Below are 63,150 nucleotides of genomic sequence, written 5' to 3'. Positions count from 1 at the left end.
TTCAGTGATTCATCCTGCCCCTGAGGCCCCAGCGGGTTCACACTGGGTAGGAGCTGTTCACCCCGCTATGTGACAAGGGATTTGCTTCATCTTCAATATGATTGAGAGACCAGTGAGTGCTCACAGGGAAGTGGTCATCCCCCAGCTTCGTGTGGACTGCAGGACTCTGATTCTGATGTTACTGTTCAGAGTCAGGAGTGGACCTTGTACATGACACTGCTGGAGTATTGATGTTGTTGTTGTTAACCACAATAACTGGGCTGGAGTTGACTGAATTTATATTGCCACTTTCTGAACCTCAGGATGTCTCTCTGGGCATAAGTCTCCACAAATAGCAATGTGACAATGAGCAAGGATCATCTGTTTTGATTTAAATTGTGATTGTAGCACAGCTGCTTCACAGCATCAGGTACAAGGTTGGTCAACAGCCTGTGTGGAGTTCCCACATTCTTCGAGGAGAAAGTGAGGTCTGCAGATGCTGGAGATCACAGCTGAAAATGTGTTGCTGGTAAAGCACAGCAGGTCAGGCAGCATCCAAGGAACAGGAGAATCGACGTTTCGGGCATAAGCCCTTCATCAGGAATGAGGAAAGTGTGTTCAGCAGGTTAAGATAAAAGGTAGGGAGGAGGGACTTGGGGAGGGGCATTGGAAATGTGATAGGTGGAAAGAGGTCAAGGTGAGGCTGATAGGTCAGACTGGGGTGGGGGCGGAGAGGTCAGGAAGAAGATTGCAGGTTAGGAAGGCGGTGCTGAGTTCGAGGGATTTGACTGAGACAATGTGGGGGGAGGGGAAATGAGGAAACTGGTGAAATCCGCGTTCATCCCTTGTGGTTGGAGGGTTCCCAGGCGGAAGATGAGGCGCTCTTCCTCCAACCGTCGTGTTGTTGTGGTCTGGCGGTGGAGGAGTCCAAAGACCTGCATATCCTTGGTGGAGTGGGAGGAGGAGTTGAAGTGTTGGGCCACAGGGTGGTTGGGTTGGTTGGTCTGAGTGTCCCAGAGGTGTTCTCTGAAACGCTCCGCAAGTAGGCGGCCTGTCTCCCCAATATAGAGGAGGCCACATCGGGTGCAGCGGATGCAATAGATAATGTGTGTGGAGGTGCAGGTGAATTTCTAGCGGATATGGAAGTTTCCTTTGGGGCCTTGGAGGGAAGTGAGGGGGGAGGTGTGGGCGCAAGTCTTACACCTCCTGCGGTTGCAGGGGAAGGTGGAAGGAGTGGAGGTTGGGTTGGTGGGGGGGGGGGGTGTGTGGATCAGACGAGGGAGTCACGGAGGGAATGGTCTTTACGGAACGCTGATAGGGGAGGGGAGGGAAATATATCCCTGGTGGTGAGGTCCGTTTGGAGGTGGCGGAAACGACGGCGGATGATACGCTGTATGTGGAGATTGGTGGGGTGGTAGGTGAGGACCAGTGGGGTTCTGTCCTGGTGGCGGTTGGAGGGGCGGGGCTCAAGGGCGGAGGTGCGGGAAGTGGAAGAGATGCGGTGGAGGGCATCGTTGACTACGTCGGGGGGAAATTGCGGTCCTTGAAGAAGGAGGCCATCTGGGTTGTACAGTTTTGGAACTGGTCCTCCTGGGAGCAGATGTGGCGGAGACAAAGGAATTGGGAGAATGGGATGGCGTTTTTACAGGGGGCAGGGTGGGAGGAGGTGTAGTCAAGGTAGCTGTGGGAGTCAGTCGGTTTGTAGTAGATGTCGGTGTTGATTCGGTCACCCGAGATAGAAATAGAGAGGTCTAGGAAGGGGAGGGAGGAATCTGATACTGTCCAAGTAAATTTGAGGTCGGGGTGGAAGGTGTTGGTAAAGTGGATGAACTGTTCAACCTCCGCGTGGGAGCACGAGGGAGCGCCGATACAGTCATCGATGTAGCGGAGGAAAAGGTGAGGTGTGGGGCCAGTGTAGTTGCGGAAGATGGATTGTTCCACATATCCTACGAAGAGGCAGGCATAGCTGGGGCCCATGCGGGTGCCCATGGCTACTCCTTTGGTTTGGAGGAAGTGGGAGGATTGGAAAGAGAAGTTGTTCAGGGTGAGGACCAGTTCAGTCAGTCGGAGGAGGGTGTCAGTGGAAGCGTACTGGTTGGTACGGCGGGAAAGGAAGAAGCGGAGGGCTTTGAGTCCTTCGTGATGGGGGATGCCCTTCTCACGCCTCCAACACACCCCATCCACCTGGACACCCCTTGCTGGCCTCTTACCTGCCCTCGACCTCTTCATAGCCAACTGCCGCCGTGATATTAACCGCCACCTGAACTCCTCCACCCCTCTCACCCACTCCAATCTCTCACCCTCGGAACGCGCAGCCCTCCACTCCCTCCGTTCCAACCCCAACCTCACTATCAAACCGGCAGGCAAGGGAGGTGCGATAGTAGTTTGGCGCACCGACCTTTACACCGCTGAGGCCAAACGCCAGCTCACAGATACCTTCTCCTACTGCCCCCTTGACCATGACCCACCTCCCACCACCAAACCATCATCTCCCAGACCATCCATGACCTCATCACCTCAGGGGATCTCCCATCCACCGCCTCCAACCTCATAGTCCCACAACCCCGCACCGCACACTTCTACCTCCTGCCCAAAATCCACAAACCTGACTGCCCTGGCCGACCCATTGTCTCAGCCTGCTCCTGCCCCACCGAACTCATCTCTGCATACCTCGACATGGTCCTGTGCCCCTTAGTCCAAGAACTCCCCACCTACGTTCGAGACACTACCCATGCCCTCCACCTGCTCCATGATTTTCGCTTCCCCGGTCCCCAACGCCTTATCTTCACCATGGACATCCAGTCCCTTTACACTCCATCCCCCATCACGAAGGACTCAAAGCCCTCCGCTTCTTCCGTTCCCGCCATACCAACCAGTACCCTTCCACTGACACCCTCCTCCGACTGACTGAACTGGTCCTCACCCTGAACAACTTTTCTTTCAAATCCTCCCACTTCCTCCAAACCAAAGGAGTAGCCATGGGCACCCGCATGGGCCCCAGCTATGCCTGCCTCTTCATAGGATATGTGGAACAATCCATCTTCCGCAACTACACTGGCCCCACCCCCCACCTTTTCCTCCGCTACATCGATGACTGTATCGGTGCCGCCTCGTGCTCCCACGCGGAGGTTGAACAGTTCATCTACTTTACCAACACCTTCCACCCCGACCTCAAATTTACCTGGACAGTATCAGATTCCTCCCTCCCCTTCCTAGACCTCTCTATTTCTATCTCGGGTGACCGAATCAACACCGACATCTACTACAAACCGACCGACTCCCACAGCTACCTTGACTACATCTCCTCCCACCCTGCCCCCTTTAAAAACGCCATCCCATTCTCTCAATTCCTTCGTCTCCGCCGCATCTGCTCCCAGGAGGACCAGTTCCAAAACCGTACAACCCAGATGGTCTCCTTCTTCAAGGACCGCAATTACCCCCCCCCGACGTAGTCGACAATGCCCTCCACCGTATGTCTTCCACTTCCCGCTCCTCCACCCTTGAGCCCCGCCCCTCCAACCGCCACTAGGATAGAACCCCACTGGTCCTCACCTCCCACCCCACCAATCTCCACATACAGTATATCATTCGCCATCATTTCCGCCACCTCCAAACGGACCCCACCACCAGGGATATATTTCCCTCCCCTCCCCTATCAGCGTTCCGTAAAGACCATTCCCTCCGTGACTTCCTCGTCAGATCCACACACCCCCCCCCCCCCACCAAACCAACCTCCACTCCTGGCACCTTCCCCTGCAACCGCAGGAGGTGTAAGACTTGCGCCCACACCTCCCCCCTCACTTCCCTCCAAGGCCCCAAAGGAAACTTCCATATCCGCTAGAAATTCACCTGCACCTCCACACACATTATCTATTGCATCCGCTGCACCCGATGTGGCCTCCTCTATATTGGGGAGACAGGCCGCCTACTCGCAGAGCGCTTCAGAGAACACCTCTGGGACACCCAGACCAACCAACCCAACCACCCTGTGGCCCAACACTTCAACTCCCCCTCCCACTCCACCAAGGATATGCAGGTCTTTGGACTCCTCCACCGCCAGACCACAACAACACGACGGTTGGAGGAAGAGCGCCTCATCTTCCACCTGGGAACCCTCCAACCACAAGGGATGAACTCGGATTTCACCAGTTTCCTCATTTCCCCTCCCCCCACCTTGTCTCAGTCAAATCCCTCGAACTCAGCACCGCCTTCCTAACCTGCAATCTTCTTCCCGACCTCTCCGCCCCCACCCCACTCTAACCTATCACCCTCACCTTGACCTCTTTCCACCTATCACATTTCCAATGCCCCTCCCCAAGTCCCTCCTCCCTACCTTTTATCTTAACCTGCTGAACACACTTTCCTCATTCCTGATGAAGGGCTTATGCCCGAAACATCGATTCTCCTGTTCCTTGGATGCTGCCTGACCTGCTGTGCTTTACCAGCAACACATTTTCAGTTCCCACATTCTCCCTATGATAGTGTGGGTCCCCTCCAGGTGCACTGGTTTCCTCCCACAGCCCAAAGATGCGAATGTTAACTTGTCCACAGTGTCCAGGAATGTGCAGACTAGGTGGATCAGCCATGGGAAATGCAGTGTTACAGGGATGGAGTGCTCTGGGCGTGATGTTCTTCGCATGGTCGATGGGGTTTGATGGGCCAATGTTCTCCTTCCACACTGTAGGGATTCTATTCTATGATTGAGGATAAAGGCTACACAGCAGGGTGTCCTTGGAGAAGGAGCATGTGGTGTGTATCAATGCTCTTGATGCCTTTACATAGAGGTGGGCACCGCGGGGGAAATAGTGCTTTATCTCCACCGCTGCCCCCTCCGCACAATTCTACTTTGATTTAGTCCCTTCTCACTCTGTCACTTATAATGGTTTGCTTGGCCCGTAATGGGCTTTGTTTGGAAATATTCTATCGGTTACACAAATGGTTTACTGCTGGTGATTATATGTCTAGATTAGAGTGGTTCTGGAAAAGCACAGCAGGTCAGGCAGGATCCGAGGAGCTGGAAAATCAACATTTTGGCAAAAGCCCTTTTCCAGCACCCCTCTAATCTAGGCTCTGGTTTCCAGCATCTGCAGTCCTCACTTTTGCACTGCTGGTGATTATATATTAGCCAAAAGCAAAATGGCGTAATGATGATTTTGATGGTGGGAAGGTTGCTGTGATAACATTTCTGGGTCGGAGAAATAGGGAAAAAGAACGCTTCACGATTCACAGATCAAGAACTGAAAAGCAGTTAAATCAAACCAAAAGTTCAGAAAGGGAGGGAATATTTCCCTGGAGTTTGAGTAACTGGAAAGTGATGGTGTCCGGGAGAAGACAGGATTTTGTTTTACAAAAGATTAAAAGTTTTAAAACTGTTATATTCTGACAGATTAATTTATTTTCGTTAATTTTATTTACTGTGCAAAAAAACTTTTACAACATTTTAAAACCAAAATTTACAAACCTTGTGTTAAAGATAAATGTGAAATACAATCCATCAAACCATCCCTCACTGAAAACTGTTGTGGAAGTGCAATCTCCTGGAGAATCCCTGCCCTGCCTACTCCTTCCTACCCGGGCTCTATGGCTATATACACACCTGGGAGATAGCAGCAGGAGGAGGCTATTCGGCCTTTCGATCCTGCTCCACCATTCAATGGGAAACAGCTGACCATCCAGCTCAGTCTCCTGTTCCTGCAGTGTTCCAATTCCCTTTCATGACTTTACCTCGAAGAACTATATCTAAGTCCTCCTTTGGTTTCACTGCCTTTTGTTCCAGTGACGTTGCTGTGTTACTGTGTGGGTGTAGGCAGGAGTAATGTGATGGTGCTGCCTCCTGGAGGATGTATTCAGCGTCCCTCATCATCCTGCAGTAACATCAACTGGGTTTCAGCAACGAGAGATAGAAACCATTTCCAGGATATGGGCATCACTGGCTCAGCCAGCATTTATTCCCCATCTCTAGTTACCCTTGAGAAGATGGTAGTGAGCTGCTGTCTTGTACCATTCACAGTCATTTGGTGCAGAGAGACCGACAATGCTGGGAGGGAGAGTGTTGCAGGATTTTGGCCGAGTGATTCTCCATCTTTGGATCTTCAAATGCTGGTTAACGTAATCACGATCGGCACATGATGTTGAGATTTCAGTCTGCAAATCTTCACCATCTAGCACCCTGTATAAAGGAATATGCACATATTAGAAATTCAGAATAGACTGTTTCTCTGGAATATCTTATTTTCCTTTCTTCCCTCAAAGCTGTAACCCTCCAGGCCACTTACTCTCTCCCACCATTCTGACTCTGCTACCCCCAAATGTACACCCTCCACATTCTCATGGAGTTGCTGATAAACAGATCCATGCCACCACTTCCCGTCCCTGGTTAGATGCTGCACCCTTTCTGGGTTCACTTCCTTTCCCTTCAGTTGCTGCAAGTCAGTAATGTAACAGCAGAATGAAACAAAAGGAAACAGACAGGGAGATGGCAGATCCTGGACAGAAGAGGAACCTTCAGTCTGGGAGAATGGGTCAGATCCTTCTTTGTTCCCCATTAGTTGATTCCCAACATTACAATGAATTGGGGATGGAGAGTGGTCCTACATGGGTGTGGTGACACCTTGAGCCCCCAACTGATCAATACTATAAGCAGATGCATTCCTCCTCCAGCCAATCACAGTGTGAAATACTTTCTGCAAAGTATACTTACCCAAAGCACATGCTCCAAAACCTGCCCACATTCTGTACATGTACAGTGCTGGGTTTCTCCGCACACGTGTGGTCCTTGCCTCAGGGATTGTGGAAGTTGTAGTCCTCATGAAGCCACTGGAGCCCTGTCTCTGGAAAGTGAATGAAAATGTGGACTGGAGGGTGTTGTGTATAGGATCCCCATTCAGACACACTGAACATATGGACTGTCACTGGGTTTTACTGAGACATCTGCTTCCACAACCTGATTATCTGATATAAGGAATATAGATTCAGCCAACTGGGGCGTGGGGTGGTTAATTGGAGGAGCAGGTTTTAAGCAGAGGTGGCTCAATGGTTAGCATTGCTGACTCACAGCGTCAGGGACCTGGATTTGATTCCAGCCTTAGGCGACTGTGTGGAGTTTACATGTTCTCCCCATGTCTGTGCGGGTTTCCTCTAGGTGCTCCAGTTTCATCCCACAGTCCAAAGATGTGCTGGTTAGGTGGATTGGCTATGCTAAATTCCAACAGTGTCCATGCCTGTGCAGGTTAAGCCATTAACCATGGGAAATACAGGGAATGGGTGAGTCTGAATAGAATGGTCATTTTTCGGTTGGTGTGGACTCTGCACTATAGGGATTCTATTCTATTCTCATGAAGAAGAATGTACCTATCTCAATGTGCTGTGAATCTGTGGAATTCCCTATTCAAAATGCGGTGGATGCCAGGACAATGAGCAAATTTAATGCAGAGATACAGATGTTTAATTTGCAATGAGATGAAGGGTGAGAGAGAGCAGGCGGGAAAATCCAGCTGACACCGAGGTGAGCTTAATCATCATGGTATTAAATGGTGGAAAGGGCTGCATTGCCTCTCCTGTGCCCAATGCTTATCTTCTTACAGTAATAACTGGAAAGCTGAATCCAAAACTCACCACCTTCACCAAAGAAGATTTTCGGAAAATGCAGGATAGTCAGGTGGATTAGCGTTCCAAACTTAGTGCGGAAGCATGTAGGAGATTTTGCAATTTTAAACTGAAGGGAGTTAAAAATCACACAACAGGTTATAGTCCAACAGGTTTAATTGGATCACGACGAAGGAGCAACGCTCCGAAAGATAGTGTGTTTCCAATTAAACCTGAAGGACTATAACCTGGTGTTGAGATTTTTAAATTTATACACCCCAGTCCAACACCGGCATCTCCAAATCTGTAAACTGAGGGGAGACAGTGATGTATGGTTTTAGACTGTGTCGTACTATTCACACCGTCCAGAATACTCTGTTGTGAATATCTATCCCGTACTTTATGACAAAGCCAAGGTCTCTGACAATGAAAACCAAAATACCCAGGTAACATCGCCTCACCTTGTAATCTGATGAAAAGACTTATGATAAGTATGATTGAATTTAGAATACAGTTGGAAAGCGGGAAGATTAAATCCAATCCCAAGATCCTGTGCTTGAACAAAGGAGACTACAATAGGATGAGGCAGGAGTTGGCTAATGGAGACTGGAAGCAGAGTTTAGGGTGGGACAGTTGACAGACAGTGGAGGAATATCAAAGAATTTTTCAAACTGTTCAGCAAAAGTATATATCAGTGAAAAGGGAGGACTGTCGGAAATGGTGTAAGCTGCCATGGGTGGCTCAGGAAATAAGGGAGTCTATCAAATTGAAATTGAAAGCATACAAATTGGCAAAGACCAAGGAGAAACTAGGAGATTAGAAAAACTTTAAAGCTCAACAGAAAGCTGGATGGGATTGGGGGAGAAAAGTGATGAGTAGCTATCCCCAGGGCCAGAATACAAGTTTACCCTGCTAGAGGGGAACCTATTGTGTTGGGAACATATGGCCTCTGTAATTGTTGAAGCACTTAACTGTTACCATAGAGATAATCCTGATCAAGTTAAAAATCACAGCACACTCCAAAAACTTGTATTTCCAAATAAACCTGTTGGACTATAACCTAGTGTTGTGTGGTTTTTAACTTTGTTGATCCCACCTCAACCCCGGCTCCTCCAAATCAGAATCCTGATAGACAGCCCCACTGAAACTGAAGCGTCTGTCAGACACTTGAGGGAGCCAAAGGGGCGTGGGGGGGAGGGGTGTGTGGTTTAACCACAAAGTGCTGAACAGAACTCGACTTTTTAACTGCTGTTGCCATGGAGATAATCCTGAGAGATAGTCTCTATTCAAAGTTACAAACCACAAAGCTAGAAGAATGGGAGCCGTACACCGGACAGGCGGGGAGTTACCTGATGCTGCCTGGAGGCATTTTGCACGTAAAATATCCAGGTAACTACCATGTCTCATTAATAAAGATTCAAAGAAGACCTCTCAGAGTTCTGTGCCTAGTTATTCCTACCCAGCAGGGGTCAGGAATATGAGGACACAGCAGTCAGACTTCACAGTGAGGATATGAAGAACATGCCAGTAATTGATAAGGAGACTGAGGAAGGTGAGGACCTATAAATAACCATTATCATGAAAGAGTTAGAGCTGGGCAAGCTAATGGAGCTAAAGGTAGACAAGTCTCTTTGCCCTGATGGAATACATCCCAGGATACCAACAGAGTTAAGGGGAGAAATAGCAAATGCACTTAGTCATGGAATCCTACAGCAGAGACAGGCCCTTTGGCCCAAACTGGCCTATGCCGATCAGAATGTCCATCCATGCTAACCCTATTTCCATGCACTTGGCTCATCTGCTTCTGACCCTTTCCTATCCATGTATTTCCAAATGCCTTTCACATGTTGTTAACAGACCCGCCTCAACCACTTCCACTGGCAGCTCAGTCTGGACACATACCACCCTCTGTATAGAACAGTTGCCCCTCAGGTTCCCTTTTAGTCTTTCTCCTCTAACCTTAAACTGATGCCCACCAGTCCTTATTCCCTGGGAAAAAGGCTGAGTGCATTCACCTTATCCATGCCTCTCATGATCTTATACACTTCTTTAATATATTCCCCCTCGGTTTCCTCTGCTATAAACAAAAGAGTCCTCGCTTGTCTAACCTCTCCCTGTAACTCAGACCCCTGAGACCTGGCATCATCCTTGTAAATTTCTTCTGCACCTTTCCAGTTTAATAACTGGAACCTACACTGCATCCATCACATTTCCAGTGTTTCCCCACGGTGCTGGAACCGACGTGACACCGCCAATGGATTACAATCCATGATCGATAATTCACTCCGTTACAACAATTCCATTTTCACAGCTTTTTCCATGATGCAGGAATCCTTTTGTCTTTCTGGTTTCATGGTAAATTGTCCTCATACAAAACCAATCTGGGGCTTAACTGTTCCTGGGAAATGTGCCATGATTTTTTAGACTTTCAAAAACCAAATGAAATCTCTCTCCACAGTCCCCACGCTAACATGGACTTCGCTGTCTCAGTACTTTTTCCAGTCACGCTGACATTTTAGATATTCGTCCACAGGCAGAATGCACATCTTTCGTTCCAGATGAAAAGGCCAATGATATCCAGATCGGCACGGATCCAGTAACTATCAAAACTGAACATGAAATACAATGTGAATTTCTCAACTACAAATTCCCCCTTTCAGTACTCTACAACAGAGAAAAAAAAGTGCTGCAGATCCTCAGCAGGTCTGGCAGCATCTGAAATGGTGACAGATGCAGGAAACATTGCAGCCTTGAAGAAGTGTTCAGATGATTTCACCAGGCACGTGCGCTTGATGACCAATATGGAGAAGATGGGGGCATTGTGTTCAACAGTTTTATACCAGAGACTCTGACCCCATTTTATTCCGTGTTTCTCTGAGATTCCCTCTTTTCAGAAGCAGGTAGGAGTGGGAAGCAGTGGAGAATGTAAATGATGTGTGACCTTCCTAGTGAGAGGATTCGAGTACAGGAGCAGGGATCCCTTTCTGGAAGGGCCTTGGTGAGACAACACCTTGAGTACTGCGTGTACCTTTGTTCCCCTTTCCAAAGGAAGACTCTCCTGGTTACTGAGAGAGAGTAAAGGAGGGTCACTTGCCTGAGTCCTGAGATGTGTAGATAGTTAAGGGCTGCAGATGCTGGAAGTCAGAGTTTATACAATGTTGATCTGGGGAAGTGCAGCAGGTCAGGCAGCATCAGAGGGGCAGGAAAGTTGATGTTTTGGGTCAGGACAGTTTGTCAGTCCGGATGACTAGTCCTGACCCGAAACATCAATTTTCCAGCCCCATCGTATCCATGCTGGTCATCAAACGCCTATTTATTCTAGTCCCACGTTCTGGCACTCCGTGTAACATCTTGGTGTGATCATCTAAACACTTCTGCAAGGCTGCAATGTTTCCGGCATCTGTCACCATTTCAGATGCTGACAGACTTGCTGAGGATGTCCAGCAATTTATTTTCTTATTGCAGATTTTCACCATTTTGCTGAAGCACATAGAGTCATAGACATGTATACAGCTCCATATTTTGTTGACTCACATTTCTGAGATGGCAGGACTGATGGCTGAAGAGGGACTCAATCCTCGTTTAATCCTCCTTTTCTTTGGCTTTCTGAGCTGCTGACTACATCACTCATTTTCTACCTCCCATTCCCTGACCTGAATCGTACCCATCTAAGCCGACACTTTAGTTCCCAACCCCCTGCCAGACAAGGTAAAACCTCACAAATGGAACTGCAAAAGCCCCCATCAGATTTGTCTCAGCTCTGCCCAGGGATAACCGGTCAGGCTGGTATAGGTCCCACCCAGAAACAGTCCCAGTGCCTGAAGAATCTAAACCTTTCTCTGGTACACCATTTCCCCAGCCACACATCCAGCTGATCTACCCTCTTATTCCTGCTCTCACTAGCACATGGCACTGGGAGTAAGTCTGACATTATTACGTTTCAGGAGCTACATTTTAATGCATCTCTGCTCTCCCTATATCTAGCTTTCAGGCCCTCATCCCTCTGTTTAGCGATGTTGTTGGTATCTGTGTGTTCCACCACCACGGGCTGTTTAACTCCAGCTCCAGAAAGTCCTGCAGCCTCCCCATGATATTGCGGATCCTAGCTTTATGGAGGTAACATACCATCCTGGATTCATGTCTGTGGCCACAGCAGTGTCCGCCCTAACACCGAGCACTGAATCCCCTGTCACTATAGCCGTGTTTCCTCTCTTTCCTCCCGCTCTGTGCAGCGTAGCTCTTTGTGGTGGCATGACCCTGGCTGGTGCTGATTTCCCGAGAAGCTACCCCACCCATTCCCGCCCTTACAGAATCCCAAGCGGGATACAGTATCTGTATGAGAAGGGGATGACCACTGGGGACCTCTGCACCCCCTTCCTGAGCCTTTTCCTTGATCTGATGGTCATCCATTCCCTTTCTGCCTGTGTAGCCCTCACCTGCAGTGTGACTAACTCACTAAACATGCTGTCCATAACATTCTCAGATTCTCCACAGTGAGTCCACTCACAGCTCCAGGTCTGAAAAGCAGTTTCCCAGTAACTGCAGATGGACACACTTGCAGCACACATAGACGTCAGGCACACAGGAAGCGTCCCTTATTTCCCACATTGTACAAGAGGACCACACCACGGGTCTGAGGTGCCATATCACAACATCTCTCTACATTCATCTCGTTACTCCCATTAAGAAAATTTAAACGAGTGAGCAACCTTCCTTCACTTCAAACATGTACATTATAATAAAAAAATATCTTCACTTCAGCAGATATGTCATACTTTAAAAACTTAAATACTCAGCAGGTATCACTGAGAAATTGGCTGTTCCCATTGGGACCACGTGAATTACTGAATGGCCTGAACTAAACTTGAGTTTCAGCTTCACCTTCTCCCAGTCTCACCTCACTCTGTTTACACCCAACTCCAAAACACTCTCATTGAGCCAAGCAGCCCTCACAGTGCAGCCCTGTCGTTTTCATTGTCTGCTCACACCTACACCGCCCTCAGCCTCCTGTACTGTTCTAATGCATCTCAATGGGAGCTCAGGAACAGCATCTCATCTTTCAATTCAGCCCTTTGTAACCACAGAGTCAACATGGACTTCAGCAGTTTCTGGATGAACAGACAGTTGTCAGAATCTGGAACGTTCCACCTGAAATGGTGTTGGAATTTGAGTCCACAAGGAAATTCTATGAGAAGCTTGCAGGGAATTGGAAGTCGGGACTTTACAGGTTAACATCATGAAGTGGGTGACTGGGACTATATCTGGCATTTGGATAAATCTATGCTCTCTCTCAGGCCAATACCTCCTTCCACAGCTGCAGGGCCAAGAATTGAACACATACCCAAAGGGTGCTCTGACCATGAACTTGAACATCTTTCTGCTTTTTGCTTGACAAAACTATTGGTGACATTTTCCCAGAATGAACAAACCTTTCTCGTTCCACAGTTAAATGCCAATGATATTCAGACCCTGATGACTCCGCTGACTGTAGAAACTTGTTTTTGAGATCCCAGTCTCAATTATTCTCAATTAATATCCTAGAAAATGAATTCGCAAAACAAAGCTCACAATCAGTGCAAGGTGAATAGTGAAGGCGAACACTTCTCTTGGTATGTGTTTGATGTGTAAACACTCCTCTTGAAATCACCCCGCCCCCCTCCCCAAAAGAGGACATGTGCCTGCGCCTTGCTGTACCTTGCCCCAAATAAAGATGGCAGCCATAACCCAGGACCGCTCACTGCCTGAGGCCCACAGCTGTTTTCCCCTTTGCTGCAAACGTGGGACCAAGATTTTCTAATTCAGATTAACGACCTACACAGAGTGTAACTAAACCCTCCCAGTCTACACTGATACATCTCATCCGGTTTCTGCTGCCACTCTCCCCGTTCCGCCTCCTGCACACACCAAGGGTCATCACGGGTTCTGTGACTCTTCAGCAGAACTGAAGACAGCTGGGAAAAGTAGAATCCCTATAGCGTGGAAACGGGCTCTTCGGCCCAACAATTCCACACCCACCCTCTGAAGTTCATCCCACCCAGATTCATTCCCCTCCCTATTACTCTCCATTTCCCCGGACTAATGCACATCCCTGAACACTACGGGAAATTTAGCTGGGCCAATTCACCGGACCTGCACATCTTTGGACTACAGGAGATAAGGGTTAAAGAGTAAATAATAAGTGGGGACAGAGTGCAAAGAGAGACAGGAACATTTGGAAAGACAAAGGAGTGAATAACGATCTGGTGGGAGGGTGGAAAGCTGTTAGTGGAGGAGACAGGAACCTGGTAGCATCTGAGTGGCGGTGGTGGAAATGGTGACTGATGAGTTACATTGTGGCTGCAAAAAGGTCCCGGAGCTTCAAGTTGCCTGTCACTTTAACACACAAGACTGTTCCCTGTCCAACATCTCTGTCTCATGCTTACTGCGGTGTTCCAGTGAAGCTTGATACAAGCTGGCAGAACACTCCAGAACATACCAAATGGTCTCCTATTTCAAGGACTGCAATTTCCCCTCCCATGTGGTCAACAATGCCCTCCAGTGTATCTCCTCCCCTTCCCACACCACTGCCCTTGAACCCCACCCTTCCAACCCCAACAAGGATGGGATCCCCCCCACTCCTCACCTTCCACCCAAATACAACACATCATCCTCTGCCATTTCCACCACCTACAATCAGACCCCATCAGAGATATATTTCCCTCCCCTCCCCTTTCAGCATTCCACAGAGACCATTCCCTCTGTGACTTCCTCATTAGGTCCAAGCTCCCCACCAACCCATCCTCCACTCCCAGCACCTTCGCTTGCCACTGCAAGTGGTGTAAAACCTGTGCCCACACCTTCCCCTCACCTCCATCCAAGGCCCAAAGGATCCTCCCACATCCAGCAGAGAATTCCCTGCCCACCCAAACACCTCAACTATTGTGTCCTTTGCTCTCAATGTGGTCTCCTCTGCACTGGGGAGTCAGGACGCCAACTTGTGGAATATTTCAGGGAATATTTCTGGGGCACATGCACCAACCAACCCTACCACCTTGTGGCCGACCACTTCAGCTACATCCCCTCCGCCGCCACGCTGCCAAGGACATGCAAGTCCTGGGTGTCCTCCACCCCCAAATCCGAGCCACCCGATGCCTGGAGGAAGAACACCTCATCCTCGACCTTGGAACCTTTCAACCACACGGCATCAAGGTTTCCTCATCTCCTCTCCCCCACCTCATCACAGATTCAACCCTCCAACTCGGCACTGGCCTCCTGAACTGTCCCACCTCTCCATCTTCCTTCCCAATTATCCATTCCACCCTCTCACCACTACCCCATCTACATCTACCTAGTCTCTTCGTAGCTCCCTTCCCCCCAACCCCAAACACCCCTCCCTATTTATCTCACAGCCCTCTTCCCCCAACTCCCACATTTCTGATGAAGTGCTTACATGCCCAATATGTCAATTCTCCTGCTCCTTGGATGCTGCCTGACCTGCTGTGCTTTTCCAGCGCCACACTAACACAAGCTGGAAGAACAACGCCTCATCTCCCAGTCGGGGACCCTACAATCCTCTGGCTTCAACATCAAATTCAATAATTTTAGGTCCTGAACTCTCCCACGTCCTAGTGTCTTTGCCCCTTACCCCACACACCAGGCCTTTTTATTACATAGCCTGGCATTACACACTACCTATGGTTAGCCACTAACAGTCCCCATAAACAGCTATTCACCCTCCCCCTCAGATCGTTATCCACTCCTTTGTCCAACTGCTCCTATCTCTCTCTTTGGACTCTATCCCCCCCTATCATTTACTCCTTAACCCCTACCTTCTGCATAAAAACCAACATTTTTTTCTCAGTAGCATCAGTTCCTGAGGATGTCACCGAATCCAAAATGCGAACCGATTTCACTTCACAGATGCTGCCAGATCTGCTGAGCTTTTCCAGTACTTTCAGTTGTTGTGTGTGATTTACAGCATCCACAGTTCTTTCAATTTACCCGGAGAATCTAATTCAGTTCTAGCAGACTGAAACAGTGTTTATCAACCCTCCCAGTCCACACTAACTCCATCTCTCTCCCAGTCTCTGCATTCTCTCCCACTCCCTTCACACTCACTGAGTCCTCCCTCACAGTGACACTGCGCCTGCAAAGCTGATGGTCATGTGTTGGCCTGCTGGACCCACCCCTCATTCACTCCCATTGGCTGGAGGATCATGCCAACTCTCCGATTGGTCTGAAGCTGTGTCAATCAGCCAGGCCCCATTGTGACCTGAGTGGTGGGATCCTCCAGGTGCATCAGAGGGTGAGGGGTGACCTCATAGAGGTTTATAAAATCATGAGGGGCATGGGTAGGATAAATAGACAAGGTCGTTTCCCTGGGGTGGTGAGTCCAGAATGAGAGAGCATAGGTTTAACATGAGAGGGGAAGAATTTAAAATGGATCAGAGGGGCAATTTTTTTTCCCACCGAGGTTGGTGCATGTATGGAATCTTCTGTCGGGAAGTGGAGGATGTTGGTACAATTATACCATTTGGCATCTGGATGGGTATATGAATAGGAAAGGTGCAGAGTGATATGAGCCAAGTGTTGGCAAATGGAACTTAGATTAGGTTGGGATAACTGGTCAGCATGGACCAGTTTAACCAAAGGGTGTATTTTCATGCTGTACATCTCTACAGTTCTGTCCTGTGATGAGCTTCATCATTCACAGTGAATGAGGCAGTATCACAGAGCACAGGGGCTGGGAGCTATTCAGCCCATTGGGGCTGTACTCTCTCCCTCTGGAGATGGTACCAGTCAGTTCCAACTCAACTCCCATTTGGACATAGCCTTCCAAATCCTTCCTTAAAAAGTTAAATTTCAAATTTGTTTTGACAATAGCTACTGAATCTGCATTCAGCTGTCTTTCAAACTGTTCCAGATGCTCAGAACTTAGTGAGTAAAATAATCTTCACATTTTTAACCTGCATAATTTGCCAGTTACCTGAAAGTAGTTACTAAAAATTGTGACGTTAAAAATTTCTCACTCTGTCTCTCTATAAATGAAATATCCTGGAAACAAATCAACTCCTGGTCGAAATCACTGCTTAACCTTCTCAGCTCCAAGGAGAATTGTCTGACCTTCTGCTAACTCTCCATAAAAGAGAAACCTATCTTAATTTTAATTTATTAGTGTCGTAGAGATGTACAACACAGAAACAAACCCTTTTGTCCAAATTGTCCATGCCGACCAGATATCCTAAATTAATCTCGTCCCACGTGCCAGCACTTGGCCCATAGCCTTCTAAACCTTTCCCAATCACATATCCAATGAGATGCGTTTTAAATGTTGTAACTATACCAGCGTCCACACTTTCTCTGGCAGCTTATTCCATACACGTATCATGTTCAGCTTGAAACTTTGCCCCTAATATCCCTTTTCAATCTTTTCCCTCACGCCTGTGCTTTCTAGTTTTGGACTCACCTAAACAGGAATAAGACCCTAGCTGTTTACCTTATCCATGCCCCTCACGATTTTATCAACCTCTATGGTCACCCCTCAGCATCCGATTCTCCAGTGAAAACAGCTTCAGCCTATTCAGCCTCTCCCTATAGCTCAATCCCTCAACCCTGGAAACATCTTTGCACAACTTTTCTGAATCCTTTCAAGTTTCACAATTTCATTTCGATAGTGGGGAGACCAGGACTGAAAGCAGAATTCCAGAAGTGACTGAATCAATGTCCTGTACAGCCGCAAAATGACGTCACAACTCCTGTACTCAATGCACTGACCGATAAAGGCAAGAATACTAAACACCTTCTTCACTACCCTGCCTATCTATGATTCCACTTTCAAGGAACTATGAACCTGCATTCCAAGATCTCTTCGTTCAGCAACACTGCCCAGGACCTTCCCATTAAGTGTAGAAGTCCGGCCCTGATTTGCTTTTCCAAAATGCAGAACCTCACATTTATCAAAATTAAACTTCATCTGCCACTCCTCAGCCCATTTGATCGGAGTCTCATTGTACTCTGAGGTAACTTTACCGTCCACTGCACCTCAAATTTTGGTGTCTACTGTAAACCTACTAACCATAGCTCCTATATTCACATGGAAATCACTGATATAAATGACAAAAAGCAATGGACCCAGCACCCAGCCTGACAGCATTTTGCTCACCACAGGTTTCCAGTCCTAAAAGCACCCTTCACCAAGACACTGACTGCTCAGCAAGGTTAGAGCTCATGGCATACAGGGAGAACTAGCCAATTGGGATCCAGAACTGGCTCAAAGGCAGAAGACAGAGGGTGATGGTGGAGGGTTGTTTTTCAGACTGGAGGCCTGTGACCAGTGGAGTGCCACAAGGGTCAGTGCTGGATCCACTACTTTTCGTCATTTATATGAATGACTTGGATGTGAACATAGCAGGCATAGTTAGTGAGATGACACCAAAGTTGGAGGTGTAGTGGACAGTGAAAACAATTACCTCAGAGTACAACGGGATCTTGATCAGATGAGTGAATGGGCTGAGGAGTGGCATTTGGGGAAATCAAATCTTAGCAGGACTTATACACTTAATGGTAAGGTCCTGAGGAGTGTTACTGAACAAAGAGACCTTGGAGTGCAGGTTCATAGCTCCTTGAAAGTGTAGCCACAGGTAGATAGGATAGTGAAGGCGGCATATGGTTAGAACATTAAGTACAGGAGTTGGGAGGTCATGTTGTGGCTGTACAGGGCATTGGTGAGGCCACTATTGGAATATTGCGTACAAATCTGGTCTCCTTCCTCTCGGAAGGATGTTGTGAAACTTGAAAGGGTTCAGAAAAGATTTACAAGAAAGTTACCAGGATTGGAGGATTTGAGCTCAGCTGGGGGTTGAATAGATTTTGAATAGACTGGGGCTATTTTCCCTGGAGCATCGGAAGCTGAGAGGTGAGCTTATAGAGGTATAAAAAATCATGAGGGGCATGGATAGGATAAATAGACAAAGTCTCTTCCCTGGGGTGGTGGATCCCAGCACTAGAGGGCATAGGTTTAGGGTGAGAGGGGAAAGACTTTAAAGAGACTTGTGGGGCAACGTTTTCACAGAGGGTGGTACGTGTATGGAATGAGTTGCCAGAGGAAGTGGTGGAGGTTGGACGAATGCAACATTTATAAGGCATCTTATTGGGTATATGAATAGGAAGGATAAGGGCCGGGTGCAGGCAGGTGGGACTACATTGCGTTGGGATATCTGGTCAGCATGTACTGGTTGGACCGAAGGGTCTCTGCTTCTGTGTTGTACATCTATGACTCTTTGATCTTCCAAACAATTTTGTATCCAAATAGCTAGTTCCGCCTGTATTCTATGGTGTTGAACTTGCTAACCAGCCTGTTCTGTGGAACCTTGTGTCTTTCTCAAGTCCAAGTTAATGACTTCCATGCACAAAGCCATGCTGACTATCCCTAATCTTTTCTTGCCTTTCCAATGACATGTAAATCCTGTCCCTGAGAATCCCTTCCAACAACTTGCCTGCCACTGACTTCAGGCTCACCGGTCTATAGTTCCCTGGCTTTTCCTTACTACCTTTCTCAAATAATGATTTGGAGATGCCGGTATTGGACTGGGGTGTACAAAGTTAGAAATCACACAACACCAGGTTATAGTCCAAACGGTTTAATTGGAAGCACACTTCCAAATAAACCTGTTTGACTATAACCTGGTGTGTGATTTTTAACTTTCTCAAATAATGGCACCCATCTTTCAGCACCTTGTCTGTGGCAATTGATGATACAAATATCTCAGCGAGGGGCCCAGCAATCACTTCCCTGGCTTCCCACAAAGTTCTGGGATACACCTGCTCAGATTCCTGGGATTTATCCACCTTTCTGCTTTTTAAAACATCCAGTACCTCCTCCACTGTAATATGAACAATTGCCAAATTATCGCTATTTATTTCTCCAAACTCTCTAGCTTCCATATCATTTTTCAGTAAAAACTGATGTGAAATACTTACAGAATCTCTCCCACCGCCTGCGGTTCCATAGACAGCCTTACTGATTTTTGAGGGTTGCTATTCTCTGCCTGGTTACTCTTTTGTCCAGCCATCCCTTTCCCTGGAAATAACCTCCCGCAAACAAATTTTGCAAGTTCTTACCTTGTGCCATCGAAATTGTCCAATTTAGAAGGCTACCTATTAGATCTGGTCTATTATTTTCTGTAACTATTTTAAAGCTAGTAGAATTATCAGAGAATCCAGACAGCGTGGAAGCGGGCCATTCAGCCCATCACATCCACACTGAACATCAGAGCCTTCTACCCTACCCCGATAACGTTGCAATTCCAATGAGCAATCCACCTGGCCAGCACATCCCTGAACACTATGGGCAATTCAGCCTGGATAACCCACCCATCCTACACATCTTTGGACTGTGGGAGGAAACCAGAGCAACCAGACGAAACCCAAGCAGACAACCACAACAAGGTGATCATCCCTTTCTTATTTCCCAATTCTATCCAAGTAACTTCACTGGAAATACTCCCAATATCCTCCCTGAGCACAACCATAAAGGTATCCCTAATCCAAAACGCCATTCTGCCTCCTCTCGTCCCCCTTTCTATCCTTCCCATTGCACCCTAGAACATTAAGCTGCCAATCCTATCCATCACTGAGCCACGTTTCTGTAATATCCATGATGTCCCAGTCCCATGTTCAAAACCATACCCTCAGCTCATCTGCCTTCCCTGACGGGCCTCTTGCACTGAAATAAATGCAGTGAAACTGCTCTGTCCCACCTCGTTCTGTGCCTTGCCCTTGCCTGCCTTGACTGTCTAACTTCTCAACTGTACCAGCCTCAGACATACCTCTTCTCTCACTATCTCTTTAGGTTTACCCCCCACTCCCTCACTGGTTTAATGCCTCCTGAGTAGCACTAGCCAATCTCCCTGCCTGGATATTAGACACCTTCCAATTCAGGTACAATCCATCCTTCTTATGCACGTCAATTCTACCCCAGCAGAGATTCCAATGATCCAAACATGGCAATCCTTCTCCCCTGCACCAGATCCATAGCCACACATTCATCTGCTCTATCCTGCTGTTCCTACTCTCACTAGCATGCGGCACAAAGAGTAATCCAGATATTACTACCCACGAAGACCTACTTTTTATCCTCCAGGATAATTTGCTATATTCTCTCGTCAGACCCTCATCCTTTCCTCTTCCGATGTCATTGGTACTAATGTATAATTAGCTCCCACTGATCATACTCCCTTTTGAGAATACTCTGCTCCCTCTCCGAGACATCCTTGTCCCTGGCACCAGGGAGGTACCACCCATTCTGATGTCTCACTGTCAGCTGCAGAAACGGCAGTCTGTGCCCTATACCAGAGAATCTCCGATCACCATCGATCACCAGGAACCTCATATACCTCACATTACATTGGAGCCAGTCTCTGTACCAGTACCTTGCTTGTCAGTGCGATATGCCCTTGAGAGGGTGACCTCCGACGCTTTCCAAAACAGTGTACTTGTTTGAGATCAATCAGCCGGGCCCCATTGTGAGGTGAGTGGTGGGATCCTCTCTCTCTCTGCCCTGTGATGAGGTTCATCATTCACAGTGAATGGGGCAGTATCACAGAGCACAGGGGCTGGGGGCTATTCAGCCAATTGGGGCTGTACTCTCTCCCGCTGGAGATGCTGCAAATCTGTCCCAACTCCCCTCTCACTTGCCCAAAGCCCACTAAGTCTTTCCTTAAAAGGTAAAGTTATAAATCTGTTTGAGAACACCTGCTGAATCTGTGTCCAGCTGCCGTTCAGCCTATTCCAGGTGCGCAGAACTTACTGAGTGAAATAATGTTCCCATTTTCACTCTGCATTATTTGCCAGTTACCTGAAAGTAGTTACGAAAAATTGTGATCGTGCTAACAATTCCTCTCTCTCTGCAAATTAATTGTTTGGAAACAAATCTGCACCTGGTCAAAATCACTGCTTAACCGTCTCAGCTCCAAGGACAATTATCTGTGCTTCTGCTAGCTCTCCACAAAAGAGGAACACATCTTAATTTATTAGTGTCATAGAGATGGACAGCACAGAAACAGACCTTCGGTCCAATTCGTTCATGCCGACTCGGAATCCTAAACTACTGGAGTCCCATTTGCCAGCTATTGGGCCCTATCCCTCAAAACCCATCCCATTCATGGAAGCCTTTCAAATGTTGTAATGGTATCAGCCTCCACTACTTCATCTGGCAGCTCATTCCACACACACACCACACACAGCTTGAAAACGTTGCCCCTTAGATCCCTTTTAAATCTTTGCCCTCTCAACTTAAGCCCATGTGCTCTTGTTTTGGACCCACCTCACCTGGGGGGGGGGAAAAGACCCCGGCTGTTCACCGTATCCATGCCCCTCATGATTTATAAATCTCCATAAAGTCACCTCTGTCTTTGACTCTTCAGGGAAAATAGCCCCAGTCTCTCCCTGTAGCCCAAATCCTTCAACCCTGGCAATGTTTTTGCAAATCTTGTCTGACTCCTTTCAAATTTCATAACATCCTTCCCAGAACATGGATATTCGAACTGAAAGCAGAATTCCTGAAATGGCTTAATCAATGTCCTGTCAAGCCACAATATGACGTCCCAGCTTCCGTATTCAATGCATTGACTAATAAATATAAGCATACCATACACCACCTTCACTAGTCTGCCTACCTGCGACTCTACTTTCAAGGAACAATGAACCTGAACTCCAAGGTCTCTTTGTTCAGCAACACTCCCCAGGACTTTACCATTAAGTGCATAAGTCCTGTCCTGATTTGCCTTTCCAAAATACAACAGCTCACATATATCTAAATTGAACTCAGTCTGCCATTTTTCGTTCCAATGGCCCATCTGATCAAGATCCTGTCGTATTCTGAACTAACTTTCTACACTGCCCACTACCCCTCCAATTTTGGTGCCTTCTGATCATATCTCATATATTCACATCCAAGTCATTTATTGAAGGCCCCAATATCCATTGCTGCAGCACACTGCTGCTCACAGGCCTCCAGTCCACAAAACAACCCTACATCACCACTCTCTGTCTCCTACCTTCAAGCCAGTTTTGTATCCAAATGGCTCATTCTCCCAGCATTCCATGTTATCTAACCTTGCTAACCAGTCTGCTTTGTGGAACCTTGTTCAATTCCCATGGAGACAACGTTCACAGGCTGCCATCATCAATCATCTTTGTCACTTCTTCAAGAAAAAAAAAATAAACTCAAGTTAGTGAGACACGATTTTGCACAAACAAAGCCACTTTAACTCTTCCTCATCCTTTCCAAATACACGTATATCCTGTCCCTCAGAATCCCTTCCAACAACCTTGCCTGCCACTGACTTCAGGCTCACTGTTCTCTTGTTCCATGGCCTTTCCTTACCACCTTTTTAAAAATAATGGCACCTCACCTGTCGCTATCAATGATACAAATACCTCAGGAGAGGCCCAACAATCTTAAAGGAGGACAGAGGGGGTTAGGGAGGATATTCCAGGGGTTTGTGTCCTTGGCAGCTCCAATCGTTGAGTGATGTAGGTGGGGGATAGCTGTCAACGGAGACAATTAGTGGTTAATCGTGGGTAGTGTGTAATGGCAGGCAATGTGATAACAATGTGTGTGAGTTAAGGGTTGGAGGGGTGGGGTTCAAGGGCAGTGGTGTCGCAAGTGGAGGAGATACACTGGAGGACATTGGGGTTGACCACATGAGAGCGGAAATTGCAGTCCTTGAAATATGGTCCATTTGGTATGTTCTGGAGTGTTCTGCCAGCTTGCATCAAGCTTCACTGGAACACTGCACCTAAGCATGAGACAGATGTTGGCCAGGGAACACGCTCGCGTGTTAAAGGGGCAGGCAACCGGGAGCTCAGGGTCTTTTTTGGCCTGAGAGGGAGCACAGAATGATCCAAATTGCACTTCATTTCTTTGTAGGAACTGTCAGATTTAGTCCCAATCACCCAATTCATAATGTTAACCTGTAAACTCCTTATGGACTCAAATCCTAGCACCTTTTTCAGGTGGAATGTTCCAGATTCTGATAACTCTGTTCATTGAGAAAAATGATCCCTTTTAAATCTTTTCCCTCTCATCTTAAGCCTGTGTCCTCTAGTTCTGAACCCACAGAACCCAGGAAAAAGTCCCTGACTGCTCACCTTATCCAGGTCCATCATGATTTTATAAACATTTATAAGGTCACCTCTCAGTCTCTAACTCTCCAGGGAAAATAGTCCCAGCCTATTCAGCATTTCCCAATAGCTCAACCCGTCCAACCCTGGCAAAGTCCTTGCCAACCTTTTCTGAAACCTTTGAAGTTTCACAACATCATTCCGAGAACAGGGAGATTGGAACTGAAAACAGAATCCCAGAAGAGCATTAATCAATGTCCTGTACAACCACAATATGACGTCACAACAGCTGCATTCAATGCATTGACCAATAACGGGGAGTGTACCAAACACTGCATTCACTACCCTGCCTACCCGTGACTCGACTTCCAAGGAACTATGAACCTGGACTCCAAGGTCTCTTTATTCAGCAACACTCCCCAGGACTTTACCATTAAGTGTACAGGTCCTGCCCTGATTTGCCTTTCCGAAATCCAACAGCTCACATTTGTCTAAATTGAACTCCATCTGCCATTCCTTGCGTCATTGGCCCATCTGATCAAGATCCTGTTGAATTCTGAACTAACCTTCTTCACTGTCCACTATACCTCCAATTTTGGTGTCTTCTGTAAACCTACTGACCATACCTTACACATTCACATCCAAGTCAATTATTTAAGGACCCAATATCGATCCTTGCAACACACTGCTGCTCACAGGCCTCCAGTCCGCAAAGCAACCCTCCATCACCACCCTCTGTATCCTACCTTCAAGCCAGTTTTGTATCCAAATGGCTTGCTCTCCCTGCATGCCATGTTATCTAACCCTGCTAACCAGTCTGCTTTGTGGAACCTTGTTGAATGTCCACATAAACAACATTCACCGCCTGGCTTCATCAATTTTCTTTGTCACTTCAAAACATTCAGTCCAGTTAGTGAGACATGATTGTGCACGTACAAAGCCACATCGACACTCCCTAATCATTCCTTATGTTTCCAAATAGATGGATATCCTGTCCCTCAGAAATCCTTCCAACAACTTGCCTGCCACTGACTTCAGGCTCACTGTTCTCTTGTTCCATGGCCTCTCCTTACCACCTTTTTAAAATAATGGCACCTCACCTGTCGCTATCAACGATACAAATACCTCAGGAGAGGCCCAACAATCACTTCTAGATTTCCAGAAAGTTTTGGGATACACCTGATCAGGTTCCAAGGCTTTATCAACCTTGATGTGATTTAAGACATCCAGTACTACCTCCTCTGTAACATGGACACTTTTCAAGTTATCTCTGTTTATTTCTCCAAACTCCTGAACTTCCATATCCTTCTCCAGTAAAAGATGGCAAGAAATAGTTGCATATCTTTCCCACTCCCTGTGGTTCCATAGACAGCCTTGTTGATCTTTAAGGGGTCCTATTCTCTGGTCGAGTTAATCTTTTGTCTGTGATATATTTGTTTAATCTCTTTGGATTCTACTTAAACCAGTGCCTGAAGCTATTCATGTCTTCTTTTTGCTCTCCTGATTTCCTTCAAGTATAAAAGCGTGATCCTGTACTCCCAATTCCTCTGCCTCTGCGATATCTGCTCACAGGAGGAGCAATTCCACCCCAGGACATCCCAGAAAGACCTCCGACTTCAAGGACCACAATTTCCCTCTCACTTGATCAACAATGCCCTCCAATGCATACCCTCCACTTCCTGCACCTCCACCTTTATCCCACCACTTCAACCACAATAAGATTATAACCTTGCAGTCTTCACCTTCCACTCCACTAATCTCCAGATACAGTGCATTAACCTCTGTTATTTCTGCTATCTGAAGTCGGATCCCACCACCACAGACATATTTCCCTCTCCACCCCTATCTGTGTTCCACGGAGACCATTCCCTCGGCAACACCCTTGTTAGGTCCACCCCCTCCCACCAACCCATGCTCCACACCCTTGACCCTCCCTTGCCACCACGGAATATGTAAAACATGCGGCCACACCTCCTTCTGACCTCTGTCCAAGACACGAAAAGGATCTTTTCACATCAGGCAGAGATTTCTCCGCACATCCCAAAACCGCATCTACTGCATCTGGACACTATGGGAAATTTAACATGGTTCATCCAACTAACCTACACGTCTTTGGACTGTGGGAACAAGCTGGAACATCCGAAGGAAACCCTCACAGACACTGGGGAGAACGTGCCAACTCCAACACAGAGTCGCCAGAGGCTGGAATCAAACCCAGGTCCCTGGTGCTGAGGAAGCAGCGCTAACCACTAAGCCACAATACTGTGGGATCTTTGGTGATGATGTGCTGCCCCACTGATACCTCGGTCACTCACCCTGCCTCATTTCCTAAGAGGCAGCGATGACAGAGTGAAATTATCGCTAGACAATTAATCCAGAGACCCAGATAACGTTCTGGGGACCTGGGTTTGAATCCCATCACAGCAGATTTTGGAACGTGAATTCAATAAATATCTGGAAAAATTAATTTTGTGACGACAATGAATCCATTGTCAATTGTTGGGAAATCCCATCTGGTTCACTCATGACCTTAGGGGAAGGAAAATGCCATCCTTACCTGGTCTGGTCTGCATGTGACTCCAGACCTATAGCAACGTGGTTGATTCTTAACTGCCCTCTGGTTAAACAAAGCAATAAATGCTGGCCGAGCCAGTGACAGCCTCATCCTGTGAATGAATAAAGAAAACAGGTCAGGTTTTGTTCCTTCTCTAGTAGGTACATCCTACAAACTGAATCTGAAACGTTCTCGCACACACTGAACAAATACCTTTCCATCCAAACCCTTAACACTACAGCACTCCAAGTCTATGTTGGTAAAGTTAAAACCCCTTATCATTGCATCCATAATATTCTTACAGATAACTGAGGTCTCCTGGTAAAATTGTGTCTCAATTCCCCGCTGACTATTGGGAGAGAGTCTATAATACAATCCCAGTAAGACGGTTATCCCTTTGTTATTTCTCAGTACCAACCAAATAACTTGCCTGGATGTACTCCCAGGAATATCCTCCCGAAGCCCAGCTGTAATGTTATCCCTAATCAAAGATGCCACTCCCCCTGTACTGTTGCCCCCTTTCTATCGCATCTACACCCTGGAACATTAAGCTGCTAGTCCTATCCATCCCTGAGTGATGCCTCTGTAATTGCTGTAATATCCCAGTGCCATGTTCAAAACCATACCCTGAGCCCACCTGCCTGACCTGTCAGGCCTCTTGCACTGAAATAAATGCAGTGTAACTGGTCCGTCCCACTTTATTCTGTGGCTTGCTCTTGCCTGCCTTGACAGTCTAATCTGAACAGTACCAGCCTTGGACATACCTCTTTTCTCACTATCTCTTTAGGATTACCCCAACTCCCTCACTGGTTTAATACCTCCTGAGTGGAACTAGCAATTCTCCCTGCTCATCAGGACCCCATGCTTTCCCCTTCCTATGCCATTGGTACCAATGTACAATGTCCTCCCACTGGCTATTCTCCCCTTTGAGAATATTCTGCACCCTCTCCAAGGCATCCTTGACCCTATCATCAGGGAGGCACCACCCCATTCTGATGTCTCACTGTCAGCTGCAGAAATGGCAGACTGTGCCCTTGACTAGAGTGTCCCCTATCACCATCGTTTGCGTGGAACTGGGTATACCTTACATTATGTTAGAGCCAGTCTCAGTCGCAGTAACTTGGCAGTCAGTGCTATATTCCCCTGAAAGTCTATTACCCCCTACATTTTCCAAAACAGTACACTTGTTTGAGCTGGGGATAACCACTGGATATTCCTGCAGTACTTGCCTACCCCTCCTAGCTTTCCTGGAGGTAACCCACCTACCTGACTGTATCTGCAGTATCCTGCAATCCTGAGACTGCCACCTCTCACACCCCTGACCCCTGTCAATTCCTCACTGCCTTTAATCACTCCTTCACCAATCCATGTGATCTGATAGGATTTGCAAAGACACTTCCTGCAGACACAATCATCAGGATCATTGAAACTCTCTCTAGACTCCAACATCCGACAGGAACAGCACACCACTCTACAACAGGCCATCTCTCCGCCTTAACAATCTACAGACCAAGACAAAGGCACAGTCTTACTGCTCGAAAAATACTGCCTGAGAATAACTTAATGCTTACGCTTTATATTTTAAACATTTTAACAACAGACCGAAAGACATGAAAAAGAAACCCTCACCTTTCTCACTATTAATATAATAAAACCGTCTAAAATTGATGTTTCAAGAGACTGAAACCCACTGAGCTGATCCCGGCTGTGAGCAGCTCACAGAGCGAGGTCTCTCTGAGGACAGCTGTGAAATGTCACTGTTTCTTTCTCTTTTCTCCAAGTTGCATTTCCGAGCGGTTTATACCTTCACAAGAAGTCAGCTGGGAGAGGTCACTGCTCAGTTTTATTCACTGGAGGTTGCCTTTGCTGCCCAGACCAGAATTTATTGGCCACCTTTATGTGTCTTGGAGAAATGGTGGTGAACGGCCTCCCTGAAATGCTGCAGTCCATGTACACCACAGTGATGTTTGGACAACAATCCCCCACTAGACCCACATCCCCCCCTGTCTCTGTAATCCCCCTCCAGCTTCAGAAATTGCATGTGTGTAATTTTACCTCAAATTGTACACGGAGAATGATGGAGCTTTTTTTAAAAAATACATTGCTAAAAAGGGAGGCAATGGCCAGATGATATTCTTGCTAGACGAGTAATATGAGCAATGTTCCGAGGATTACGGTTAGATGGTAGCATCATGGCTGATGGTGGCATCAGATATCAGTAAATTCTCGAATGAAAAGGCTCATGATGACCATGAAACTATTATCGACTGTTAGGAAAAAACCCATCTGGTTCACTAATGCCCTTTAGGGAAGGAAACTGTCATCCTCACCCGGTCTGGCCAACATGTGACTCCAGACCCACAGCAATGTGGTTAACTCTCAACTGCCCTCAGGGTAAACATCCACATCTGAGTGAATAAACAAAAAAAGATTTATATTTAAATCGCAGAGGAAAGCTTTTTTAAAAACAAAATTGTGTTTTCAAACTTTAAAAAAAAATCACCTTGGTCGGATGGCACTATAGACGCTGCAATAATCAGGGAGAATATAAGGAACAAATATACAGAGAGATCTCCGATATACAGTCACAACAATAAGGTTATAGTAGTAGGTGATTACGATAGTGTGAAAGGTTTGGTTGGTAAAGAATGTGTTAAATGAGTTCAAGAAATGTTCTTTATCAATATTTAAATGTTCCTATCAGGAAGCAAGCAACACCTGACCTTTTCTTGTCTGATCAGACAGGGCAAGTGACTGAAGTGATAGGACGGTAACAGTTTGGGTGAGAGGAAATTGTGGGCACCATGGAGAAATAGTTGTATAATCGATAACTACAGGTGAGCTGCCTGATGACTGGAGAGTGGCTAATGTTGTACCTTTGTTAATGAAGGGGTATAAGGAGCAGCCCAGGAACTATAGACCTCAGTGGTGGGTAAGCCGTTGGAGGCGATTCAGAAGGATAGGATTTGCATGTATTTGGAGAGTTAAGGAATGATTAGGGACACTCAACATGGTTACTTAACAGGGTGTCTCACAGACTTGATTGAGATTTTTAAGGTAGTCACCAAGAAGATCGATGAGGGCAGAGTGGCAGACATTGTTTATTTGGACTTTAGTAAAGTCTTTAAAAAGGTTGTGCAGGGGAGACGAAGTTGTAAAGTTCGATCCCATGGGATTCAGCAAGAGCTTGCCAACTGGATACAAAATTAGCTTAACAATAGGAGACAGTAATAGTGGAGGGTTGTTTTTCACACTAGAGGCCCGTGACCAGCAGTGTTCTCCAGGAATCGGTGCTGGGTCCATTTTTGTTTGTCATGTGTGTAGATGGTTTGAATTAGAATACACAAAGCATGGTTTGTTTGTGGGTGACATCAAAAACTGTTAAGGTAGACAGTAACAAAAGGTTATCCACGAATACAGAGGGATCCTGATCAATTGGGTGAATGGGCTGAAATGTAGCAGATGGAATTTAATTTGAATAAATGTAAGATATTATATTTTATAAAACAAAATCTCCTTTAGCCTCATTAATTAATTACACTAATTAAAAGTAAAGCCTTGAGTAGTAATGTGGAACAAAGAAACCGAGGGGTTCAGGTCTTTGCAGTTTGTGTCACATGTAGACAGGGTGGTTAAGTGGGTGTTTAGCACGCTTACCTTCATTGCTCAGACCTTTAGGTATAGGAGTTGGGACACTGTCATGAGGTTATACATGATGTTGGTGAGGCCTCTTCACTGTGTTCAGTTCTGGTCCCCCTGTTAGAGGAAGGATGTCATTAAATTGGAAAAGGTTCAGAAGATGTTTCCCAGGATGTTGCCATGAACGGAGGGATTGTTTTAGAAGGAGAGGATGGATAGGCTGGGATGTCTGTCACCGGAGAGCAGGAGGTTGAGGGGTGACCTTATTAGAGGTTTATAAAATCATGGAGTGTGTAGACAAGATGAATGGCTGCATGGGAGGGGGATTCAAGACACCGGTGCATACAGTTTGAGAAGAGATGACAAAGATTTTAAAAAGACATGAGTTTTTCTATTTTTGCACTTATGGGTTGAACTCCCAGAGGAAGTGGTAGCTGTGAACACAATTACAATACTTAAAAGATATTTGGATAAGGACATAAATAGGAAATATTTGGAGGGATATAGGCCAAGCAGAGGCAGGTGTGATTAGTTTAGGTGGAATTATAGTCGACATGGATTGGTTAGACCACAGGGTCCATTTCCATGATATATAACTTTGAAACTCTTAACTCTCGGTGTCTTCGTGTTCACAACTCTCCCTATCACTGTCACCTCATGAAGCTTCACAACTCTTCCTTATCTCTGCTATCATAAGCATCTCTGTAACATCCTCCAATCACACAATCCTCCCTATCTCTGTACTCTCGATCCCCACAAATCTCTCTGCTAAGTGCCTTTCTGTAATTCCAGCCTTGAGGATAGCCCATTTTTAACTCAGATTCCTGCACCCTGAGCTCCAGAATTTCCTACTAAACCTCTCTGCTCATTTGCCTCCCCAAAACATTAACCAATCATCTATCATCTATTCTAATATCAAAAAGGTATGAGATGATCGCAGTGGGTCTGTGTGCTTGATGACCAATATGGAGAAGATGGGGGCATTGTGTTCAACAGTTTTATACCAGAGACTCTGACCCCATTTTATTCCGTGTTTCTCAGTGATTCCCTCTTTTTGAAGCAGACATGAGTGAGAAGCAGTGGAGAATGTAAATGATACACGGTCTGCATAGTGAGAGGATTCCACCACCACTGGCTGTTTACCCTCCAGTTCCACAATGTCCAATAACCTATCCATGCTATTGCGGATCCTGGCACCAGGGAGGTAACATACTATCCTGGATTCATGCCTGTGGCCACAGAAGTGCCTATCTGTACCCCTGACTATTGAATCCCCGTTACTCTCTTTCCTCCTGTTCGGTGCAGAATCCGAAGCGGGATACAGTATCTGTTTGATAATGGGATGATCACTGGGAACTCCTGCATTTCCTTCCTGAGCCTTTTACTTGATCTGATAGTCATCCATTCCCTTTCCTAACTCACTGAACGTGCTGTCCATCCTCAGTATTGCAGATGCTCCACAGTGAGTCCACTCACAGCTTCAGATCTGAAAAGCAGTTTCCCAGTAACTGCAGATGGGCACACTTCCTGCACATATTGTCGCCAGGGACACTGGAAGCATCCCTTATTTCCCACATTGTGCAAGAGGAGAACACCGCGGATCTGAGGTCTCCTGTAACAATGTCTCTCTAGATTCAGCTAGTTCTCCCATCGCGAGAACTTAAATGAGCTAGCAACCTTTCTTCACTTCAAGCATGTCCATTATAATCTAAATCCCCGACCTTTACTTAAGCTGACATGTTATACTTTAAAACCTGTTACAAAATATTCAGCAGGTATCTCATAAAAATTGGCTATTCCCATTGGGAGCATATGAATTTCTGAATGGCCTGAACTAAACCTGAGTTTCAGCATCACCTTCTCCCTGTCTCACCTCACTGTTTTCACCCAATTCCAAAACACACTCACTGAGCCAAGCAGCACTCTCAGTGCAGCCCTGTCATTTTCAGTTGTCAGAATCTGGAACATTTCACCTGAAAAGATGCTGGAATTTTAGTTCATAAGGAATTTGAGTCCATAAGGAATTTTAGTGGGTAGTTTGCAGAGAACTGAAAATAAGGAGTTTACAGGTTAACATTACGAAGTGGGTGATTGGGGGACTAAATCTGACAGTTGCTGCAAAGAGATGAGGTGCAATTTGGATAAATCTGTGCTCCCTCTCAGGGCAATATCTCCTTCCTCAGCTGCAGGGCCCAGAACAGAGCACACACCCAAAGGGTGATCCAGCCACAAATTTGTCCATCTCTCTGATTTTTGCTTGACAAAAGTATTGAAGATATTTTCTCACAGACAGAACAGACAAACCTTTCTGTTTTCACAGTTAAATGCCAATTATATTCAGGTCCTGATGTCTCTGCTGACTGTAAAAACCTGTTTCTGAGATCCCAGTCTCAATTAATATCCCATAAAATGAATTCACACAACAACACTCACAGTCAGTGCAGGATGAATAGTAAAGACAAATATTTATCTTGCACCTAACCTACACATCTCTGAAAACTGTGGGCAATTTAGCTCCCAGTGCAATGGCAAAGGAGATAGGGGTTAAAGAGTGAATAATAGGTGGGGACAGAGCCCAAAGGAACATTTGGAAAGAAAAAGGACTGGATAGCGATCTGGCTGGGAGAGTGCATAGCTGTTAATGGAGGGAACAGGAACCGGTGTCTGGCAGTATCTCAGTGGATGGGATGGAAATGGTGGCTGATGTACGTTCTGCCGCAAAAAAGACCCTGAGCTTCCAGTTGCCTGCCACTTCAACACACGAGCCTGTTCCCTGGGCAACATCCCTGTCTCATACTTACTGCAATGTTCCAGTGAAGCTTGATACAAACTGGCAGAACACTCCAGAACATACCAAATGGCTCCTATTTCAATTACAGCAATTTCCCCTCCCATGTGGTCAACAATACCCTCCACCGTATCTCCTCTACTTCCCACACCTCCACCCTTGAACCCAACTCCTTCAACTGCAACAAGGATAGAATCCCCCAAGTCCTCACATTCCACCCAGGTACAACACATCATCCTCCATCATTTCCACCACCTACAATCAGACCCCATCAGAGATATATTTCCCTCCCCAGTCCTTTCAGCATTCCTCAGAGACCATTCTCTCTGTGACTTCCTTGTTAGATCCACGCTCCCCACGAACCCATCCTCCACTCCCAGGCACCTTCGCTCGCCATTGCAAGAGGTGGAAAACCTGTGCCCACACCTTCCCCTCACCTCCATCCAAGACACCAAAGGATCCTTCCACATTCAGCAGAGATAGTTCTTACATTCAAACACCTCACCTATTGAGTCCTTTGCTCTCGATGTGGTCTCCTCTACAGTGGGGAGACAGGATGCCAACTTGCGGAATATTTCAGGGAACATTTCTGGAACACATGTACCAACCAACCCCACTGCCCTGTGGCCGACACATTCAACGGACCCTCCCACTCCGCCAAGGACATGCAGGTTCTGGGCTGCCTCCATCGCCAAATCAAGCCACCCGAAGCTTGGAGGAATAACACCTCATCGTCCGCCTTGGGACCCTTCAACCACACAGCATCAATGTTTCCTCATCTCCCCTCACCCCACCTTATCCTAGCTCCAACCCTCCAACTCGGCACTGGCCTCTTGAACTGACCCACCTGTCCATCTTCCTTCCCCATTATCCACTCCACCGTCTCACCATTACCTCCCACCTGCATCTACCTATTGCCTTCCTAGATCCCTTCCCCCCCAGCCCTACACACCCCCTCCTATTTATCTCTCAGCACTCTTTCCCACACCGCACATTCCTGATGAAGGGCATATACTAAAACGGCAATTCTCCAGCTACTTGGATGCTGCCTGACCTGCTGTGCGTTTCCAGTGCCACATGTTAACGAAGCTGGAAGAACAAAACCTCATCACCCACTCGGGGACCCTTCAGCCCTTTGGCCTCAATATCAAATTCAATAATTTTAGATCCTGAACTCTCCCACATCCTAGCATCCTAGCCCCCTACACCCCACACACCAGGCCTTGTTATTACATAGCCTGCTATTACACACTATCTGTGATTAGCCACTAACAGTCCCCATGAACAGCTATTCACTCTCCCCCAGCCAGATCGATATACACTCCTTTGTCCAATGTCTCCTATCTCTCTCTTTGCACTCTATTCCCAATCATTTACTCTTTCACCTATACCTTCTGCATATAAACCAACATTTTTCCCTCAGTCACATCAGTTCTGAGGAAGGTTCATAGGTTCAGAAATGTTAACTCTGACTTGTCTTCACAGATGCTGCCAGACCTGCTGAGCTTTTCCAGCACTTTCTGGTTGTTGTTTATCATTTCCATCATCCACAATTTTTTCTGGTTTTTATTTAGCGGGAGCTTGTAATTCATGTCAAGCAGCCTACACCGTGTGTTTATAAACCGCCCCAGTACCCACAAACTCCATTTTTCTCCCAGTCTATGCCACTCCCATCACACTCACTGAGTCCCCCCTCACAGTGACACTGCGCCTGCACAGCTCATGGTCACGTGCTGGCCTGCTGGCCACACCCCTCATTCACTTCTATTGGCTGGAGGATCACGCCAACTCTCCTATTGGTCTGCAGCTGCTGTCAATCACCTGGGCCCCATTGTGTCATGTTGGTGGGATCCTCCCATAAGTGTTGGAGGCTGAAGGGTGACCTCATTGAGTTTTATAAAACCATGAGGGGCATGAATGGGATAAATAGACAGGTCCAGAACGAGAGGTTTAAGTTGACAGGGAAAATATTTAAAAGGGACCTAACGGGCTTCTGTCAATCAGAGGTTGCTACATGCATTGAATTTTCGGTCAGGACACGTGGTGGAGCCTGGTACAATTACCCCATCTGAATGGGTATATGAATAGAAAGGGTATAGAGGGATATATGCCAAGTGCTGGCAAATAGGACTTGATTAGGTTAAGACATCTGGTCAGCATGGACGAGTTTGACCGAAGGGTCTGTTTCTGTGCAGTACATCTCTATGGCTCGATGGCTCTGCGGAGGGAGGAGCTTCATCATTCACAGCGAATGGGGCATTATCACAGAGCATAGGGGCTGGGGGCTAGTCAGCCTATTGGGGCTGTACTCTCTCCCTCTGCAGATGCTGCAAATCTGTCCCAACTCCCCTCCCAACTGTCCATAGCCTTCCAAATCTTTCCTTAAAAAGTTGAATTCCACATTTGTTTTGACACTAACTGTTGAATCTGCATTCAGCTCTTGTTCAAACTGTTCCAGATGCTCAGAACTGACTCAGTAAAATAATCTTCTCATTTTTACCTTGCATTATTTGCCAGTTACATGAATGCAGTTACTAAAAATTGTGACAAACTTTCTACTTTCCCTCTCTGTCAACTAAATATCCTGGAGACAAATCTGCTCCTGGTCGAAATCACGACAGGGGGAGGTTGAATAGGCTGGGGCTGTTTTCCCTGGCGTGTCGGAGGCTGAGGAGTGACCTCACAGAGAAACATAAAATCATGAACGGCATGGACAGGATAAATAAGATAAATAGACAAAGTCTCCCCCCTGGAGTGGGGCTTCCAGAACTAGAGGGCATAGGTTTAGGGTGGAGGGGAAAGATATAAAAGAGACCTGAGGGGCAACGTTTACACACAGAGGGTGGTACGTGTGTGGAATGAGTGGCCAGAGGAAGTGGTGGAGGCGAGTACAATTGTAACATTCATAGGTATATGAATAGGAAAGATTTGGGGGGATATGGGCCAGGTGCTGGCAGGTGGGACTAGATTGGGCTGGAATATCTGGTTGGCATGGATGGGTTGGACCGAAGGGTCTGTTTCTGTGCTGTATATCTCTGTGATGAATTTTATCCAAATAGCTAGTTCTCCCCGTATTCTATGATGTTGAACTTGCTAACCAGTCTGTTGTTATGTGGAACATTGTGTCTTCCTGAAGTCCGAGTTAACGATGTCCATGCACAAAGCCATGCTGATTCTCCCCAATTATTTGCCTTTCCAATTACATGCAAATCCTGTCCCTTAGAATCCCTTCCAACAACTTGCCTGCCACTGACTACAGGCTCACCGGTCTATAGTTCCCTGGCTTTTCCTTACCACCTTTCTCAAATAATGGCACACATCTTCCAGCACCTCACCTGTGGTTATTGATGACACAAATATCTCAGGGAGGGGCCCAACAATCACTTCCCTAGCTTCCCACAAATTTCTGGGATACATCTGATCAGGTCCCAGGGATTTATCCACCTTTATCCATTTTAAGACATTCAGGGTATCCTCCTCTGTAACATGGACACTTGCCAAGTTATCACTATTTATTTGTGCAAATTCTCTAGCTTCCACATCGTTTTTCAGTAAAAACCAATGTGTAATATTCATATAGAATCTTTCCAAACTCCTGGGGTTCCATAGTCAGTCTTGTTGGTCTTTGAGGGTCCCTATTCTCTGCCTGGTCACTCTTTGTCCTTAGTGTATTTCTAGAATCTATTTGGATTCTCCTTAAATCTATTTCCCAAAGCCATCGCTTGTCCCCTTTTTGCCCTCCTGGTTTCCCTCAAGTATTCTCCTACTGTCTCTATACTCCTCCAGGGATCCACTCAAACCCAGCTGTCTGTACCTGCCATATCCCTCCTTCATTTTCTTGACCAGAGCCTCAATTTCTCTCGACAGGCAGCATTCTCTACGCTTCCCAGCCTTGGCCTTAACAGGAATATACTGTCTGTGTACTCTCATTGTCTCATTTTTACAGGCCTCTGGAGGCAATGGCAGATGTGGACAGAGAATCAATCATTCTCAGTAAAGAGGAAGTGTTGGGAAAGGTAACAGCCTAAAGGTAAAAGGGGCGCCTGGCCGTGATGGAATGCATCCCAGGGGCAAAAAGAGATGGCTGGGAAAATAGCAAATGTGTTCATGATAATTCGCGAAAATTTGCTGGACTCTGGGACGTATCTGACAGATTGGAAAGCTGCAAATGTGATGCCACTATTTAAAAAAAAAACACCCATTAGTTTAACTTCTGTAGTGGGGAAAATGCTTGAACCTCTCAAGTAAGTAGTAGCGAGTTATCTGGGTAGAAACTATCCCATTGAGCAGACACAGCATGGATTCATGAAAGGCAGCTCATGTTTAATGGATTTACTTGAACTATTTGAGGACATCACAAATGCGTTAGACAAGGGGGACCCAGTGGATGTGGTGTATCTGAATTTCCAGAAAGTAATCGACAAGTTGCCACATGAAAGGCTGCTGTATAAGATAAAGGCTGCACGGCATTATGGGTAATGTATTAGCATGGATATAGGATGGGTTAACCAACAAAAAGTAAAGAATGGGGATAAATGGGCGTTTGGATTAGTGCTGGCACTACAACTGTTTAAAATTTACACAAATGTTTTGGAGTTGAGGACCAAGTGTACGGTGTCAGAGTTCACATTTGATACAAAGATGAGGTAGAGCAATGTGTGCAGAGGCCACCGTACGTCTGCACAGGGATACAGATAGGTTACGCGAGTGGGTAAGGATCTGGCAGATGGAGGACAATGTTGGGAAATGTGTGGTCATCCATTTTGGTCGAACTAACAGCAAACTGGATGATGAAATGGTGAAAACTTGCAGCATGCTGCTGTGCAGAGGGAGCTGGGTGTCCTTGTGCATGAATCACAGGAAGTTGGTTTGCAGGTGCAGCAGGTAATTAAGGCAGTGAACGGAATATTGAGCTTCCTTGCTAGAGGGATGGTTATGCTGCAGCTGTACAGGCCACACCTGGAGTACTGTGTACAGGTTTGATCTCCTTACTTCAGCAAGGATGTACTAGCACTGGAGGGGGTGCAGAGGAGGGTCACTAGTTTGGGCCTGGAGTTGAGAGGGTTGGTGTATGTGGAGAGATTGAGAAAACTGATTCTATACTCATTGTAATTTAGAAGAATGGGAGGTTGGATGGGGAAAAAAAACAAAATTATGAAGGGAGTAAGTAAGATAGAAGCAGGGAGTTTATTTTCACCAGGGATAGGTGAAACTAGAGAACATAGCATCAAAATAAGGTGGAGCAGATTTAGGACTGAGTTCAGGAGTAACTTCTTCAGTTAAAGGGTTGTGAATCTGTGGAATTCCCTGCTGAGTGAAGCAGTTGAGCTATCAATTTTATTTGCCTTTAAGGCAAAAGGTAGATTTGTGAACAAGAAAGGAATTAAGGGTTATGGTGAGAGAGCAGGAATGTGGAGCTGAGGCCATGAAAAGATCAGCCCTGATCTTATTGAATGGCAGAGCAGGTTTGAGGGGTCAGATGAAGGTTTTTGCCTTGTGCCATCAAAATTGACCCTTGAAAAGTTAAGTTTCTAAATTGGACAATCTGGTCTATTATTTTCTGTAACTATTTTAAAACTAATAGAATTATCAGAGAATCCCAGAATCCCAACAGTGTGGAATGAGACCATTCGGCCCATCACATCGATACTGACGCTCAGAGCCTCCTAACCTCCCCCTGTAACGTTGCATTTTCCAGGGCCACCCAACCTACACATCCCTGAGCACTACGGGCAATTCAGCCTGGATAATCCAATCTACCCTGCACATCTTTGGACTGTGGGAGGAAACCAGAGAACCCGGATGAAATCCACGCAGACAACCCCAATAAGGTGATCATCTCTTTCTTATTTCCCAGTTCCACCCAAATAACTTCACTGGGCGGACTCCCATGAATATCCTCCCTAAGCACAAACATAATGCTATCCCTAATCAAAAACACTACTTCCCCTCCTCTCTTGGCCCCGTTTCTATTCTTCCTATAGCGTCTATACTCTGAAACATTAAGCTGCCAGTCCTATCCATCCCTGAGCCACGTTTCTGTAATACCCATGATATCCCAGTGCCATGTTCAAAACCATACCCTAAGCCCATCTGCCTTCCCTGTCAGGCCTCTTGCATTGAAATAAATGCAGTGTAACTGCTCAGTCTGACCTCATTCTCTGCTTTGCCCTTGCCTGCCTTGACTATTTGACCTCAGAACTGTACCAGCCTCAGACATACCTCTTTTCTCACTATCTATTTGCAATCACACCCACTCCCTCACTGGTTTAATGCCTCCTGAGTAGCATTAACAAATCTCCCTGCCCAGATATTAGACACCTTCCAAATCAGGTACAATCCATCCTTCTTATGCAGGTCAACTCGACTCCAGAGGAGATCACAATGATGCAAAAATGTGAATCATTTTCCCCTGCACCAGCTCCTTCCAGCACCTCCTCCTCCTCTGTAATATGGACATTTTTCAAGATATCACCATTTATTTCACCACATTCTATATCTCCCATGTACTTCTTCACAGTAAACACTGATGCAAAGTACTTGTTTCCCTATCTCGCCCATCGCCTGAAGCCCCACACAAAGACTGCCTTGCTGATCTCTATTTTCTCCTAGTTAGCCTTTTGTTCTTAATGTATTTACAAAAGCCCTTTGGATTATCCTTAACCCTATTCGCCAAAGCTATCTCACGTCCCCTTTTTGTCTCCTGATTTCCCTCTTAATTATACTCCTACTGCCTTTATACTTGAAAATGTTTTGGATTGGAATAAATGCAAAATATTACATCTTGATAAAACAAACCAGGGTAGGACTGACACTCAATAAAAGTAGGACCTTGAGTAGTGATATGGGACCAAAGAGACAGAGGGCTTCACGTCTTTGAGGTTTGTGTCACATGTAGACAGGGTGGTTAAGAAGGTGCTTAGCACACTTACCGTCATTGTTCAGACCTTTGAATACAGGAGTTGGGACGTTATGTTGAGGATGTACAGGACGTTGGAAAGGCCTCTTCTGGAATACTCTGTCCAGTTCTGGTTGTGCTGTTATAGGAAGGATATTATTAAATTGGAGCAGGTTCAGGAGAGATTTACCTGCATGTTGCCATGAATGGAGGGATTGTGTTCTAAGGAGAGGCTGGATAGGCTGGGAATGTTTTCCACTGCAGTGCATGAGGTTGAGGGGTGACCTTAGTAGAGGTTTATAAAATCAGAAAAAGAGTGCAGATAAGGTGAATAGCCGGGGGAGAGGGGGATTCAAAACTCGGGTGCATTCATTTTGAGAAGAAATGAGAAAGGTTTGAGAAAAGACATAAGGGTTTTAAAAAAAAAACATACGTGTGGAATGAATTTCCAGAGGAAGTGGTAGCTGTGAATACAATTACAATATTTAAAATACATTCAGATAAGTACATAAATAGGAAATATGTGGATGGATGTGGACCAAGCGGAGGCACGTACACTTAGTTCAGTTTGGAATTATGGTTGGCATGGACTGGTTGCACCACAGGGCCTGTTTCCTTGCTGTATAACATTATGACTCTAATCCTCACTAACTCTAAATTCCTCCATCCTCAACTCTCCTGATCACTGTCACCTCATCCAGCCTCACAACTCTTCCTTATTTATATAATTCCTCACCAGCCACAGAACGCTGCCTATCTCATGTCCTCCAGTTTCTCAGATCTCTGCTACATGTGCCTTTCTTTAGTTCCAGCCTTGAGGATGCCCTCATTCACTCCGATTGGTTGGAAGACAAACTGGTACGACCTGGTCCTCTAGTACTGCCCTCTGCCCCCTATTGGCCTGCGCTGACATCAATCACACGAGACCCATTGTGAGGTGAGTGGTGGGATCCTCCCTCTCTCTGCCCTGGGATGAGCTTCATCATTCACAGTGAATGGGGCAGTATCTCAGAGCACAGGGCCTGGGGGCTATTCAGCCCATTGGGACTGTACTCTCTCCCTCTGGAGATGCTGCACATCTGTCCCAATTCCCTTCCCATTTGCCCATAGCCCCCCAAATCTTCCCCTAAAAAGTAAAATTCCAAATCTGTTTATGAATAACTGCTGAGTCTGTGTCCAGCTGCCAATCAGACAGTTCCAGATGCTCAGACTTTACTGAATAAAATAATGTTCACATGTTCACATATTATTTGCCAATTACCTGAAAATAGTTACTAAAATTGTGGCATTGTTCACAATTCCCTTCTCTCTGCAAATTAAATATCCAAGACACAAATTTGCAACTGGTCAAACTCACTGCTTAACCGTCTCAGCTCCAAGGACAATTATCTGTGCTTCTGCTAGCTCTCCACAAAAGAGGAACACATCTTACTTTCATTTATTCGTGTCATAGAGATGTACAGCACAGAATCAGACCTTTGGTCCAATTTGTCCATGCCAACTAGGAATCCTAATCTAATGGAATCCTATTCCCAGCTATTGATCCGTATCCCTCGAAACCCTTCCTATTCATTACCCAATCAGATGCCTTTCAAATGTTGTAATTGTATCAGCCTCCACTACTTCATCTGGCAGCTCATCCAATACACACACCACACACAGCTTGAAAACTTTGCTTCTCAGATCCCTTTTAAATCTTTGCTCTCTTGACTTAAGCCCATGTGATCTTGTTTTGGAACCACCTAACCTGGGGGGGAAAGACCCTGGCTGTTCACCTTATCCATGCCCCTCATGATTTTACAAATCTACATGAAGTCACCTCTCAATCTTTGACTCTCCAGGGAAATTACCCCCAGCCTCTCCGTAGCCCAAATCCTCCAACCCTGGCAAAGTCTTTGTCAATCTTGTCTGAACTCTTTCAAGATTAAGAACATCCTTCCCAGAACAGGGGATTTTGAACTTAAAACAGAATTCCTGAAATGGCTTAATCAATGTCCTGTCCAGCCACAATATGACATCCCAGCTTCTGTATTCAATGCATCGACCAATAAATCAAGCATACTATACACCACCTTCACTAGTCTGCCTATCTGCGACTCTACTTGCAACGAACAATGAATCTGAACTCCATGGTCTCTTTGTTCAGCAACACTCCGAAGGACTTTACCATTAAGTGTATAAATCCTGCCCTGATTTGCCTTTCCAAAATGCAGCACCTCGCATTTGTCTAAATTGAACTCCGTCTGCCATTCTTTGCTCCAATGGCCCATCTGATCAAGATCCTGTTGTATTCTGAACTAACATTCTTCGCTGTCCACTACACCTCCAATTTTGGTGTCTTCTGTAAACCCACTGACTATATCTCCTATATTCACATCCAAGTCATTTATTTGAGGACCGAATATCCATTCCTGCAGCACACTGCTGCTCACAGGCCTCCAGTCCGCAAAGCAACCCTCCATCACCACCCTCTGCCTCCTACCTTCAAGCCAGTTTTGTATCCAAATGGCTAGTTCTCCCAACATTCCATGTTATCTAACCTCGCTAACCAGTCTGCTTTGTGGAACATCGTTCAGTGTCCATATAGACAACGTCCACAGTCTGCCTTCATCAATCATCTTTGTCACATCTTCAAAAAAACTCAATCAAGTTAGAAAGAGAGAATTACTCACACAAAGTCATGTTGACTATCCTTAATCTTTCCTGGTCTTTCCAAATACATGTAAATCCTATCCCTCAGAATCCCTTCCAACAATTTGCCTACCACTGACTTCAGGCTGCCTGTTCTGTTGTTCCCTGGCCTTTCCTTACCACCTTTTTAAAATAACAACACCTGTCTTCCAGCACCTCACCTGTCACAAACGATGATATAAATACCTCAGGGAGGGGCACTGCTTTCCTAGCTTTCCACAAATTTCTGGGATACACCTGATCAGGACCCAGGGATTTATCCACCTTGATGCCATTTAAGACATCCAGTACCACCTCCTCTGTAACATGGACACTTTTCAAGTTATCACTGTTGTTAACTATCAAGTTCTCCAAACTCTCCAGAAAAGAGTAGCATAGTATCTCTCCCACCTCCTGTTGTTCCACAGATGGCCTTCTTGATCTTTAAGAAGTTGTATTCTTTGTCTATTTTTTCTTTTATCCTTGATATATTTGTAGAATCGCTTTGGATTCTACTTAAACCATTTCCTAGAGATATTTCATGTTCCCTTTTTGCTCATCTGATTTCCCTTGAGTATATTCCTGTAAAAACATGAACCTGTACTCCCAATTCCTCCGCCTCTGCCATATCTGCTTCCAGGAAAAGCAATTCCACTCCAGGACATCCCAGAAAGGATTCCTATTTCAAGGACTGCATTTCCCTCCCACGTGATCAAAAATTCCCTCCAATGCATATCCTCCACTTCCCGTACCTCCACCTTCCCCCCACCCCTCCAACCACAATAAGAATATAATCCACCGGTCCTCACCTGCCACCCCACGAATCTCCAGATACAGCGCATTAACCTCTGCAATTTCCGCTACCTACAGTCAGACCCCACCACCAGGGATATATTTCCCTCCCCAGCCCTTCCACAGAGACCATGGGATATTTGGTGCTGATGTGCTGCCCCACTGATACCTCAGTCACTCACCCTGCCCAATGGTCTAGTGATACTATCGCTAGATGGATAATCCAGACACCCAGATAACGTTCTGGGTCCCAGGGTTTGGATCCCGTCACAGCAGACAGTGGAATGTGAATTCAATAAAAATTTGGAAGTAAGAATCTATTAAAGACCATGAATCCATTGTTGATTGTTGCAAAAAAAAAACAATGAGATTCACTAATATCCTTCAGGGAAGGAATCTGCCATCCTTACCTGGTCTGGCCTGCATGTGACTCCAGACCCACAGCAACGTGGTTGAATCTTAACTGCCCTTGAGGCCCAGCCAGTGACACCCTCATCCTGTGAATGAATTAAAAAAGGTCAAGTTTTGTATACAATCATACTATTCTTACAGATAAGTGATCTGTTAGTAAATTTGCTTCTCAATTCCTGGCTGACTATTTATTTCTCAATTCCACCTGTACAACTTGCCTGGATGTACTTCCAGGAATATCCTCCTGAAGCCCAGCCATAATGTTATCCCTCATCAAAACCACCTCACCCCCCTGCTCTGTTGCCCCCTTTCTATCCTTGCTATAGCATCTATACCTTGGAACATTAAGCTGCTGGTCCGAACCATTCCTAAGTCATACCTCTGTAATTGCTGTAATATCCCAGTGCCATGTTCAAAACCATACCCTGAGCTCCTCTGCCTGACCTATCGGGCCTCCTGCATTGAAATAAATGCAGTGTAACTGCTCAGTCCTACCTCATTCTGTGCCTTGCCCTTGCCTGCCATGACTGTTTGACGCCTGAACTGTACCAGCCTCAGACTTGGCTCTTTCCTCACTCTTTTGAGTTTACCTCCATTCCTTCACTGGTTTAATGCCTCCTGAATAGAACTAGCAACTCTTCCCTTTCAGTGCAGGTACAATCCAACCTTCTGATGAAGGTCAATTCTACCCCACAAGAGATTCGAATGATCCAACAATGTGAACTCTTCTATTCCTATGTCATTGATACCAATAAACAACAGCCTCCTCTCAAAATGGTTATTCTCCTCTTTAAGAATATTCTGCTCCCTCTCTGAGACATCCTTATAGAAAAATTACACATTCGAATAATAAACCTTACACTCATCACATCATTATAAAATGATTACATAACACATGATGGTTTGGGGAGACCTTTTGAGAGAATGTGATGATTCAAAGGAGAATTTTTAAGCAGCAAAAGGGATTGATCTGGAACGCAATACTCACACACACACAATGCGAATATCCAGGTCCTGATGTACTGAGTAATTCAGAGTTTGGCAGAACATTTACTGAGATTACCATGTGAATGTCCCCCTGTAATATCCTGTAATACAAGTTTATAAAATCTGTCACTCTCAGTTCAAGTTAGAAACCAACACCATCCCCTCCTCCTGGCGCAGGATTACTGTACATAGTTACAACAGGTCATCAGGAAGGGGAATGGAATGTTTTGTTTAGAGGGTTTTCAGTATGAGAGTTTGGAGTATATACCTGAGAGTAACGTGAGGAAGTGGTGGTGAGACCACCATATCTGGAGTAATGTGAGCAGTTTTGGTCCCTTTAGATAAGGAAATGTGTCACTTTATTGGAGGCATTTCAGGGAAGATTCACTAGTAGAAAGTGCGGACTGCAGATGCTGGAGATCAGAGCTGAAAAATGTGTTGCTGGAAAAGCGCAGCAGGTCAGGCAGCATCCAAGCAGAAGGAGAATCAACGTTTTGGGCATAAGCTGAAGAAGGGCTTATGCCCGAAACATTGATTCTCCTGCTCCTTGGATGCTGCCTGACCTGCTGTGCTTTTCCAGCAACACATTTTTCAGCAGGGAAGATTCACTGGGATGATCCCTGGTTTGGAGAGATTATCTTTTAAATAAAGGCTGAACAGGTTGGGACTCTACTCACTGGATTTTGGAGAAAGAGAGGTGATCTCATTGAGACAGATGGGATTCTTAAGGGGTTTGACAGGATAAATAGTGAGTGGATGTTTCCGAGTGTTAATACTGAAAAGCGAGTCTGGAACCAGATTCTGGGTCAGTCGCGGAATCAAGGGTTCTGCTTCAGATTCGTCAAGTTTAAGGCGACACAGAGGCGGGTAAGGGGTTTCAGTAGCAATGGAGCTGGGGTGAGTTGGAGACAAACAATGTTTAAGAGATTGGAATTCCCTGGTGTTTGGGATTGTGCAGATGTCTGATCAGAAGGTCACCTTGGGGTCAGATATAACAGCAATATTGTGAAGAACGTATTTCTGCCTCAGACAGTTACCAGGGAGAGGGAGAGGCTCAGCAGTAAGAGAAAGGAGTTTGGAATAACAACTGAAGGCAATGGGTTTAACCGTTACAATGTTTCATTGGAGGAAACTGCAGCTAATCGAGTAGTGGGAATGTGATAAGCAGTTTGGTAACTGAGTAACAGTGGAACAATGGAGAGGGATGGTGGGGAGGGAGAGCTGGACAGTGTCAGTGTACATGTGAAACCTAACATGGTGCTTTTTCACAATGTCAACTCCTGGCAGTATGTAGGTGAGATAGAGGAGAGAGCAAGGATAGATACTGGAGGGACACCAAATGCAAGGAATTCAGAAAGGAAAGAGAGAGTGGAAATGGAGCAGGATTTTCCAAAAACCGTGAGGTCAAAAGGAAGTTTTTCAAAGAAGGGGAGAGAAGGGCATAACCAGAAAAGACAGACAGACAGAACAAGGAACAATATCTGTGAATCGGTGAGGAGGAGGAGGAGACAGAGTGTTGGAAAGTCTGTGATTTAGCAAGCTTTGGGTAAATTGTAAAGATGAGCTCTGATAAGGCTTAACAAGAGACTGGAGAACGATGTCGGTTTAGGACAAAAACCAGGAACACCACGTGAGGCAGTTTGGCTCAGTGGGCTAGTGGGAGGGAGGGAAGCAGCAGATCGGATTATCTCAGTCATGGTGACAGAGAAACTCCATGTGTTCCTCACTCATGTTATTGGAGGGGAGGATAGAGGAGACAGGATGATGGACAATGTTTACAAGAAACAAATCCAGGGTTAGTGATATTTAAAATGAGTGAACAAACCTGATGTATTTAGCTTTTATCCAGAATATTAAAACAAACGACTGAAGTCCTGGTTCGAATCCCATCTTGGCAGATGGTAGAATCTGAATTCACGAGAAAATAACTGGAATTAGGAATCTCCTGATTTCCATGAAACCATTGTCAATGGTAAAAAAAATCCTGCCAACCTGACAGCGGCCCAGCCAGCTACTTACTGTACTAATCACTGCAAAGTCTCAACACAGGAATGAAACTGGATGGACCATGTGGCATCTAACAAGGCACCAGAAATTACAACCACAGAATCAGCCCTCTCAATGCTGCAACGTCCTCCTCACTAACATCTAGTTTTTGGTGCCAAAACGTGGAGAGCTGTACCTCAGACTAGTCAAGAAGCAGCCTGACATAGTCATATTCACGGAATCATCCCTTACAGACAATGACCAGACACCACCATCACCATCCTAGATATCGAGAGTGTGGTGCTGGAAAAGCACAACAGTCAGGCAGCATCAAAGGAGCAGGAGAATCGATGTTTTGAGCCTCAGCCCTTCATCAGCCTGACCTGCTGTGCTTTTCCAGCACCACACTCTCGACTCTGACCTCCAGCATCTGCAGTCTTCAATTTCTCCTAAAATCTCTGGATATGTCCTGTCCCACCAGACCAGACAGAGGTGGTGGCACAGTGGTGTACAGACAGGGAGGATTCTCCCTGGGAGTCTCATGGCTCCTGCTGATTACCACGTCCCGTCCTCCCTTGGCTGATTAATCACTTCTCCTTCATGTTGAACAATATTTGGAGGAAGCACTGAGGCAACAAAATGGTGTCAAACGTACTCTGGGTACAGGATTTCAATGTCCACAATCGAGACTGGCTCTGCAACAGAATTACTGACTGAGCTGGTCAGGTCCTAAAGGACATAGCTGCTCAACTGAGTCTGCAGCGGGTGGTGAGGGAACCAACAAGAGGGAAAAAAACATACTTGATCTCATTGTTATGAATTGACCAGCTGCAGATACGTCTGGCCATGACAGTTATCGGTAAGAACGACCATCACATGTTCCTTTTGGAGACAATGCCTTGCCTTAAAGTTGAGAAAACCTCCGCTGTGTTGAGTGGCACTATCACCGTTCTAAATGGGACAGACTTCAAAGAGATGTAGGATCTCAAACAGGGTATCTATGGAGGTACTGTGGGACATCAACAGCAGCAGAACTGTACTCCAGCACAATCTGTAATCTCATGGGTTTGTACATCCTGCACTCACCCATCACAATGGACAGGAAAGGAGGGCATGCCATGAGCAGCACCAGGTAGTCCTAAAAATGAAGTGCTAATCTGGTGAAGCTATCAAACAGAATTACCTGCATATCAAACAGCATCAGCAGCAAGCAACAGAGCTAAGTGATCCTACATCCAATGGAACAGATCGGAGCTCTGCAGTTCTGCCACACCGAGTTGTGAACGGTGATGGACAATTAAACAACTCACTGGAGGAAGCATCACAGAAATCCCCACCCTTACTGATGGAGGGGCCTCACATACCCATGCACCAGATTAGATGACAGCATTTGCAGCAATCTTCAGCCAGAAGTGTAAAGTGGGATGATCCATCTCAGCCTTCTCCAGTGGTTTCTAACATCACAGATGTGAGTTTTAAGCCAGTTCGATTCAGTTTGAATAACATCAAGAAATGGTTAAGTAGTGCAAAGGTTACGGACCCTGCCAATATTCTGGCAATAATACTGATGGCTTGTGCTCCAGAACTTGCCACCCACCAAGTCACGTACCGCTCCAGCACTGGCATCTACCGACAATGTGGAACATTGCCCAGGGATGTTCAACACAAAAACACAGGGCAATCCAGCCCAGGCAATTTCCCTCTATCAGTCCACACTCGATCAGCTGTAAAGTGATGGAAGATGCCATCACCAGGGCTACCAAGCAGCAGCTGCTCCGCAACAGTCAGCTGAGCGACACTCACTTTAGGCTCCACCAGGGCCACTCAGCTCCCGATTGTGTTACAGCCCTGATTCACAACCTGACAACCAGCTGAGTCCCAGAGGTGAGGTGAGGGTGATAGCTCAGTACCACTCCAAGATCACTATTTCTAGCTGATTTCACCCTTGTCTCAGCTCATATACTTTCATCCACCTTGTGTTATCTCTAGACTTCATTATCCAAATTCACTCCCTGGCCAGCTTCCCACATTCAACCTCCCTGTAATCTCAAGAACATCTAAATATCTGCTTGTTGATTCATCAAAAGTCTCCTATTCATAAGCAACAACACAGAGTCATAGAGATGTACAGCATGGAAACAGACCCTTCGGTCCAATCCATCCATGCCAACCAGATATCCCAACCCAATCCCAACCCAATCTAGTCTCACCTGCCAGCATGTGGCCAATATCCCTCAATTTAAATTTCTCACACTTGATTTAATTCCTGGCTGTGATAATCCCTAGCTCCCTGCACCACACACACTTTGAGACCTCGAAAACCCATTTTCTTTGAGACTCCCAACCATTTGTTAATTCATTACTTCATCTGTGTGGCTGTTTCTACAGTTGCTGAAGCAGCATTGTCTGAAATTCGCAACCAAAATCTCACAGGTCTGCTTTCCACCTTTAAGACATCCCTCAAAACCTGCTTTTGGTCACCTGACCTAATATCTCCAACTCTGGCCTTATGTCTAAAGTTCTTAATAGTATTTTTGTGAAATTATAAGCATGATAATAAAAATACAAACTGTTGTTGATTTGACATTATTTTCAAATCATCACTGTTGCTGTAATGAATACTCTGTAATGTCTCTTACAACCACACTGTGAGAGCACCTTCACCACATAAACTGCAGCTGTACAAGTAAGTCAAACATCACCCTCTCCACAGGCAACAGGGCTTTGGCATTAATCACTGGTATCTGTGGAAGGAGAAACACAGTTGATGTTTCAGGGAGTACAAAATGGATTACAGGGAATGAAAATGGTGCAGAATTTGATAGGTCAGAAATGGAAGGAAAATACACTTGCTGGTTGGAAAAAAGAATTCTTGACTGTCAAAAATATTCAAGAAAAAAGTAATCTGATAATCGAGCAGCACATGGTCAGGGGCTGGACTGCAATGAAAAACTCATTTGCAAAGGGTCTATAAAATAATAATACAGTAGTAAACAGACCAAAAATACACCCATGGTTCGAGACTGAGGAAGCTAGATATTGACAAAGTGGCCATGAGGGAGCCCAGAGGTGAATCAGAGCTGTATTGGCTGCTCTGATCCCAAAGACTCTATACCAGAGAAAGGCTGCACATGCGCCTGGCTGCACCTTGCCCCCTACAAAGATGGCGGCGGTGCACGTGTCCAGTGAATCATTGTCCCGAATAAAGATGGCGGCGCTCACTCAGACCTGCAGCCGCGCTGAGGCAATTCCCCATTTACTGCAAACACGGGACTGGGACGTTCAAATTTGTGTTTTCCGACGTGCACAATTTGTTTGTAAAACCTCTCCGCTCATAGCAACACAGTTTTTCTCCCGTTTCCCTGTTTATTTCTTTCCTTACCGTATCCTTTCTCTCCATAACTTCCCGAACATTCATAACAGCGACTCTGCGCCGCGCGCGAGGGTGATCACATGGTTTAGTTTAGCTCCGCCCTTCATTCACGTTGATTGGTTGGAGGACCAACATCCCGCTAGGTCATCCAGCTCCGCTCACCGTCCTTTCATTGGTCCGGTGCTGACATCAATCACCCGGAGTCCCTTTGTTGGCGAGAACATGCGCAGTGTGTCCTGCTTTAGCTGATATGTTGGGTAATGTGATGGGAGAGTTTACTGAGGGGAAGGATTCCCTTTGTGTGAGCTCTGCAGTAGATTTCCTTTATTCATGGAGGGGATTGCCTTCCTACTCATGACTGTATAGCTGTGATTGATGAATCAATACCATCTGAACCAGTACATAAACACCACTTTTTCACAACATCTGAGATCTTTAGCACATTGTATCACGCTCTTCTTTGGAAACAAAAAAATACATGAAACGGAGACTCAAGGAATCAGAGCAGGAGTAGGGCATTCATCCCCTCCAGCTTGTTCCCCCATTCTATCAGATCATGGCTGGGCCAACCCAGACCTCAACACCTCTTTTATGCTTGATCCGCATAGCCCTCAACTGCTCAATATTTCAAAAATCTATCTGCCCTCTTAAAATAATTTGAGATAGAATAGCAGATTCCCTACTGTGTAGAAACAGGCCCTTCAGCCCAACAAGCCAGAACAACGCTCTGAAGAGTAACCCAACCATTCCCCTCTCACATTTAACTTTCACAATTGTTTAGGTGAGAAAATTCTAGCCATTCACTGAGAGTAAAAAATTCTTTACGTTTTTTAAAATGAATGTTCCCTTATGTAATATCCCCTGGTTTGAGACTTCACTGGTGCTAGAAGATCTAGTCAACATCTACTCTGTCAAGCTCATCAGAATCTTGTTTCCATAAGATCACCCCTGCTTATCTATTCTTGATAGGTCAACCCTTTCATCCTTGAAGCACCTAAATGAATCTTTTTTGAATGGTCTCCGATGTTGGTTTATCCTTCATTAAATATGGGAGCTAACATTGTATACAGCACTCCAAGTGAGGACTCAGCAACAGCCAGTGTGGTTAACCAATCCTCAGTCCATGCTAATATATTACCCCAATACCATGAGCTCCTAAATTGTGCAATTAACTTTTATGTAGCACCTTATCATTTACATTTTTAAAAACCAAATACAGAACATCATTGGATTGCCCTTTATCAGCCCTGCTTGTTATCTCCTCAATGAACTGTCGTAAATTTGTCAAATATAGTTTATCTTTCACAAAACCCCGTCTACCATGTTTAATGATAAGCTTTTCGAAATGTCCTGCAATTTCTTTCTTTAATATTCGACTCTGTAGGTTCTTTCAGTAGATTTGCTAAGTATGATTCCCCTCTCTTAAATCCATGCAGACTTTGTCCAATCCTGTCACTGTTCAGTAAGAAACCTGACTGTACTCCAATATAGTTAGTAAATGTATCTGTATTTATTTTTAAAAAATGATTACTTATAAATGCTGGACCCATGCAATAGCAATGAATTAGTGACTCTGAATTTGGGTTATAATGTTTTTTTTTGTTAATTCCTTTGCGTACTGTGTTAGGTAGACAGCACCAAGTGATCACTCTTAATTGTGAGTAACATTGAAAATAATATATTTTAAAAATGACATCCCAAAATGCTGCCTCATTATTATGCAAGGAGGATTTTGCATTCAATAGTTTGCAGATAAAATTGAACAGATTTTTGCTGCAATTTGTCCAGACTGCAGGTTACACCAAAGTGATAACTCTGTTGTCAAATTCTTACTTGACACTGCCCAAGGCGATACTGATGGGACTTCACTTTGCCATTCTTCCTCACCAGCTTTATTTCCAGGTTTAATCGTATAATCATTCAGGAGCTTGTAATTTTAGACAACTTCTCTTTTAGGTACATATGTAAATATCATACTGAAATGTTGCATGAATGGTACCAAATCTGAAATTAGTCTCTAATCTGATAGTAACATGCTCTGACCCTTCTGCATATGTATTAGTATAAGTCTATGTCAGTTATTTTTCTGAAGCCTGTGATTCCTGATGAAGGGCTTATGCCCGAAACATCAACTCTCCTGCTTCTCGGATGCTGCCTGACTTGCTGTGCTTTTCCAGCATGGCACTTTTCGACTCTGATGTCCAGCTTCTTTGGTCGTCACTTTCTCCTTTGATCAACAAAAATTATTCTTGGTTTAATCATCACGAAGTGCAACACAAACCAATTCATGAAATTCAGATATCTCACATTTGCCTTAACTGTGTGAAGGCTAAGACATTACTAAATTATTGTCAGTAATTGAAAACATACTGACAAACTTGTGCAGTATCAGTGCCTCAGCTTTAGAGTGTTCCCAGATATCGCGCAGCTGCAGTATTTTGTTTTGCACTCAGCTATATGTTGTTCTCACTTGTTTCTTAGTGAAAGATTACAAAATTAACTTGGATGAATGAACTTATAATTTCTTTAACCAATGTTGGGAGAAAGAAATGTCAGTATTTCAAGCGCTGATAAAGTAAAATAAACTGATAATCAGTAGAAAGGGGTTAAGATGGATATGGAACAAATGCTGGCAAATAGGACTAGATTAATTTTGGATATCTGGTCAGCATGGGCAAGTTGGACTGAAGGGTCTGATTGTGTGTTGTACAACTGTGACTTCATTCTCTCAATTATTCAAGAAGTTAAATACTTCGATGAGGAAAAGGAGAATTTACGCAGAGAATGCACTTGAAATGATGATTGAGGTATATCAAACTCACATTGTTTCATGATCTTTTCCTCTGGGTTCTTCAATGAACAAACTTGTTTTATTATCTGAATAACTATGTATCATGTGATTTGTTTCACACAAAATATTTCGTTAGTATCTAGTCAACTATTAAGAAGTGTTCATGTTTAAAATTTAGGCAGCTTGATTATTAAGCAAGAAAAGGTTGCTTTATAAAAGATAACAAGATTTTTATCTGTTCTGGGCACTGAAAATATGGAAGTCAATTCTGAAGGAAAAAATCTTCGTCAGTAATGTTCCCACATATGTGGAGTAATTGCTTCTGGTCACTCTTCAGGTTATAGAGGCTCGGAAAGAAATGAGTTGGCCAAAGTTAGCAACATCATTTGGATGGACTATGCTCATTGGGGAAACTTGCAGGATCTATTGAAGAAACACGTGTTTCAGAGTGTATGCAATAAACCTGAACATTGTTATTTTTTCACAGAGCTTGGGACCCGACTGGAGCAGCAATGAAGCTCGTATTGTTTTTTTAAATTTCTGAGCTTGCCAAATTATTGTTGGTAAATGCGGTGACTTTATCAAAGCACATTTACACTCCCCAGCCAGGAATTTGATCCCAATTCTGTCAGTCCCTCTATTCCTATGGATAAGCGGTATTTTAAATGTGAGCACTCCATTTAACTATTTGAATTGAATACTTCAGTGATTACGTCCTCTTGGATTCTTAATTTCAAATTACTCAATGTGATTTTTTGTTTCCCCTGAATTTGCCAAGCACTGGGCAGTTCAGGAATATTCCAAATATTTACAATAGATGCATTCACACGATTGAAGGCAACCTGGTAGATTTGAATACCGAGGAGAAAGTGAGGTCTGCAGATGCTGGAGATCAAAGTTGAAACTTTATTGCTGGAACAACACAGCAGGTCAGTCAGCATCCAGGGGGTTGAAACTTTATTGCTGGAACAGCACAGCAGGTCAGGCTGTTGAAACTTTATTGCTGGAACAGCACAGCAGGTCAGGCAGTTGAAACTTTATTGCTGGAACAGCAGTTGAATCTTTATTGTCTGATATAAACATGCCCCACAGTCACTGACACCAATCTCCCCCTGTCTGATATAAACCAGCCCCACAGTCCATGTCAAAAATCTCCCCCAGTCTGATATAAACCAGCCCCACAGTCACTGACACCAATCACCCCCTGTCTGATATAAACATGCCCAACAGACACTGACACCAATCTCCCCCTGTCTGATAGAAACATGCCCCACAGACACTGACACCAATCTCCCCCTGTCAGATATAAACCAGCTCCACAGTCACGGACACCAATCTCCCCCTGTCTGATATAAACCAGCTCCACAGTCACTGACAACAATCTCCTCCTGTCAGATATAAACCAGCCCCACAGTCACAGTCACCAATCTCCCCCTGTCTGATATAAACCAACCCCACAGTCACTGACAACAATCTCCCCCTGTCTGATATAAACCAGCCCCACAGTCATTGACAACAATCTCCCCCTGTCTGATATAAACCAGCCCCACTGTCACTGACACCAATCTCCCCCTGTCTGATATAAACCACCCCACAGTCACTGACACCAATATCCCTCTGTCTGATAAAAACCAGCCCCACAGACACTGACACCAATCTCCCCCTGTCTGATATACACCAGACCCAGAGTCACTGACACCAATCTCCCTCTGTCTGGTATAAACCAGCCACACAGACACTGACACCAATATCCCTCTGTCTGATAAAAACCAGCCACACAGACACTGACACCAATCTCCCCCTGTCTGATATAAACCAGACCCAGAGTCACTGACACCAATCTCCCTCTGTCTGGTATAAACCAGCCCCACAGTCACTGACACCAATCTCCCTATGTCTGGTATAAACCAGCCACACAGACACTGACACCAAACTCAGCCTGTCTGATATAACCCAGCCACACAGACACTGACACCAATCTCCCTCTGTCTGATATAAACCAGCCACACAGACACTGACACCAATCTCCCCCGGTCTGATATAAACCAGCCCCACAGTGACTGACACCAATCTCCCGCTATCTGACATAAACTAGCCCCACTGTCACTGACACCAATCTCCCACTGTCTGATATAAACCAGCACCACTGTCACTGACACCAATCTCCCCCTGTCTGATATAAACCAGCCACACAGTCACTGACAACAATCTCCTCCTGTCAGATATAAACCAGCCCCACAGTCACTGACACCAATCTCCCCCAGTCTGATATAAACCAGCCCCACAGACACTGACAACAATCTCCCCCTGTCTGATATCAACCATCCCCACAGTCCCTGACAACAATCTCCCCCTGTCTGATATAAACCAGCCCCACAGTCACTGACACCAATCTCCCTCTGTCTGATATAAACCAGCCCAACAGTCACTGACACCAATCTCTGCCTGTCTGATATAAACATGCCTACAGTCACTGACACCAATTTCCCCCTGTCTGATATAAACAGGCCCCACAGAGACTGATACCAATCTTCCCCTGTCTGATATAAACCAGCCCCACAGACACTGACAACAATCTCCTCCTGTCAGATATAAACCAGCACCAACAGACACTGACACCAATCTCCCCCTGTCTGGTATAAACCAGCTGCACAGACACTGACACCAATCTCCCCCTGTCTGATATAAACATGCCCAACAGACACTGACACCAATCTCCCCCTGTCTGATATAAACATGTGCCACAGACACTGACACCAATCTCCCCCTGTCAGATAGAAACCAGCGCCACAGTCACTGACAACAATCTCCTCCTGTCAGATATAAACCAGCCCCACAGTCACTGACACCAATCTCCCCCTGTCTGATATAAACCAGCCCCACAGTCACTGACAACAATCTCCTCCTGTCAGATACAAACCAGCCCCACAGTCACTGACACCAATCTCCCCCTGTCTGATATAAACCAGCCCCACAGTCACTGACAACAATCTCCTCCTGTCAGATATAAACCAGCCCCACAGTCACTGACAACAATCTCCCCCTGTCTGATATAAACCAGCCCCACAGTCATTGACAACAATCTCCCCCTGTCTGATATAAACCAGCCCCACTGTCACTGACACCAATCTCCCCCTGTCTGATATAAACCACCCCACAGTCACTGACACCAATATCCCTCTGTCTGATAAAAACCAGCCCCACAGACACTGACACCAATCTCCCCCTGTCTGATATAAACCAGACCCAGAGTCACTGACACCAATCTTCCTCTGTCTGGTATAAACCAGCCACACAGACACTGACACCAATCTCCCTCTGTCTGGTATAAACCAGCCACACAGACACTGACACCAATCTCCCTCTGTCTGGTATAAACCAGCCACACAGACACTGACACCAATCTCCCTCTGTCTGATATAAACCAGCCACACAGACACTGACACCAATCTCCCACTGTCTGATATAAACCAGCCCCACTGTCACTGACACCAATCTCCCCCAGTCTGATATAAACCAGCCCCACAGACACTGACAACAATCTCCCCCTGTCTGATATCAACCATCCCCACAGTCCCTGACAACAATCTCCCCCTGTCTGATATAAACCAGCCCCACAGTGACTGACACCAATCTCCCGCTATCTGATATAAACCAGCCCCACTGTCACTGACACCAATCTCCCACTGTCTGATATAAACGAGCCCCACAATCCATGCCAAAAATCTCCCCCAGTCTGATATAAACCAGCCCCACAGTCACTGACACCAATGACCCCCTGTCTGATATAAACATGCCCAACAGACACTGACACCAATCTCCCCCTGTCTGATATAAACATGTGCCACAGACACTGACACCAATCTCCCCCTGTCAGATATAAACCAGCGCCACAGACACTGACAACAATCTCCTCCTGTCAGATATAAACCAGCCCCACAGTCACTGACACCAATCTCCCCCTGTCTGATATAAACCAGCCCCACAGTCACTGACAACAATCTCCTCCTGTCAGATACAAACCAGCCCCACAGTCACTGACACCAATCTCCCCCTGTCTGATATAAACCAGCCCCACAGTCACTGACAACAATCTCCTCCTGTCAGATATAAACCAGCCCCACAGTCACTGACAACAATCTCCCCCTGTCTGATATAAACCAGCCCCACAGTCATTGACACCAATCTCCCCCTGTCTGATTTTTAACCAGCCCCACAGTCCATGCCAAAAATCTCCCCCAGTCTGATATAAACCACCCCAAAGTCACTGACACCAATATCCCTCTGTCTGATAAAAACCAGCCCCACAGACACTGACACCAATCTCCCCCTGTCTGATATAAACCAGACCCAGAGTCACTGACACCAATCTCCCTCAGTCTGGTATAAACCAGCCACACAGACACTGACACCAATCTCCCTCTGTCTGGTATAAACCAGCCACACAGACACTGACACCAATCTCCCTCTGTCTGGTATAAACGAGCCACACAGACACTGACACCAATCTCCCTCTGTCTGATATAAACCAGCCACACAGACACTGACACCAGTCTCCCCCTGTCTGATATAAACGAGCCCCACAGTGACTGACACCAATCTCCCGCTATCTGATATAACCCAGCCCCACTGTCACTGACACCAATCTCCCACTGTCTGATATAAACCAGCCCCACAGTCACTGACACCAATCTCCCCCAGTCTGATATAAACCAGCCCCACAGACACTGACAACAATCTCCCCCTGTCTGATATCAACCATCCCCACAGTCCCTGACAACAATCTCCCCCTGTCTGATATAAACCAGCCCCACAGTCACTGACACCAATCTCTCTCTATCTGATATAAACCAGCTCCACAGTCACTGACAACAATCTCCTCCTGTCAGATATAAACCAGCCCCACAGTCACTGACACCAATCTCTCGCTATCTGATATAAACCAGCCCCACAGTCACTGACACCAAGCTCCCCCTGTCTGATGTAAACAAGCCCCACAGTCACTGACACCAATCTCGCCCTGTCTGATATAAACGAGCCCCACAGTCACTGAGAACAATCTGCCCCTGTCTGATAAAAACCAGCCCCACAGTCACTGACACCAATATCCCCCTGTCTGATATCAACCATCCCCATAGTCCCTGACAACAATCTCCCCCTGTCTGATATAAACCAGCCCCACTAACACTGACACCAATCTCCTCCTGTCTGATATGAAACAGCCCCACAGTCACTGACAACAATCTCCCACTGTCTGATATAAACCAGCCCCACTGTCACTGACACCAATCTCCCTCTGTCTGATATAAACTAGCCCCACAGTCACTGACACCAATCTCTGCCTGTCTGATATAAACAGGCCCCACAGAGACAGATACCAATCTTCCCCTGTCTGATATAAACCAGCCCCACAGACACTGACAACAACTCCTCCTGTCAGAAATAAACCAGCACCAACAGACACTGACACCAATCTCCCCCTGTCTGGTATAAACCAGCTCCACAGGCACTGACACCAATCTTCCCCTGTCTGATATAAACCAGCCCCACAGACACTGACACCAATCTTCCCCTGTCTGATATAAACCAGCCCCACAGACACTGACAACAACTCCTCCTGTCAGATATAAACCAGCACCAACAGACACTGACACCAATTTCCCCCCGTCTAGTATAAACCAGCTCCACAGGCACTGACACCAATCTCCCCCTGTCTGATTTTTAACCAGCCCCACAGTCCATGCCAAAAATCTCCCCCAGTCTGATATAAACCAGCTCCACAGTCACTGACACCAATCTCCTCCTGTCAGATATAAACCAGCCCCACAGTCACTGACACCAATCTCCCCCTGTCTGATATAAACCAGACCCACAGTCACTGACACCAATCTCCCCCTGTCTGGTATAAACCAGCTCCACAGACACTGACACCAATCTCCCCCTGTCTGGTATAAACCAGCCACACAGACACTGACAACAATCTCCTCCTGTCAGATATAAACCAGCCACACAGACACTGACACCAATCTCCCTCTGTCTGATATAAACCAGCCCCACAGTGACTGACACCAATCTCCCGCTATCTGATATAAACCAGCCCAACTGTCACTGACACCAATCTCCCCCTGTCTGATATAAACCACCCCACAGTCACTGACACCAATATCCCTCTGTCTGATAAAAACCAGCCCCACAGACACTGACACCAATCTCCCCCTGTCTGATATAAACCAGACCCAGAGTCACTGACACCAATCTCCCTCTGTCTGGTATAAACCAGCCACACAGACACTGACACCAATCTCCCTCTGTCTGGTATAAACCAGCCACACAGACACTGACACCAAACTCAGCCTGTCTGATATAACCCAGCCACACAGACACTGACACCAATCTCCCTCTGTCTGATATAAACCAGCCACACAGACACTGACACCAATCTCCCCCTGTCTGATATAAACCAGCCCCACAGTCACTGACACCAATCTTCCGCTATCTGATATAAACCAGCCCCACTGTCACTGACACCAATCTCCCATTGTCTGATATAAACCACCGCACAGTCACTGACACCAATATCCCTCTGTCTGGTATAAACCAGCCACACAGACACTGACACCAATCTCCCCCTGTCTGATATAAACCAGCTCCACAGTCACTGACAACAACCTCCTCCTGTCAGATATAAACCAGCCCCACAGTCACAGTCACCAATCTCCCCCTGTCTGATATAAACCAACCCCACAGTCACTGACAACAATCTCCCCCTGTCTGATATAAACCAGCCCCACGAACACTGACACCAATCTCCTCCTGTCAGATATAAACCAGCCCCACTGTCACTGACACCAATCTCCCCCTGTCTGATATAAACCACCCCACAGTCACTGACACCAATATCCCTCTGTCTGATAAAAACCAGCCCCACAGACACTGACAACAATCTCCCCCTGTCTGATATAAACCAGACCCAGAGTCACTGACACCAATCTCCCTCTGTCTGGTATAAACCAGCCACACAGACACTGACACCAATATCCCTCTGTCTGATAAAAACCAGCCCCACAGACACTGACACCAATCTCCCCCTGTCTGATATAAACCAGACCCAGAGTCACTGACACCAATCTCCCTCTGTCTGGTATAAACCACCCACACAGACACTGACACCAATATCCCTCTGTCTGGTATAAACCAGCCACACAGACACTGACACCAAACTCAGCCCGTCTGATATAACCCAGCTACACAGACACTGACACCAATCTCCCTCTGTCTGAGAAAAACCAGCCACACAGACACTGACACCAATCTCCCTCTGTCTGATATAAACCAGCCCCACTGTGACTGACACCAATCTCCCGCTATCTGATATAAACCAGCCCCACTGTCACTGACACCAATCTCCCACTGTCTGATATAAACCAGCACCACTGTCACTGACACCAATCTCCCCCTGTCTGATATAAACCAGCCACACAGTCACTGACAACAATCTCCTCCTGTCAGATATAAACCAGCCCCACAGTCACAGTCACCAATCTCCTCCTGTAAGATATAAACCAGCCCCACAGTCACTGACACCAATCTCCCCTGTCTGATATCAACCATCCCCATAGTCCCTGACAACAATCTCCCCCTGTCTGATATAAACCAGCCACACAGACACTGACACCAATCTCCCCCTGTCTGATATAAACCAGCCCCACTGTCACTGACACCAATCTCCCACTGTCTGATATAAACCAGCCCCACAGTCACTGACACCAATCTCCCGCTATCTGATATAAACCAGCCCCACTGTCACTGACACCAATCTCCCACTGTCTGATATGAAACAGCCCCACAGTCACTGACAACAATCTCCCCCTGTCTGATATAAACCAGCCCCACAGTCATTGACAACAATCTCCCCCTGTCTGATATTAACCAGCCCTACTGTCACTGACACCAATCTCCCCCTGTCTGATATAAACCACCCCACAGTCACTGACACCAATATCCCTCTGTCTGATAAAAACCAGCCCCACAGACACTGAAACCAATCTCCCCCTGTCTGATATAAACCAGACCCAGAGTCACTGACACCAATCTCCCTCTGTCTGGTATAAACCAGCCACACAGACACTGACACCAATCTCCCTCTGTCTGGTATAAACCAGCCACACAGACACTGACACCAAACTCAGCCTGTCTGATATAACCCAGCCACACAGACACTGACACCAATCTCCCCCTGTCTGATATAAACCAGCGACACAGACACTGACAACAATCTCCTCCTGTCAGATATAAACCAGCCCCACAGTCACAGTCACCAATCTCCCCCTGTCTGATATAAACCAACCCCACAGTCACTGACAACAATCTCCCCCTGTCTGATATAAACCAGCCCCACAGTCGTTGACAACAATCTCCCCCTGTCTGATATAAACCAGCCCCACTGTCACTGACACTAATCTCCCCCTGTCTGATATAAACCACCCCACAGTCACTGACACCAATATCCCTCTGTCTGATAAAAACCAGCCCCACAGACACTGACACCAATCTCCCCCTGTCTGATATAAACCAGACCCAGAGTCACTGACACCAATTTCCCTCTGTCTGGTATAAACCACCCACACAGACACTGACACCAATCTCCCTCTGTCTGGTATAAACCAGCCACACAGACACTGACAACAATCTCCCCCTGTCTGATATAAACCAGCCCCACAGTCGTTGACAACAATCTCCCCCTGTCTGATATAAACCAGCCCCACTGTCACTGACACTAATCTCCCCCTGTCTGATATAAACCAGCCCCACAGTCGTTGACAACAATCACCCCCTGCCTGATATAAACCAGCCCCACTGTCACTGACACTAATCTCCCCCTGTCTGATATAAACCACCCCACAGTCACTGACACCAATATCCCTCTGTCTGATAAAAACCAGCCCCACAGACACTGACACCAATCTCCCCCTGTCTGATATAAACCAGACCCAGAGTCACTGACACCAATTTCCCTCTGTCTGGTATAAACCAGCCCCACAGACACTGACACCAATCTCCCCCTGTCTGATATAAACCAGCCCCACGAACACTGACACCAATCTCCCATTGTCTGATATAAACCAGCCCCACAGTCACTGACACGAATCTCCCCCAGTCTGATATAAACCAGCCCCACAGACACTGACACCAAACTCAGACTGTCTGATATAACCCAGCCACACAGACACTGACACCAATCTCCCCCTGTCTGATATAAACCAGACCCAGAGTCACTGACACCAATCTCCCTCTGTCTGGTATAAACCAGCCACACAGACACTGACACCAATCTCCCTCTGTCTGGTATAAACCAGCCACACAGACACTGACACCAATCTCCCTCTGTCTGGTATAAACCAGCCACACAGACACTCACACCAAACTCAGCCTGTCTGATATAACCCAGCTACACAGACACTGACACCAATCTCCCTCTGTCTGATATAAACCAGCCACACAGACACTGACACCAATCTCCCTCTGTCTGATATAAACCAGCCCCACAGTGACTGACACCAATCTCCCGCTATCTGATATAAACCAGCCCCACTGTCACTGACACCAATCTCCCACTGTCTGATATAAACCAGCACCACTGTCACTGACACCAATCTCCCCCTGTCTGATATAAACCAGCCACACAGTCACTGACAACAATCTCCTCCTGTCAGATATAAACCAGCCCCACAGTCACTGACACCAATCTCCCCCTGTCTGATATAAACCAGAACCACGAACACTGACACCAATCTCCCCCTGTCTGATATAAACCAGCCCCACTGTCACTGACACCAATCTCCCATTGTCTGATATAAACCAGCCCCACAGTCACTGACACCAATCTCCCGCTATCTGATATAAACCAGCCCCACTGTCACTGACACCAATCTCCCACTGTCTGATATGAAACAGCCCCACAGTCACTGACAACAATCTCCCACTGTCTGATATAAACTAGCCCCACTGTCACTGACAACAATCTCCCCCTGTCTGATATTAACCAGCCCTACTGTCACTGACACCAATCTCCCCATGTCTGAGATAAACCACCCCACAGTCACTGACACCAATATCCCTCTGTCTGATAAAAACCAGCCCCACAGACACTGAAACCAATCTCCCCCTGTCTGATATAAACCAGACCCAGAGTCACTGACACCAATCTCCCTCTGTCTGGTATAAACCAGCCACACAGACACTGACACCAATCTCCCTCTGTCTGGTATAAACCAGCCACACAGACACTGACACCAAACTCAGCCTGTCTGATATAACCCAGCCACACAGACACTGACACCAATCTCCCTCTGTCTGATATAAACCAGCTACACAGACACTGACACCAATCACCCCCTGTCTGATATAAACATGCCCAACAGACACTGACACCAATCTCCCCCTGTCTGATATAAACATGCCCCACAGACACTGACACCAATCTCCCCCTGTCAGATATAAACCAGCTCCACAGTCACTGACAACAATCTCCTCCTGTCAGATATAAACCAGCCCCACAGTCACAGTCACCAATCTCCCCCTGTCTGATATAAAC

At 46.1% G+C, this 63,150-nt stretch overlaps 1 protein-coding gene across 8 annotated transcripts; it reads right to left on the bottom strand.

The window, feature by feature from the left end:
• Positions 1–5,367: 5,367 nt before the first annotated feature.
• Positions 5,368–46,315, bottom strand: LOC148135631 (uncharacterized). Of its 8 annotated transcripts, none has more exons than XR_015755033.1 (8): positions 46,232–46,315; positions 44,408–44,507; positions 43,419–43,505; positions 39,581–39,685; positions 29,879–29,977; positions 28,552–28,629; positions 26,225–26,333; positions 5,368–6,148 (listed from the first exon to the last, which is right to left on the bottom strand). XR_015755033.1 is itself a non-coding variant. In XM_087984531.1 (6 exons), exons 2-6 carry the CDS (start codon positions 44,467–44,469, stop codon positions 6,141–6,143), a joined length of 396 nt encoding a protein of 131 aa, XP_087840657.1. In that variant the 5' UTR covers positions 44,470–44,507; positions 46,232–46,315; the 3' UTR covers positions 5,368–6,140. The 8 variants fall into 8 exon arrangements, 1 of the variants encoding a protein (XP_087840657.1); XR_015755030.1 differs by having other exon boundaries at positions 44,416–44,507; XR_015755032.1 differs by lacking the exon at positions 39,581–39,685.
• Between the last annotated feature and the right edge of the window lie 16,835 nt (positions 46,316–63,150).

The sequence above is a fragment of the Chiloscyllium plagiosum genome, unplaced genomic scaffold (assembly GCF_037043375.1).
Source record: "Chiloscyllium plagiosum isolate Xiang-an unplaced genomic scaffold, Cpla_swu_hap1 HiC_scaffold_49, whole genome shotgun sequence".
Taxonomy (NCBI): domain Eukaryota; kingdom Metazoa; phylum Chordata; class Chondrichthyes; order Orectolobiformes; family Hemiscylliidae; genus Chiloscyllium; species Chiloscyllium plagiosum.
This window is presented reverse-complemented; position numbering and strand designations above follow the sequence as displayed.

Coding starts and splice junctions, on each gene's coding strand:
- LOC148135631 (XM_087984531.1), bottom strand. CDS start 44,469: ATGTTCTGCCAAACTCTGAATTACTCAGTACATCAGGACCTGGATATT. Junction 26,334..43,418: donor TCACATGCAGGCCAGACCAG/GTAAGGATGGCA, acceptor ATTCATTCACAG/GATGAGGCTGTCACTGGCTC. Junction 6,810..26,224: donor TCACATGCAGACCAGACCAG/GTAAGGATGGCA, acceptor TTCACTTTCCAG/AGACAGGGCTCCAGTGGCTT.